At 40.1% G+C, this 72089-nt stretch overlaps 1 pseudogene; it reads left to right on the top strand.

Annotated features, from left to right (window-relative positions):
* Nucleotides 1–27731: 27731 nt before the first annotated feature.
* Nucleotides 27732–49386, top strand: LOC103007503 (uncharacterized; annotated as a pseudogene).
* Nucleotides 49387–72089: the final 22703 nt, after the last annotated feature.

Here is a 72089-nt window from a genome sequence, read left to right as displayed (position 1 = left end):
TACAACAAATTTGCTAGGTCTTAATTTATGTAGAAATGACACAATTTTTAATGAAGTAACTACCCACAAATAAGGGAAAGGGGCCAATAGATGGCCCCTTAATTAAATTAGAAAGTATAACAGAAGATAGAAGCAAATGAGATTCCATGTCATATTTTAAATAACAATGTTTTGCATTTAAATGAAACTCTACCTTAAAATACAGCATATGTTAAAAGAAGAAAAACAAGTATTCTCTTATTTTGTGGAGGGGAGCAGATGTGCTCGGATGGAGAACTATTTATTCTACTCCTCAAAACATTCACTAAGTATTATAACATATATATCATTTTCTCATGGTCAAATGTCATATATGGATTCAATTAAATTATAATTTTTAATATTATGTAAGAATTTTGTGAAAAACTGTACGGTTTTTAATGTAACTGCTATCATAAAAAATTGTAGAAATTTCAAGTAAACCAGCGATTCTGTATAACAAGTGAACAAAAAGAAAGTAATTTTACCCAGGAAAGTACACTTGAGCTGATAAATTGACTTCAGGTTACAAAATCACCATATGTCACTGAGGCTGCGCTAGACTAGAACCTTCCCTCCATCCTTAAAATGATGAAAAAATAGATTAAAGAACTTTAGCCATATTCTTTAGTCTCATAGAAAATGCCAGTTTTATTAGGGGCACTTCTCCCTGTTACCACAAGCTCAGACTACTACCATCTACTCCACACACACACACACACACACACACACAGACTCCCACATATTCACACTTACACACACACACACAAACACACTCACATGCACTCACACACAATCAATAGCCCCTTTCAATCAATAGCTCCTTTGTTGAGGTTCTAGAGACTGGACCACCATTCAGCCTGTCCCCAGTGCCATCTTTGCCTCTCCACATTTTATCTAAAACAATGGATAAATCCTGCATACTTTAAAAAGGTTAGAATAAGCATCTCAAAATTACAGTTGATGAACGTACAGTCCAGCAATTCTGAAACTAGCAATGTCTGTCAAACCTGGGTCCAAATCTTGAACTCAGGACTTACTGCCTATGCTGCCTTGCAATCATCACTTATTCCTCTAAGGCTCAGTTTCCTTCTCTGTAAATGGAATTATATCAACTTTGTGCATTGTTGAGAGAATTAAAGATAAGTTAAGTAAAGCATCCAGCACCAGGGCAGGAATGTGTAGTTGCTGCTCAGTTGGTTACACCTGTTAAGCTCTTGCCGCTTTGGGAATGGCATTCTCTCATTTTTGCTGTTTGCACATAGAGTCTTCTTTTATCATTAAAAAAGTTATAAAGCACCGAGCTGATCTCCCTGTGCTATGCGACTGCTTCCCACTAGCTATCCATTTTACATTTAGTAGTGTATATATGTCCATGCCACTCTCTCACCCTGTCACATCTTACCCTTCCCCCTCCCCATATCCCCAAGTCCATTCTCTAGTAGGTCTATGTCTTAATTCCCGTCTTGCCACTAGGTTCTTCATGACCTTTTTTTTTTTTTTTTTTTCCTTAGATTCCATATATATGTGTTAGCACACCTCGAGGGCTGGGATAGGGAGGGTGGGAGGGAGGGAGACGCAAGAGGGAAGAGATATGGGAACATATGTATATGTATAACTGATTCACTTTGTTATAAAGCAGAAACTAACACACCATTGTAAAGCAATTATACTCCAATAAAGATGTTAAAAAAAAAACTATAATAAAAGAAAAAAGGCCCTAAAAAAAAAAAGTTATAAATTTAAAAAAGGGGGGGGGGGATGCTCTGGCCACTCTAGAGTGGTCTGCCTTCTCTTTTTCAGGTTTATTTTCCTGCTTGATTTCGTTTGGATTGGGAGGTATACTCGTTTGCTAGAATGGCTTAAATAGAACTTATTGTTTTTCCAGAACTCACAATTCTGAAGGCTAGAAGTTCAAGATCAAGGTGTTGGCAGGGTTTGTTCCTTCTAAGGGCTGTGAGGAAGAATCTGTTCCATGCCTCTCCCCCAACTTCTGGTGTTTGGCTGGCAATCTTTGTCCTTGGCTTGCAGAACCATTACCCCAATCTCTGCGTTTATATTTACATGGTGTTCTTCCTGTGTGCATGTGTCCAAATTTCCCCTTTTCATAAGGACACTAGTAATATTGGATTAAAGCCTATCCTACTCCAGTATGACTTCATCTTAACTAATTACATCTGCAACGACACTTTTTCCAAATAAGATCACATTCTGAGACAGGGGTTGAGGGGGGAGGTGGTTACGACTTCAACATATGAATGGGGGATGAAGGGGGAGCACAATTCAACCCATAAGAGGTTATAAGACTCTCATTTCCATGAGCTTCCTGGACTATAATCTCCAAAGGAAATAAGCAGAACCTAATTATAACTCTTGTTGCCAGCCTTTTTATATTGCAAGCCACCTGCCCTGGAGCACGAATGTGTAACTTTATGTATATAAGAGAAAGGATCTTACCTTCCTATAAAACGGTAGACCTTTCTAGGATTTTTATCTGATTTTTTAAAAAGTAGGAACACCGCAATTAATGTCTCAAATTTATTATTTACTTTCATCTATTGCAGTTATTAGTTCAGCTAAAAATCACTTCATTGACCAGATGGGATTTCAGAAACCTTGCAATAGGAAATTAAAAAAACATGACAGCACTTGACCAAAATCCTGAGGGTGGGTTTCAGCTAAATCCATAAACATTTGGATGTTGCTCAAAACAAGGGAGCCAAACTCTGAGGCCTGGAAGCGTTTTTGCCATGACAAGAATTTCTTTGGGTAGATTTTTTTTGTATTGTGGTTTTCTGTTTCTGTAATTTGATGAAGTGATCCTCGGATGGAGATTTTTTAATGGGGGAGGTCAGAATGCACAAAAGCTTTGCACTAAAAATAAAGGAAGTCTCCCTCTGTGCCTCCCAGCCCCCCAGCTCCCCTCCCCGCAGACAGCCACTGCTACCAGGGTCTTTGGTCTCCACAATTAAAAACAAAGATGCATGTAGGGGCTTCCCGGGTGGCGCAGTGGTTGAGAATCTGCCTGCCAATGCAGGGGACACGGGTTCGAGCCCTGGTCTGGGAGGATCCCACATGCCGCGGAGCGACTAGGCCGGTGAGCCACAACTACTGAGCCTGCGCGTCTGGAGCCTGTGCCCCGCAACGAGAGGCCACGACAGTGAAAGGCCCGCACACTGCGATGAAGAGTGGCCCCCGCTTGCCGCAACTGGAGAAAGCCCTCGCACAGAAAGGAAGATCCAACACAGCCAAAAATAAATAAATTAAATAAATAAATAAATAAATAAAATAAAAGCAAAATACCTTCTTAAAAAAAAAAAAAAGATACATGTAAACTCACACCAAAGATAGCAGGACTGTCCAGCTCCTGGCTTATTTTCTCTTTATCTTGTATCTTGAAGATCCTGCCCTATTAGTAGCTGTTTCATTTGTTGTAACTGCTGCACTCACTGTGTTCCAGAGTCACGATTCGTCTTTGGTAGGAATATTATCTATATAAGCAATGCCGTGTTCCCACAGTACTATAATGTGCCCCTCCCCACCCACACCTCTGCTGAGGACCAAGAAGGAAGGTTCATGCCTAGCACACAATATCAAATGAAAGACAGACTTAATCAAGACTTTCAATGATGCCATTGTACTGGAGAAGTTCTGTTTGGTGACTTGCAGTTAAAAAAAAAATCATGTTCAGGAATTGTTGCTTCCCTATCCAGCCTCCTTCACTTGCTCCTTTGCTAATAAAAGTTACAAGTGAAAGAATCATTCATTCTACAGCACTACTGCTAATAGCCATAGTGACTCCCTCCTAGGGCTGGAATGTGATTTATTTGAAACTTCCCTATTGTTGAACATTTAGGTGGTTTGTAGTTGTTAAATATCAAAACAATGCCGCAATGCACATACCATACTGGTGAACATTTTTTTGGTACTAATTGCCAACTTCCCCCGTCCTCTCCAGAAATAATTTAAACATTTATTCTTAACATTTGGGAGCATGGGCTTTGAGAATCTGATGGAACTTTCACCTCTCCTCAGGAAAAAAAGACAAATACACACAAAAATCTTTATACAATTTTAGGGAACTTCCCCCTCAAAAAAGGACTCCAGGTTAAGAACTCAATACCAACTATGCTCCTACCAACAATGTAAATACCTCTTTGCTCACACCTTCACTTTCTTTTCAAACCTCTTACTGATTTGATAGATGAAAAGGTATACCTCTCTTTTCTTAATTTGTATTTTTTGATTGCTTATGAAATGGTGAATACTTTTTAAAAAGTTTATTGGTTATATATGTTTTTTGTACCTTGATTATTCAAGTCTTTTATATAATTGAGATTTTAAATATCAAATTAAAATTTTTATTTCAACACTATAAAAGCAGATGATAAATTGGAAACATCCAATCCCTAGGCATTCCCTGGACTGGAATGGAGTCTTTTATGATTATCAGATGCCAATGTTGCATGTCTCATGTTTTCCACTAGAGGGCAATATTAACTCATCTATTATTCTCTGGCTTCTACAGCATACAGACTGCTCAATTTATGGTCCCTAGAAAGTATTCTTCTGAAAAACACTTGCAAAGAGTAAAGAGTTATAAATACTTCATTATGCATATAACACATTATTATGTTAAAATGATTATTTAAAAATTTTCTATTTAATTTATTTCAACACAAAAAAATGTACAAATGGAATTTCAATCAGTATTAATCAGATGAAAACTATGCCTTTATTAGCATTCATTATTACATAGATTTACGGAAACTATCATCACTTATAGAATTGTGTTTACAGTATGATTTATAATTGAAACTTCATAAACCATTAGAGTAAACTTTGGAAAAGCAATTGACTCCTGAAAAGCTTCTTGAAAGGCAAACAGATTAATTCTTGATTCCAAATATTTGATCCCATTGGCTGATCACGTACTAAAGGATAAAGCATGATTTTTTTCATTTTATAAATATTTGCTGATCACCTGCATTGGCAGGGCATTCTTCTGGTGCCTGCAAATACAGTGATGAAGAAAATATAAATCCCTGACCTCGAAGAGCTCACATGCTAGAGAGGTAGGGCAAGGAGCATATACAGACATGTGTGTCTTATATACACATTAGAATGTGACAGGTGATGAGAAGAAGGTAAAGCTGGGAAGGGAGATAGCACGCTGGGGACATGAGGATACTATTTTAAGTAGAGTGGCCAGTGGAGACTTCACACATGATTTGACATCTGAGCAGAGAGCTTAAAGAGCTCAGAGTCACAAAGATCTGAAGAAAGATCACTCTGTGAAGAAAGGGAACACAGGCACAAGGGTCTTGAGGTGGGAGTGGATCTGACTGGTGAGAAACAGCAAGGAAGCAAGGTAGGTAGAGAGAAAGTGAGCCAGGGGAGAGAGAAGGGGCCAGAGAGCGGGGAGCCTTGGCAGCCAGCATCAGCACTTGGGCTTTTCCTCTGAAGTAGAGAAAAGTTGGGGCTTTAAGCACAGGGAGGATCTATATGCATAAAAAGATCACTCTGACTACCATTTCAAGAATAGACCGTCGGGACTTCCCTGGTGGTGCAGTGGTTGAGAATCTGCCTGCCAATGCAGGGGACACGGGTTCGAGCCCTGGTCTGGGAAGATCCCACATGCCGCGGAGCAGCTGGGCCCCGTGAGCCACAATTACTGAGCCTGCGCGTCTGGAGCCTGTGCTCCGCAACAAGAGAGGCCGCGATAGTGAGAGGCCCGCGCACCGCGATGAAGAGTGGCCCCCACTTGCCACAACTACAGAAAGCCCTCGCACAGAAACGAAGACCCAACACAGCCATAGATAAATAAATAAATAAACAAAAATTTAAAAGAATAGACCGTAGAGGAACAAGGGTAGAAACAGGAAGACTAGTTAGGAAGCTGCTCCAGTTAATTAGGTGAAAGAGAGTGGTGATGAGGACCATGGCGAGAGCAGCCCAGGAAAGATTCGGAGGCAGATGACGTTTGAGGTGCCCGTGAGCAATTGAAAAAGTAGTTGCATACGGCAGACTGGCATTCAAGGAAGAGGTCCGGGTTGGAAATATAAATCTGAGACACATATGTGTAGAGATGGAATAAAATCACAGAGAGGACACGTGTAGAAAGAAAAGTCTGCAAACCAAACCCTGGAACATCCAACATTTAGAAGTTGGGGCAATGAGGACACACCAGCAAAGGACGCTGAGAAAGAGTGTCAAATGAGACAGGAGAAGAACCAGGGATGAGGAGTCTGGAAGCCAGCTGCTTCCAGGAGCAGAAAGTGATCCATCCTCAGAAACCGAGGGCAAAGCCTGACCCTTGACGTCACCAGAGTGGATCATAGGGCCTTGACAAGAGCAGTGTTCCTGGAGTGGTGGGACCCAAAGCCTGATCAGAGAGGGTTACAGAGAGAAAGCGTGATAGAGGAGCCAGCAAGTATAACACTTATTTCAAGGACTCTTGATAGAAAGGGGACCCAGAAATGAAGCAATAGCTGGAGAAAGATATGAGGTCAAGAGAGGGTTTTCAAAAGATAGGAGAAATGAGAGTATGACTTTATGCTATTAGCAGTAGAGAGGGAAACTGAAGGTTGCAAGAAAGAAGAGAGACTTTCCAAAGCAATGCCACTGAGTAGGCAAGGGGACGGGATCTAATGCAAAAGCTAGGGCTTTAGCTACCTTTAGCATGTAGCCAACTGTATGGGCCCACACGCCAGGATGTGGGAGCATTTTTCATTAAGAATTTAAGGTCAGTATTCCCCATGGCCCTTTATTCTGCATTTTATTGGGGAAATGTGCCTTATAGGAGCTGTTTATATGATAAAGCTGGTACCTTGTCTAACTGATTAAGTTAAACCGTAAAGCAGCCTGATTACTCTGCTCTCTGCTGTTCAGAGGCCTAGTGGGTAGATGACATCTGCTTCACAAGACGCGGCCTCTCATTATCCCGGGGGGGCTTTCTCAGAAAAAACTCCCCATGAGAACAAACAGCATTTTGCCCATAATATCTCCTGCTGCAGCAGAGAAGCCCTGTCAGCCAGTTCCTTTGTGCCCTCTGCTGATTTGATACAGAAAATGGACAATTAAAAATAATTGCTGGGGTCACATAGCACAGGGAGATCAGTTCGGTGCTTTGTGACCACCTAGCGGGTAGGGTAGGGAGGGTGGGAGGGAGACGCAAGAGGGAGGAGATATGGGGATATATGTATACGTATAGCTGATTCACTTTGTTATAAAGCAGAAACTAACACACCATTGTAGAGCAATTATACTCCAGTAAAGACGTTAAAAAATATAATAATAATAATAATTGCTGGGGGTGGGAGTGGGGAATAATTGCTGGGGGTGGGAGTGGGGAATAGAGTATTGCTAAAAATGAACAATTTTTAAATCTTTTTAAATTGTATTAGATTTCTGGCATATTTGCTGTCCTCTCGAACTGGACAGTTTTGTCCCAGATCTCCATGTGACTCACATTTTCATTCCCTCCTCAAATCAGATGTCACCATCTCAGAGATGTCTTTTCCGGATGGGGACTTAACCACAGTCTCCACTCGTCATGTGCACCGTCCATCATTCCCTTTCCTTGGCTTTGATGCCCTTGCCATTTCTGAAAGTCCATGAGGTATTTCTTTACCTGGTTTACTTCCCCACTCCACGAGGGCAGCAAACTTGTCAGTTTTGTTGCCTCTTCTCCCCACATCCAGAACACAGCACAGAGAAGCTGCCCATTAAAGTATGCATTGAGTGAATGAATTGATGAGAATCAAGACAGAAGAGAAAGAATGGAGTGCTGGACCCAGCAGGAACCATGTAATAATATTTGGGACATCTTTATACTAAAAAAAAATTGATGTTTATCTGAAATTCAAATTTAACTGGGAAGCCTGTATTTATTTCATTTGGCAACTCTTCCCCCAGATATTTTCATTGTTGGCAACTCACACCAAACCATGATACAGTTGTCCCTTGATATCTACTGGGGATTGGTTCCAGGACCCCCACTGACTCCGAAATCCACGGATGCTCAAGTCCCTTATATAAAATGGTGTAGTATTGATATTTGCATACAACCTCCCATATACTTTACATATCCTCCTGTATACTTTATTTATTTTTTTTTTAAAGGATTTTCTTATTTATTTATTTATTTATTTATTTATTTATTTATTTTTGGCTGTGTTGGGTCTTCGGTTCGTGCGAGGGCTTTCTCCAGTTGCGGCAAGCGGGGGCCACTCTTCATCGCGGTGCGGGGACCGCTCTTCATCGCGGTGCGCGGGCCTTTCTCTATCGCGGCCCCTCCCGTCGCGGGGCACAGGCTCCAGACGCGCAGGCTCAGCAGCTGTGGCTCACGGGCCCAGCTGCTCCGTGGCATGTGGGATCTTCCCAGACCAGGGCTCGAACCCGTGTCCCCTGCATTAGCAGGCAGATTCTCAACCACTGCGCCACCAGGGAAGCCCCCTCCTGTATACTTTAAATCATCACTAGATCACTTATAATACCTAATGCAATGTAATACTATAGATAAATACAAATTTATATACAAATAGATATAAATTCAATGTCAATGCTGTGTAAATATAGTCGTTGGCAAATTCAAGTTTTGATTTTTAGAACTTTCTGAAATTTTTTCTGAATATGTTCAATCTGCAGTTGGTTGAATCCATGGACGCAGAACCCAAGGAGGCAGAATCAACAGATACAGAGAGCTGACCGTACATCCAATGTAGGTGCTAAAGGAAATCAGGAGGTGGCATGACATAGTGGATACCATGGAATTAGGGTCAGTTAGATAGCCCTGGGATCATGTGGCTGTTGAATGTTGGTTTTAGGAAACTTACTTTCTTGTATGCTATAAATATGACTCAATTATTTGTTCAATAAATACTATGTGCTAAGCACTTGGCTAGCACATAAAAATAATTCCACAATGGGAGAAAAGGGAACCCTCTTAAACTGTTGGTGGGAATGTAAATTGATGCAGCCACTGTGGAAAACAGTATGGAGGTTTCTCCAAAAACTACAAATAGAAGAACTACCATATGACCCAGCAATTCCATTCCTGTGTATATATCTGAAAGAAACAAAAACACTAATTTGAAAAGATACATGCACCCCAGTGTTCATAGCAGCATTATTTACAATTGCCAGGATATGGAAGCAAACCTAAGTGTCCATCAACAGATGAACAGGTAAAGACGTGATATATATACACAATGGAATACTACTCAGCCATAAAGAAGAGTGAAATTTTCCCATTTGCAGCAACATGGACGGACTTGGAGGGCATTTGGCTAAGTGAAGTAAGTCAGACAGAGAAAGACAAATACCGTGTGATGTCATTTATATGTGGAATCTAAAAAATACAGCAAACTATTGAATATAACCAAAAAAGCAGCAGACTCACAGATATAGAGAACAAACTAGCAATTACCAGTGGGGAGAGGGAAGGGGGAGGGACAAGATGGGGTGGGGCAAGATAAAGGTAGGGGATTAGCAGGTACAAACTATTAGGTATAAAATAAACTACAAGGATATATTGTACAACATGGGGAATATGGCCAATATTTTATAATAACTATAAATGGAGTATAAACTTTAAAAATTGTGAATCACTATGTTGTACACCTGTAACTTATATAATATTGCACAGCAACTATACTTCAATTTTTTAAAATGCCCACACCAACTACAAGAAAAATAAATTATTCCACAATGGAGGAAACTTTCCTACATCTTACTTTTTCCTCTTACTTTATTGACAACATCTTGCAAATTAATTACCTTCCTCAAAATTTTAGCCACTCATTCTTGCCCAGAATCATGAAAGAAGACAGTTCTTGCATTTTTGCTGAAGGACAGATGATTCTATGGGCAGGAATTACTTACACAAAATGAGTCTCTCAGTCTAACTGTGCCTGAAGGATTTTTCTCCACCATCTTTATAGCCCCCTCACACTAATGTAAGATCACAGTCTCAAGAACTTGTATTGTTTCTATGTATTCTATTATCTTCATCAATAACGTGTTATTTTAAATGAATATTAAAAATACATTTATTTCCTCTGCCATCAGTTCCCCTGGCAAACATTAGTGATTGCTTTTCTCTTGAGTTCTCAAAGGGGCATTTTTTAACATGGCTGCCTTTTCTTTCTTGTCAGATCTTTTTTTTCAGTCTGTTCAATTAGCAGCATTTAATTAACAAAGTGGGTTACTTCTGGCTCTGCAAACCACCCACTGCACATCACATGTCTTTTATGGGGAAAAAGGAAGGGTATGACATTTGAATAGCAAAAATTCATGAATAACCTGCCACAAGATTAATACAATTTGAAATCTCTCAATGGAGGTCTGTACATTTGTTCTCATACTTGACGGTGAAGATAAGATTAGTAAAAATCACTTACAAGGAGGGAGAAGTGACAGTTCCCTCAAAAACTAGGAATGTTGCTCTCCAGTGCAGCGTCAAAGAACAAACTGAAATGGAACAAACCAGAACTGCTTGGCCAGACTTTGATTACCCTATGGTTCTGACTCTTGGGGCAGGCATTATGGAAGAAATGTACTCTCCTCACAGGAAATGGCTTTGTGCTCTCTTCAGTGGTGGCTGCAGTTATCTGAGTGTTAGAAAGCTTATCTGAGAGGCCCTTGCTCTGGGTCCCTGGACCCAACCTGCCCATCAGGCGGTTGCAACAAGGGACAAAGCACCCACTGAAAGTGAAAGAAGAGGAAGAGTCATCCCGGAGGTGGGGAGAGGAAGATGGACAGCTAGAGCACTGCCGAAGAACGAGGAGCCAGTGCAGGCTTCTCCAGCGCTTCTTCTTAAGACTCTGTGCATTAAACACTGAATCCCACCCCCCAGCATCCCCTCTCCTCACAGGGGGGTGCACTCCCCAAGGTCACAGAGCAGACCTTCTCACTGCCAAAAGCTCAAACACTGCGCTAATACCAACATCATGGTCTTGCCTACCACCCAAAGTTTACTGCATAGTTTTACAACTTAGAAATTCTTGAAGCTCTGAGAAAAACTCAAGTTATATAAATTACTTTAATAGGCCCCAGGATTCGGGGGCCAGACCTGTCTGGCAGCCTTGTAAATGTTATCATTCTGCACTCGGTGTGTTCAGAAACCCCTCTGCTTATTGATGCTCTAGAATTGTTGACATTCCTTATGGGCCCCCACCCCGCTAAGAGAGAGAAACACAAATATAATTCAGTTGGTAAACTCCATTAAATAAAGAGCATCTTTAGGTATCAGGCTTGCGGAGAAGCCTGAGCGTATTGTAAACTTCCTCCACTTCCCCGGCTCTTCTCCAGGATGGCAGCTCAGTGAATGGCGGTGGGACCCCAGATACATACTCACCATCCCCTGCCTTCCATCCCCTATTCCAGGTGCTGGAACCCCACCTGGCATCTAGTGGGCCTGATCTGTCTCAGTTCTTCCTCAGCTGGGTCTGATGAGGTCTGGTCTTCAACTTCCAGTCTACCTTCAGCCCAGGTGGGCCAGCCTACCCTTGCTTAGTGTCACTTTGCCCCAGCACATTAATACCCCTCCCTTTAAGTTCACATATCAGTGCCTTTAGCTATCTAGATAGTTCTCTGTAGCATTCTTAGAAACTTCTAGAAAGGGATATTCAGGGGAATCAGGCCCTCGCTCCACCTACCTGACCCTGCAGTTGCCCACCCTGTTATGGGAAGAATCACCCTGTGAGATTTCTTTCTCTCAAGAAGAAATAGTGCAAAAGCCATTCTTCTTTCATCTCTGCCCTCCCTCTACCTAAAATGTCTCCCCATTCAGCACTTTAGCCTAGACAAGGTCACCCAGACACTTGGTCACCATGTTCTCCCTCTGCCTCTGTTACCTCCTTCCTCCCACGAGGATGGGGTCTCCTCCTTATCTTCTCTTCTGACCAGGACGTACCTGGCAGAATGTTGGTGATGCACTTAGTCCAAAGGGTGTCCAGATGGGGCCCGCCCTCCCCTTCTCTGAAGCTTTTGATGTCATGGTTCAGGCTTGAAGGTGAAAGACTGAAAGAAAAGAAATGATTATAAGACTAAACAAAAGTACATCTGTTCAATATTTTACAAAATGTGATTCCTTTACATCTATTTTCTCAGAAGCAGGATTTCTGAATTCCTTTCAAAAGTTTCTTCACTACCTTTTAGCTTTCTAACTTTCCAGTGCACCTTTAGTGCACCTTTATTCCAAGGAGAACTTTTTCATTATCTCATTTAAAAAACAAAACAAAACAAGAGAAAACAAACCCACCTAACTAGTTCTCCAAGATTTGCTGTCAAGTCAAAAGCAATCAGCAGTAGGAGAATGGAGGCTGCAGAAAAGCCGTGCATAAGGAAGTAAACACAGGATTCAATTCACAAAGAAAATAACTCACAGAATTTAGGGCAAATAATAGTTTCTGAAAAATTCAATGCCAGCATTATTAATGAAGTAGACTTGTTTTATATGATGGTGAACATATACTCGTGATTGCTTTGATAATCTTCAATATCACACAATGAGGACACACCTGCCAGTTTCAAAAGGTGAGCACTGCCCTATGAAACTTATCATATAAGACCATTTTTTTCTAGCTTCTTTAAAAAATTAATCTTCCAATGTGATTGCCTAATTGAATGAAGCTTTAGTGTGACTCAACGTCATTTGATTTACTTTAGGAATTTAGTCCAAATATTGCTGTAATTTTTGGCACAAAGAGTCATTTGCAAGGTCATGGGGTACGAGTAAAAGAGTAATTTTCTCATTACTTGTCATTTCCAGGTAGTATTTATATGTCCTTTTGAATACTAATTACAACTCAGGGAGAAGTTAGAGATCACTTCTAGAGCCTCATTATTAAAGTCTCAAATAGATGCCAGGTGAAAAAATTTGCATAGTGACTATTACGGGCATTATTTTTAAAAGTCATTCCTAAGCAAGATAAGTTTTATTCAATTAAATTGACTAAAAAATCCATTACAGATTGCTTCTAGTAGGTTCTCCTCAATATTTACATAAAAGTGTCATTGTCTTCCATGGATGACTTAGATTCACGATCAAAAAGAATAAGCCTCTTTTTGGTACCACTAGTTTTTAAAAGGGAGGGAAAAGAGTTATGGAGAAATGATGAGATGTATTGAAAAATATAGCTATGAAGAAATTCTGGGGAAAACAGGCATAAATAGGAATAATAATTTTCTGAGAATATCAAGTCTACTTAAGCTCCTTAGTTAAACTTCCCTGAAACTTAATTGTTGACCAGGATATAAAATGTCACTGAGAAAAACCACAGTTTTTTAGGAACTGGAATCTCTTCAGTCCTATTTTTCATTTTTTAAATGTCAAAATCCACTTTCCGAGAACAAAGAAACAGCAGGCATGCATATTTCTCTATGAACTCTTGCAGCTCTTGGTTGATTTGTGTATTAACATACTTACCATGAACGAACTTCTGCATATGCTTATCCACCTCAACATACACACACACACACACACACACACACACACACCCCAGATTATAAACTAGGGCAGGGATTGTATCTTAATCTTTTTTAATCTCCCATAATTCTTATTTCAGTTCTTGTAAAGAGTAGGTGCTTAGAAAATGTTTATCAAGTTGAACTGAAGTTTGCTTTAATGGTTTAAAATTTCAGCTCCTGTTTTCTATAGAGAAACATGGAGCTAATAGATGGTGAACTTGACACAGGCAAACGCTTAAAGAGAGAGAGAGAATTTCTAAATAAATGATCTAAAAACCTCCATAATTTTATGGTACACTGGCATGGTGTGCAGACTAAATTTTATTTTTTCATCAGTCCTATTATTATACCTAGGTTCAGCAAAAATTTTGCTGATAAGTCAATATGGTAAATTTCCAGGGTTTTAGATTTTCTATTCAAAACCTAAAGCTGCATTGACAAAAGGTATATCAAAGAGACTGATTGCACTGGCTTCTGATTAAATTAGTACTGGACAAGCTTTATTGCCTTCCTTTTTAATATCTCACCACTGAAGGTTCAGTACAGGATGCCTGAATTTAATTGTGTTATATCAGGTTTCAGAAAGTATGGCTGTCCTTCTAGATTCTACCCACTTTTCCCTCTAAGATAATTTTCTTTAATTAAAGAGATAACAGTCTGCATGTGTGTGTGTGTGGTGTGTGTGTGTGTGTGTGTGTGTGTGTGTGTGTGTGTGTGTCAAGAGTGGCTCAGAATTAAAGACCTAGAAAAAGCAATGCACGCACAAATGAATACAGCTCTGATGAAGCAGAGTAACCAGAGAAGGAAGGAGCTAAGAAAGGAAGTAAAAGGGAGAAAAGAAGTGAAAGATACTTAAATGAAAAACAAAAACAGATGGAGAAGTGAGTTTTTGTGGATTTAAAGACATTACTCAGGCACAGCCAGGACTCTGCCTCTTCCTGACTCAGTTACCTCAAGGCACTTATCACCCTGCCTTGCTCTCTGTAGTTGTCACAGAGTGTTGGTCCGTGCTTCTCAAAATTGAGCGTGTATATGAATCACCTGGGGACCTTATGAAAAAGTGCAGATTCTAATCCTGTGAGTCTAGAGTGGATCCTGGGAGTCTGCATTTCTCACAAACCTCCAAGTGATGCTGATGTCATCTGGGGACCACACTCTGAGTAGGAAGGTGTTAATTGACACACTTAAGCAAGAAACTGGTTTTCTTGTCTTAAAATATAGAAGGGGGTTTCTCCGTGTTAGCGGTCTGGATATTCTGGGTTGGATGAGTCTCTGTTGCGGGGAGACGTTCTGTGCATTGCAGGGTGTTTAGCGGCATCCCTGTCCTCTACCTACTAGATCCCAGAAGCAAACCCCCCAGTTGTGACTATCAGAAATGTCTCCAGATACTGCTAAATGTCCCCTGGGAGGCAGAATCACCCTAGCTGAGACCACTGAAATAGAAGATATTTGGGGCTATAACTGGGGGAAAGGCCGCTGGATAAAATGCATGCACCTTTCAGTTCTGTGCTAGCTCTGACCCTTACCCAACCTTGGCCTTCCTTTAGAAACAGTGGTGGAAGCCTTCACTGCAACACCTCAGGTGAAAACATTACAACTCGGCCAAGTGCAGCCTGGCCTCCCTCCAGGGAGTCCTGCCGTCCAAGAGCCATCTCCTCCATTTGCTGCAGAGCTGGCAAGATCTGAGAGTATTCTTAGCATCTAGAAGGAGTAAAATTCTTTGAACCTATTCTTAGGGTTTAGATAAATGATAAACTAGCAGACATTTTTACTATTTTCTGCAATGTTAAATCAGACGCCCACAAAAATGTAGTTTTCATTGGGCAGGCTTTTGTTTCCTCTGCTTTAAAATGGGGACGATAATTGTGCTTACCTTATAATCTGGTGTGAAAATAAAATGGGTGTATGTGAAACTATTGCAACATAAAAAAAAAAAAAAATGTAGTTTTAATATCACCTATACAGTGTATCTCAGAGATTTGTTCCTTCCTTGTAATTAGGGAAGCAAATAGCACATATTTTTTATAATACTTCAGAAAAATAAGAGAAGTTAGTGTGGCCTTTCGGGTGAATTTGAGTTTCTTCTTCATGTCAAAAAGGGTAGTAAAAGAATCTCTTTTATAATTTTGATGTTGTCATTTTCTTTTTCTTCTACACTTAACAACAAGATTATTCAAATTCTGCCTCAAAGTATTTTCCTTTACCTTCTTCATTTATTCTGTAGTTCAATTATATTGTATAAATTCAATTGAATGTTTACTAGGCTCTACTAAATTACAAACCGAGTGGAGGACAGAAGAATAAGGCAGTGTCTATAATCTCAAAGATGTCCACTATCTATTTAGTTAAGGTAAAACTAACACAAAGCAACCAGAGAAAAATGCAAACAGTTCTAAGACTCCTGACTCTTGAACACTGCCCCTCATGCAGAAGGCTCCCAACTAATCCTTGTGGAGTGAGGGGACCAACCACTAGTGCTCCAGTTTCCAAATGCCACCAAGGCTGACAGATGGAGACCCACGAGGGGTTACACTGGTCAGAGAAGGCCCCCTGGTGAGCACTGCACGGAAACCTCTGCGCCACTGCTACCTCGGCAGAGCCTGGCTTCCAGCACACAAGGCTGTGTCCCTGGGATGACCCCAGCCCCCTATCAGAATGCCTGCCTGAGAAACCACAATGCTGCCGCAAATTTACTGCTTCCCTACCAACATCTGAGGACCACCCCGACCTCACTTTCTTAGAGCATTTCCTTAAAAGGGCCCACCATTGTGAATCCTTCCTCTGTCCCTGGGAGATGTATACTATCTCCTACAACTCAGGAGTGCCTTTCTAAAGGACCTGAGAACCATTCCTTTGAAGTGTAACCATCAGAGGATGGGGTCCCTCTCTCCCAGTCTCTGCAGGAGGACAGAACCCTGACTTCGTCATTGCCAGCTGGCGCCCAGAGCTGCCTCAGCACATTTCCCCTTGTCACCAACCCTCGGTCAGGTTTCACTGGATGCCCCACTCCCTCCCCTCCCTACTCTTCCCTTTTAAACGCCCGGTCAAAAAGCATGATATATAACTGTGTGATCTTAATTACATAAAAATGGATGCTTAGTTGTGTAGGTACACAAACGAGACCTAGAAGGACACATCAAACGGTAAACTGCTTGTGATTGTGGATGACTTTGTTGTTTGCTTCTTGTGTTTTTTGGTTTCCTATTACGCACGTGTTAACTTTTAAGAAATAAATGTTTTTTTTAAAACCTTAAAAAAAAAAAGAAAAATGCCCGGTCAACCTCTACACAAATCAGAATGGAGCTCAGCTCTTTCCCCTACTGCCAGTAGTTACAGAATCAAATCTGTTTTCACCACTTTAACTCCTGTCTGGGTTTGTTTATCTTTGACAGTGGTGAAGGGAAGACTTCGGGACAACAGGCAGAATCTTCCTGTCATCGATCCCTTCGGTGTGCCTTCTACACTCCATTTCTAGACATTAATTAATACCCCATGTTCCAAGCTCCCTGCAACCCCTGCCACTGCCTACCACCAGCTCCCACGTACCTGCTGAGTCCTTCCCCAATCAGTGCCGCATCCGAGGAGTGTGGTCCTGGGGGCGTGTGGTTGTACACGCCTGGAGGGGGCTGGTATCTGAAGTAACGCCCCCTGCCATCTAACTCCCTTAAGTGCTCAGAAACAGTGGCCCACACCAGGAGCCCCTACCGGCAAATGAACTGAAATCCCTGCTCCGCCCACGTGTGGTGGAGAGGAACCGGCCTTCCCTGGTGGGAGAAGATGAAAACACTGACCTTGGTGCCTCCTCCTTCCCCATTTATCCTGCATCCCTAAGATCAGAGATGTAAGAACTCGAGAGGGCCTGGAGCTCCTTCAGTACAAGCTCCCCATGTGATCATCGAGGAGATGAAGACCCAGGGGTTCCAGCTACTACAACCACCACCAAGAGTTTTACTCTTGCAAGCACACTCTGCACCAGGAATTGTTTCAAATGCTTCATAAATGGCACCATTCTCCCCATTTTACAGAGGAAACAACTGAGGCTCAAGGAAATTAAGAGTCTTACCTGAGGCTATGCAGCCAACAAGGGGCAGGGCTGGAATTCAAACTCACTTTTTAAAAAAACTTAACCAAACTTCCAAACATTTCACAAATATGAAACGTAAACCAATTTGTCCCCCAAGTTTAGTAAAATATTAAGACCACCACCCCATTTTGTTAGATACATTTTTTTAAATGTGTACAAGATGATTAGTCCTGAGGATGTGCATGAAAGGGGCTATGACATACAGTTAGACATTTTCACAGTTTTCTGTTGACTTACCCATAATCACATTTTCCTTAAATTTGACAAAATTTCAGTAACAGTTGATTTGAAAGATGAAAACGTTAAGATAACATGTCACCCTGAGAAAAGCTAATGCTTGTAAATCATGTTTTATTTGCCTCAGTTCAGTAAAAGACTAATTCAGTAAAGTATTTTGCAAACATCAAAAGTTCCATAAGGGGGCAACATGGGGCCATAATATATTTCAAAAAAAAAAAAAAAAAACCCTCTTTAACCTCAAAAATTTCCAGAGCCACAGCTTACTCCAAAAATAATACTCCAGGAATTGTTTTTAAGAATTACTGCCAGGAATTCCAAGTTCTATGAAAACCTCGCGATGGCAATCAGAGCTACATTATCAGAAGAATTAAGGAGTATTAAGAACTGAAGTTACACCTTGGGCAAGTCCCTTACCCTCTTCGACTTTGTATGTTCTTATTTGTCAAATGGGGCTAATCCCACCTGCACTGCTTACTAGAGAGGGCTGGTACCAATTCCCAGTTTAACACTCTGCTGCGCATGTAAGATTTGATTGAAAATACGGTTAATTCAAATAGATGGTGGCATCACCTGTTTGCTTCCAAGACCCTCAAGACGACATAAGCCCAGAAGCATAGAGCAGGAGATAACCTCCTACAACCAGAACTTTTCTTGATGTAAAGGAAATCAAGGCCCTTCCTCAAATGCAGTTTCCTCCTGGCAGGGATTAGGGGCCATGTGGAGACATGGCTCAGAACCAGTGGCACCTGGGTGGGCGAGCTGCATCAGGGCTCGGGTAGTTTCCAGTGGGTCTTAAGAAACTGGTCAATAACTGTAGATATGTATCAGATTAAACTTACGCATTTAAAAATGCCTCTTGAGCTTATCATACTAAACGAGGTCAGAAAGAGAACGACAGATACCATATGATATCACCTATATGTGGAATCTCAAATATGGCACAAATGAACCTATCTACAAAACAGAAACAGACTCACAGACACAGAGAACAGATTTTTTGTAGTTGCCAAGGGGAAGGTTGGGTGGGGGAGGGATAGAGTGGGAGTTTGGGATTCGCAGATGCAAACGAGTACATATAGAATGGATAAACAACAAGGTCCTACTGTATAGTACAAGGAACTATATTCAGTATCCTGTGATAAGCCATAATAGAAAAGAATATTAAAAATGTATATATACGTATAACTGAATCACTTAGCTATACAGCAGATACCAATACAACATTGTAAATCAACTATATGTCAATTAAAAATTTTTTTTAATTAAACACAAAAAATAAAAATGTCTCCTGATTAACTTTTTTGAATATGATTTTACAGACTTTCATGAAATAATGTCGTGCCCAGTAGGTTGCCTAATGATTTATCTGCCTGCTCTTCACCTTAAAGGTAGAAATTTTAGGTGTTGTTGAATCATTGCACGCTGGGACAGTACTGGTTGATGTTAATGATTCAACCATGAGTACCTTGCTTTGCACATCATATTTAAGAAAACTAACTTTGTATACTGCCTTACAGTTTGTGATTTTATGTAAGTATACTGCTTTACAGTTTAGGATTTTATGTACCTGTTTATCTTCAGAACTAATTCTGAAAGCATTTTGAAATTCATATCACTCAAGGTGCTTTGCTTATGTGAGGGCAGTTTTTTCACCAGTCTCAAAATGAGAGTATAAATCAGATGAGTCAAACAACTTTGAGATTCCCGTCAAATCCCCTGGTGACCTGATGTAAGTCATCAGCTGGGGTCCCTGAAGAATTGATGGGGTGAGACCAGGTTATTTAGCCTAAACTATAATATGAATTTTCAAAGGGGGCCCCTGGGAGATAAAAATCTGTTTAGCATTTTCCACAGATGTTATATATTCTAAAGACAGGGATGGGAAATCATCCCATTCCAGAAAATTCATCAGTTGGGGAGGAAAAAATATATGACCCTTAGTCAGAATCATAATAGGCCCAACCCTTGAGAAAAAAAACAGAGCATGGCTTCATCCATCTACTGAGTCAATATTTGCACATTCAAAACTTGCAGGTATAAAATGTACATATTTGCTTTGAAAAGAATTTTAGAGTTGGAAAATATTCTATTCTTGGTGTCAACCTTTGCCACCTCCTGGCTTTTGTCCTACTGTATATGAAAATTTCTCACAAGAAATTTTAAATCTTACAACTTTAAGAGTTCTTCCTATTGTGCTGAAAGATCCACAGCTAGAAACAAAAGAATTCTATGCCTCTGGGTCCCACCCTCCTCTGCAAAGCTTTACTTCCGATTTGATTCTGAGCGCTGACCCTCTGGCAAGGTGCAAAAGAAAGTTCTCAAGAAGCAGTGAGAGAAGACAGAGCAAAAGAGGGAAAGCAGGAGAAGCCAAAGGGGAAATGTTCTATTTGTATTCGAAGAAAATTCCGTGACTGTGGTGTTGTGATAGAAAAGAGCTATGCTTTGGGCACAAGAAATAAAGGCACAGGATGTAATAAATGTAAGTGCTACTTTGGGAGGAGTTCAGAGAATATTTGAAATCAGAGTTGTCCTAGACCCAGGTTTTATCTCTGGAGTTAACAGACCCTTTCACTAGGCTCTTTGGTGTGTGGCTTCAGGAAGTCTTAGCACCATCTGCAGCCTTCTTAGGCTACACACGCTCACACACGTGAAAACAATGGCTAGATTTCCTCAAACACTGGGGTATCTTAACTTAATACATACTGAAATTTTCAGACCAGTTTTTGCATTTAGATGAGGGCTTTGCCCCTGTAATCCCTGCTGAGCCAGTCTTGGCCCTAAAAAAGGCATTCTGGTTCCCTGTCTGGGAAAGCTGGTCATCATCCTGGTTCATGCCTCCCAGCTCTCAACCTAGGGACCCACATGCTAGGTTTCACTGGGGTTTCCACCCACCTGAGTCCTCTCCATGACATAAATTTGAACCCTTCTGAGCCTGCTTCTTTCTCATCACCTGCCATTCTGCAAGCCTGCTGCTTCACCACAGCAGAGAACGCCAGGATTGCCCACAGTGATCCAACTCTTCTGGGAAGTTCAAACAGGTAAAAGGCACCATCAGCACCAGCTCTCCCAATCTTGCCCATCGCTTTCAGGGGTTTTTGCTCCCTTTTTCACATCCCCTTACCCTGTGCCCCAGCATCAGGGGCACAGGGACAGCCCTCCACGTCCAAGTCCCACCTACTGACTCCTGCTGTAGGACCCACAGAGAAGCTGAACTTAGCACCTCTGGTGGGCATCTCCACCATGGCATTTGCTGTGTTGGGAAATAAATTCAAAGATGCACAAGACACATCCCCCCATCCTCAAGCCGATAACCATCAAGTGTCAAAGGTAACCTCACAAGTTAACAAGATGTTCTCGTACCATGTCCTCAGGCATGAGGAAATGTTGTAAAACAACTAGATTGTCAAGGATGTGGGTTTTATGTCAGTGGCCTTGTAGATAAGCCCCAAAAGTAGGTTAGGTGAGAGGGGGAAGTTTTTCAACACCAAGGAAAGAAGTTCAACTGAACTCGATGGGTCTTTCACAGGCCATTGATAAAGGTTTTTAGGCAAGGGGTAGCACAAACGATGTGTAAGTTGATAATACTACCCTATAGACAGCCTACCAGGATATTTGCAAGGGAAGTGTCTGAAAGCAGAAAGGCCAGCTGGAAGGCTATTGTAATTCTCCAGCAGGGAAAGCACCAGGGCCTGAGCCAGAGAAGGGCAGAAAAAAATTAATAGGAAGGCTTTGCAAAGGAAGAAGCCACAGGACAGGACACAGAATGAATAAATGCAGTAAAGGTGAAATTTCAATCCCTAGTTCCAGGTAGAGTAGTGGTACTAGGAGCAGAAATCCTCTTTGAGTTAAAGTAAATCTGTCCCTAAGGCACCAAGAACCTCTGGTTCCCCCAAACGGAAATCACAGTGGCCTTAAGATTGAATCCTACTTTCTTCAGTTGTCCATTTAACGAGCATTTATTTAGTACTTTCTACGTGCTAGGCATTAAGAAGCCAAAAATAACGAAACGAGGTCCAGACTCCCTAGGAGTTCATCAACTAGTTCCATGACTTACAGGTAATTATTTTGGTTTCCCCATCTCTAAAATATAGAGCTGCCACTCAATTTTCATTCATGATTCCCCCTGTAACCAATTATTATACAACTGTCATTATTTAAATGCATGTTCTCTTTGAGCTATCACTAGCCACTGCTAGTGAATAATAAGGTGTGAATTATTTATTATACTCCCCTTTCTAGCTGCATTGTCAAGGAGAACGCACAGCTTAAAGAACACCATTTCAAATGCAGTATCAAACAACACAGAGAGCCAGAGGCACTGATCCTTCACAGCTTTTAGCAAAAAGTGTCCTTCCCCACTATTTCCCAGATGGAATTTTGTGCACCACTAGGACTCAGAGCCACAGGTAGCAGGGCACATTATTCTAGAGCATCTATTTTATTTGAAGAGTTGGGGTAATTTATTGATTTGAAATAGTCTATATTAAAACACACCAAAACATTATGCAGTAGAACATAAATTTGGCACAAGATTTTCACTTAAACAGGGGACTAAACATAAATTTAGTGCTGGGCTGTTTGGGTGCATGTGAAAGAGATTGAGGGAGCAGGGAGAGGAAGGTAAGTATATTGGCTCTTGAATGCTCTCCAGGGAAAAGCTTTGGAATCTTGATGGATACATCCAGGCCAGCCTAATGACTCATATGCCTCAGGATGAAAGAAACAATCCAGGACCACTCAGTGAGACCCAAAACTCCGACTTGCTGGGTATCAGTACCATTTTAAAATTCCCTTCCTTTTCCCCTATATTTACTCTCAGTGGAGCTTATACGTGCTTTATCATTCTGAGCCTATAGGCTACCCATTATAAAATCAATAATTCTCTGAAATCAAAGAGCAAGCTATGAACCGAGTGACCACATCAGAGCTGACAGTGGTATATGTGAGGTTAACTACCTGTGAAGATGGACACCATTACCTGCAGGACACAGTCTGCCCCCCTCACCGTCTGTGAGTCAGTGACGCGTCCCAACTAAAACATCAGCAGCTCAGATTCAAGGTTTGTACACACTGGCTGTTTTTGGTGTCCCCCACCTCTCAAGGCCTTTAAAGAACACAGTAGCCCAAATGTTTTGTCCCTCTAAAATGTCTGTGTAAATCTTGACACAAGGGAAATCATCTCCATAGTAACCACAGATAAATCTAGATGGAAGAGTGGTTTTGTATCTCTTCACCTGAAATGAGAATATCTGGTTCAAACTGTATGGCTTTTTGATGCTAGAGATGATGGATTCAAAAGGTTAAACATAAAATTATTCAAATCTGTCCTCTGTGGCATTTAAGTAAAGTGGGCATACAATTTTCCCAGAGTTCAGCAGTTCTTGTGACTGATTTCTGGGCCTTTTTGCAGCTGGCCGAGCTTGGGTATAATAGCAGGGTGTCTTCAGCAGGAAACAGCTACAGAGTCACACAGCTTAGAAAGACCCTTAATGAGGTCCAGAGCAGAGCAGGCCTCCATCCCCCATGCAGAAGTGTTCACAGGGCAGGGGCAGCTCTAGGATGACTGGGAGGAGAGAGGGAGGAGAGCAACAGCCAACAGTGCCCACACTGAACAGAAAAAGAGCAGAGCATCGACAGAAGTGGTGGTCTCAGCAGACTGGTTTCCCCAGACTACTGTGCTCCCACCACCCCTCTACTTGAAGGCATAATTTTGGGAGGTGTTTAAAGTGCCTGGAAATCCTGAGTTGGAGAAGCATGGTGTGGGAAAGGGTGACCTGCTCCCTCGGCTCCCTGGGGAATTTGACCCACTTAGTCCCCACTCAGGTGCAGGTGGATTCAGCCTCAGCCAGGAGCTGCAACCCCAGTGTACCTGACTCCACCCTGCCCTGCCCCAGCAGATCCTGGCAGCCACTCAGGTGCTTACAGGGCAAGCTGGACCCCAGGAACACGAGGCTCCTTCAGCTCCAGGAGGAGAGGAACCGTGGGTGGGAATGGCCAGCTGATGTAGTTTATAACTTAGTTTATAACTTTAAACTAGCTTAGTTTATGACTTTAAATATTGAGAAGCCAAAAATATATGTTAAAAGGTGTTTGCTACACTGAGATTGACTTACATTTGTAACTACTACTTTAAAGATTTTATTCTATAAAATTATAAATGTGTTAATTTGTAAGATAATTGAGGCATTATTGCTACTGGCATCTTAAATCAGGCTTATATGGAAAAATATTTCCAAAGCATATATTATTACTTATATTTATAATAGAGTCTAGCTTTAATAAAATAACACTTTATTATACAGAAATAAATAAATAAATAAATAAATATTGAGATATATGGTATATGGCCTGCTTTCATACTGCTGAATTTTATCAAGCATCAGTAATCAATTTCCAAGAAACATCAAGTCAGGGAAACATGTTAAACCAAAGCCTACTGATGAAATCAGCAAAAGCCAGAATGTGGAAACTCTATAGGACAAATAACAAACAGATTACAAGGGGGAGGAAAGAGGAGGCTGTAGAAACAGAGACTTCAGAAACCATTCAACCAGTGACACTGTACAGCCCTTGCTTGGATGGAGTCAGCTGACTGTAACATCATTCATGAGACAGTTGGGGTGATTTGAATACTGACTGGATATTTGGCAAATCTAAGGAATTATTGTTAATTTTTTTAACATGTGGTAATGGCACTGAAGTCACATTTTAAAAATAATCTTTATCTTTTAGAAATATACAGTGAAATACTAATGAATGACATGATGTGATGTCTGCGATTTGCTTCAAAACAACCTAGTGTCAGGGGAGAGAAAATATGATTAGATAGAGATGAAACAAGATTGCCCAGGAGTCAACCCCTGTTGAAGCTGGAACATGGGATATGAGGGTTGATGATACTACTCTCTCTAGTTTTACATAGATTTTCCTCCTTCTTGCCTGCCTGCCTTTCTTCCTTCCTTCCTTTTAGCCATATCTATACACCAGACTAGAAGAACAATAGGAGTATTTTGAGCCTAATGTTTTTCCCAGGTTAAACAGGGATATTACTTATATCAAAACATTCACTATATCAAGACAGTGTGTGAGGGAGAGCAACTCTGAATCCAGAATGAGCTTTAACTTAAATCTCGCCTTACCAGCTGGGTGACCTTGAGCAAATCATTAAACCCTGCAGAACCTCACTGGCAGTTTTCTCACTTGTCAAACCATAATAAAACCACTTTGCTTCGTTGTACAAACCAGCAAGAATGTTTGAAAAGTGCCAGGAATAGGATAGGTTCTCAGTACATAGAAGTTACAATTGATCACAGACACCAGTATTCCCATTATTTCTGCAAAGACTTAAATTCTTTGAGCAAAAACAGAAGACATGATTCTTGATTTGAAAACTTTCACATTTTACCATTTAATTAATGATTTTGTTGCATTTACTTTTACAGCAGATTTCTTCCTTTAATCTGAGATAACAGCCCTAGAAAATAGCAAGCAGTTTAAAGTTCAATATTAAACGTAGGTCTGATCATGAAATCGCCTTTGACTGTGAAATTTTACCTGATTCTCACACCAGCTTCCGACTGAATATTTTCTGTGTATATATTTATCCGTAAGAACACACGTATATCAGTTAGCATTTGTGAAATCCACCAGCTCCTGAGAGCCTAATAATAGGAAGGTAAAGGAGGAATGTTGCCATCAGCACCGCATATCCTGCCTTCCCTCCTGGAACATGGGAGACGCTCCGTTGGAGCTCTGCTTCCCTCACCTCTTTGTCTCTTAATCACTCCAGTGATTCTCCCCTCTCTCTCCTGCATCTTCAGTTGCTCCCTCACTACTAGGTCATTTCCTTGAGCATAAAATAGACCTTAATACTCACCTATTTTTTTTGAAAATCTCTCCCTTGACCTTATGTCCCCATTCAGCTTTTGTCCCGTCCCTCAGCTCTTACAGTAAAACTTTAAAGAATTGACTAATCCTTGATTTCCATTCTCTCTCCAACCACTCTACCCATCTTTCATCCCCACCGTGCCCATGAAACAGCTCTTATCAAGGACTTTCAACCACGCCGAACCCAATGGTCACTTCTTTGTCCTCATCCAACCGCACTGTGACACAGCTGTCCAGGCTCATCTTCCCGGATCACTTTCTTCTCTTAGCATCCATGGCCCCTCACTTCTAGTTTTCCCATTCCAACTCAGTTTTTCTTCTTCTATACCCAGCTGCTAATTATAGAAGCCCAGGACTAAGCCTTCAGTCCTCTTCTCTTCCACCCCACCCACCCCACCATAAATCTCATCTAGGCCCATGGTGGTGTTTCTGTTTGTTTCTTTTTGTGGTTTCTTTGGCCACACCACACGGCTTGCAGGATCTTAGTTCCCCAACCAGGGATTGAACCCATGCCCCCTGCAGTGGAAGCACTGAGTCCTAACCACTGGACCACCAGGAAATTCCCAGGCCCATGATTTTAGATGCTATCTATTCACTGAAGACAATCATATTTTCATCTTCAGCCCTGATTTCTCCCCTAAGCTCTGGCCCCATAAATACTACTATTTAACCAACATTCACATTTGGGTGTCTAATTGGCAACTCAAAGCTACCATTTCCGAAAGGGATTCCAAATTTTCCCTTAATAATCTCCACCTATTTAATGTTCATGGTGAGAAAAAAGATCTAAGGATACCCATCATTTTGCAAAAGTCCCTTTAAAGATGTTTGGGTTCTGTAAATCATTCAACAAACATTATATTATAGACACAGCTGAGTGCTGAAGATATCAAGAGGGCTGAGATGCGACTTCCACCATCAAGAAGTTCAATACAGTATAAAACCATAGCTAAACACTCTGGCTTTGACATGTGCTACTTACAATTGCCTAAACTTGGCAACTTTTCTTGCCTTTGGTTTCCTCATCTCTAATGTGATAATAATAAAAATAATAATTATACTTTTCTCATATGATTGTTATGAGAATCATATAAAGCAATACATATACAAGTGATAATTTCAGTGCCTGGTACATTAAAAAAGCACTCAATAAATGTTACCTTTTAAATAAGTGGCTAAACTGTATGCCTATCATCACCTGAAATTCAAAGTGTCTTTTCCTTTATGCCTAGAAGGGAGACAGATATATAAATAAATAGGAAATTATGCAATACACTTGAAAGTAACACATAAAATAGTATAAATTCTGAACGAAAATGTTCTCCAACGAAAAGCCCAAACCAAACAATTGCCACAGAAACATTCACCTCATGGGATGTCTTCTTCTCTATCCTATGCTTACCTCTTTTAACTTATTTCATCTTTGCCTTATGGTCATCTCTTTCCTCTCAAGTATTCTTCATGAAAAAAGGCACCCCATTTTTAGAGGCATATTCATTCTTTCTTCCTCCTACACACAAGGGATCTGTTACATTATAAAGCTGAGCCAGCAGAATGACTGTGTTTAAATGCCAATTATGGAAAGCCATAAATGAAGCATATCATTCAGTTTCCTGCATAAATACTTTGCAAGTGGTCTGATTTCCAGACTATTAGGACTGTTTTTCCTCTCCAAGCACAAGCCCTGAGCCTTTAGAAGAGTGTCCTTGGGGCTTCCCTGGTGGCGCAGTGGTTGAGAATCTGCCTGCCAATGCAGGGGACACGGGTTCGAGCCCTGGTCTGGGAAGATCCCACATGCCGTGGAGCAACTAGGCCCGTGAGCCACAATTACTGAGCCTGCGCGTCTGGAGCCTGTGCTCCGCAACAAGAGAGGCCACGATAGTGAGGGGCCCGCGCACTGCGATGAAGAGTGGCCCCCACTTGCCGCAACTAGAGAAAGCCCTCGCACAGAAACGAAGACCCAACACAGCCATAAATAAATTAATTAATTAAAAAAAAAAAAAAAGAAGAGTGTCCTTTCCTTGGGAATATGAAGGGAAACAAAGGTAAGCGCTGGGAAACAAGGGTGCCCTGCAGAGCAGCAAGGCCTCGCTGGATCACTCGAGACCAGCTTTTTTCAATCTTGGTTGAAAACAAGTTCAGTATGTCACAGAGTGTTTGAAATTTCCTCAGACACTCTTAATCACCAAGCTAATTGTCCAACCCTAGGTTCTCCTCCCAATTTTTGCTATGACCAAAGTTTAATATATCCTACTATTAAGTGATCACATATCAAATTTTCTCATAGCTTGTAAGGTTTTCTCGGACAGCACACTTAAGCTCAAATTACGTAGTATACAGATAAATTTTTTTACCAAAATCTTTGCCTCCACGTAAATTATTGGAAAACTGAACTCATCAAATTTCACATCAATCCTGAGGTGTATATCAGAGTGCTTTTTAAGGGTCATATGTGGAGAGATGGAGACCCAGAGACATTGCTGAATCCATAACAGGGCAGGAATGGGGTCATGGAGCCTGAGAGTAAAATGCTTTCTCCTTTTGTTTTTCCTACAGGCCTTCTTTACTCATGCAGCCGAATCAGCGTCCTGAACAAGGGGCTTCCTCCTGAAGACGTCTGCATTCTTCTCGAGAAGGAGCAAGAAAAGACTGTCTTCATGGCACACGTATTCATTTTCCCAGATCTCTTAAAGCAAACGTGTCCCTCTGTGCCCCTCCCTTGCTTTGTTTCTGTGAGGACTTTATTGACAAGTAAACCTTCTTATCTCTATTCAGAGTCTATAAATTATGAATTAGTGTCTTCAGAGATAAAGGGGAGGATTAGTTCTTCCATACGTGGAAATCCCACAGCAAGGTCAACAGCGCACTGTAACGTTCCCTTAAGCTTAATACAGCACAGAAAGAGCAGGTTCTATGTCACGAACTGCCTCACTGGGACCCGGGAGGGAAGCATTAAAATACTTCTTTCCAGATGGAGAAACAGACTCAGATGGAGAAACTTTACAGATGGAGTTGCCTGAGCTCCCACAGCTAGTGTGTGTGGTAGAGCTGGCGTTTAACAGAGGCCTGTCCTACTCCATGCCCATCCTTTTTTCCCTTTTGCACTCCGGAAGACAAAGCTTCTCTCCTAGAGCACCTTCAGAACATCTGAAAAGATCTGAAGATCTGTAATCTAACCCAATGCCATCCAGATCCCCTGCTCTGCTTCAACACTTGGGCCAGCCTCAAAAATCCATTCGCTCCACCTGAGAAACTAAAGCTTTGCCAAGGGCTACCTCAGAGTAGGGCTGAATTCCTGAATGTTGACATTCTGAGTCTTTCTCAAAGATGAGGCAGAGTTAGACAGCATCCTGGAGTCAGATAGGGCAGAACTCCAGGTAAAGGCCAGAAACAAACTGGCCTTGGAAAATGGAAAGAAAACAGAGGCCCTGGAACCAGAAGACCAGATTCTCCTCCTGGATTCAGCATTTGCCCGCAGTGAGAACTTACATTGCCTCATTTCTCTGAGCTCCAGCTTTCTAGTCAGGAAAACGGAGATATTAGAACCTTCTGCTTATTCAACATCATTACACTGATGACGAAAAGAAGTTGTGGGAGCAGCCTAGGTGCTCCTCAACAGGAAAGTGGATAAACAGAGACATAGCCACACAATAGAGTATTATTCAGCAACAAAAAAGAACAAATTATTTACACATGCAGCAACACACGACTCTCAAAAACATTATACTACAGGAAAAAAAAGACAGACGTAAAAGACTGCATGATTCAATTTATATGAAGTTTTCCAGCAAAAAAAGCTAACCAATAAGGATAGAAATTAGGATAGTGGTTGCATGGGGAATTGACTGAGAAGGGGCATGAGGAGACTTCCTGGGGTGATGGAAATGTTCTATACATTTGATAGGAGAAGTGTATGCATTCGTCAAGAATGATTGAATGCAGACTTAAGATCTACAGCTGTCACCATATGTAAAGTGTACCTCAATAGAAAACATAATACAATTTTAAAACCTTTGTAAATAAAAGAGCTTTGTACAAATGTAGAATTCCGCAGTTGCTTTACCAGAATACTAGTCCCCTTTACGTGATGGCTTGGTCGGACAACCTCATATGAGTGACGTGTGGTGGCTCCAAAAAAATGCACTTAATTGAGGTTACTCTCTTCTATTATCCAAAGTTTATGATTGGATCTGAACATAGGGATTTCTGAGAAAAGCAAATAGCATACAAATACAGCAACGCTAAGTTTAGAAATAATGAGTCATATTCTAATAGCAAAGTGGCATATGGGCCATTCCACAGCACATACACATTTCCTCTAAATCAGACTCCCTACATTTCCATAGGAAAGGGAAGTTGCTATTTAAAATTTAGCTCGAGAAAAGCAGGCAGCAATAAAAAGAATAATGCCATTTGTATTGAGTATACCAGCCTCTTCCAAAATGTTCTTGATTCTGCTCACAAGAGCCCTGCAAAGCAAAAAGCATTATCTCCATTTCAGAGATAAGAAAATCCAGGCTTGGGTGTGACTAAATTACTTGCCAGAAGACACATACCAAGAAATCAAACCTGTGTGTGTCTGACTCTATAGCTTCTTTACTTTATCATGACAGATTATATATATTTTCCAGTCACACTTATTGTTCTAATTAGTTATCTTCTCAGTTGTAGGTAATTTTCTCATTACACAATAGTCATAGTAGTAATATCTAATGTTTATTGAGTATTTATCAAGTGTCAGGAAGTTAACATGTATTAAGGCATTAAATGCTTAAAACTTAGTAAAAGGGAGACATTATTACCAGCTTGATTTACAAATGAAGAAACTGACCAAGAGGAGGATAAGGGCTTTCCCAAGGTCACACATGGAGCAAGTAGCAGAGCCAGCATTTGTGCCCAAGCAGCCTGGATTCAAAGGCCACGTGATCAGCCCAACAATTGCACTGTCTTTTCTCAATGGGTGAAAAACCCAAAGTGCAAGGCATTATACAATAGTACTCAAGCTTTTATTTCAGAAAAGAGTAGAACATTTTCAACTTTTCTAGGAAAGGTCGGCAACCAGAAGCAAGTTCAAGATTGTAAAACAACGTACATCTACTATTTCTGTCTAACTCATTAGTAGCAGTTGGGGCTATCAGTGTATCTATAGTAAATGCAAAGACAACAGAACTTTATAAATCCTGAAAAGGTCACAAGGTCAGGACATGACACCATCATGATTGACCATCTCCTAGAAAATTTCATTCTAGTCCAAAGATTCACCCCAAAGCCTCCAAAGAGTGTGTCAGATTCTCAGAGTAATAGCTCACTGTGCAACAATGGGAGTAGAAGGAGGGGCAAAGGAAGAGAGACTGTGAGCTTAAGAAGAAACCCAGGGGCTTCTGATACTCTCCTTCCTCTTCTTCTTCCTACAGAAGTACTGATCTAAGGCTCATATTCCTATTACAGGGTTCTCAAATTTTAGCATGTATCAGAACCACCCAGAGCAGGGGGAATTTCTAACAAGTCCCCACGTGAGGCTAATGCTCCCAGTCTAAAGACCACACTTTGAAAATCACTGCCCTGTAATATTAATCCTTCCCAAGCCTCTGCCTAAGTATCTCCAACCACAAAGGACACTGAAGTGAGATTAACACTGCCCACTCAACAAAGCACGAGGTTATAATTTTACTTACAAACCATGAGGAAATGCTATCAAATGTTAAAGTAGAAAAACACTTTGTAATAATAAATTCTAAACATATATATTTCTGAAATACACACAACAAAAGTTGCTATATTTCACTAAAAAATAAAAGGTCATACTTTATTTTTCTTAATGACTACCAGAAATCCCAGGTCAAATTTTTCCATGTGCAATGTTTATGCCTGGTCAGAAGAAAACCCCTGCAGACCCAGAGGCTAATGCACAGGTTCTGTGTAAACGTTGACAGCCAGAGTCTCAGTTGAGCTCATTTAGCTTAACAAGTCTCTAGCTCCAGTTCACGGTGAGCAGCAGAGATCAATAAAAGCTCTATAATACTTTTCCATTAGTCTCCAGACTTTCTTTGCTCAGAATGATAAAGGATGAGCAAGGGTCAATAGTGCGATAGACATAACCCAGAGTTGCTCATTAGAGCTTACTACATTTACATAGAATTAAGTGGCACATTCTAGGGGGGTTCTGGGTTTTTCTGGGGTCATTTTGGAGAGATCCCTCTTCCCTGGTTTATCACCAATTCACCAAATCCTAGGCTGAAAGGGGCCTTAGAAACCGTTTGATTTAACTTCTCATCAGCCTATGTTGTAAGATTCTTGCCTACAATACCCTGAGGAGATGTAAGTATGACAGTCGTCAAAAAGGTGAAGACATGGACTTCCCTGGTGGCGCAGTGGTTAAGAATCCGCCTGCCAATGCAGGGGACATGGGTTCGATCCCTAGTCGGGGAAGATCCCACGTGCTGCGGAGCAACTAAGCCCGTTCACCACAACTACTGAGCCCACGTGCCACAACTACTGAAGCCTGAGCGCCTAGAGCCCATGCTCTGCAACAAGAGAAGCCACCGCAATGAGAAGCCTGTGCACCGCAACGAAGAGGAGCCCCTACTCGCCACAACTAGAGAAAGCCCACGCACAGCAACGAAGGCCCAACGCAGCCAAAAATAAATTAATTAAAAAAAAAAAAAAGGTGAAGACATGTCAACAATTGGTGAATTGAAGGGCTTATGAGTATTAATTATATGAATCTTGCAACTTGTCTGCTGATTTCAAATTTTTCAAAATAAAATTTTGGGAAAAAATGTGGAAAAAAAAAAGGTGAAGACAGAGATCTTCAAGACTTCTCATTCAGAGCAACTTTACCTGGCTTCCTGACCTATTCTTCAATGATAAGATTATTGTTTAAAATAAATCCTTCAAAACTATGGTATCTAAAACAGGCTTGGAAGGGAGTCAAAACTGCTCAATTAATTTACGTCACAAAAATAAAACTCTGTGAAGGGAGGAAATCAGCCTGTTTGTCACCACTGTATGCCAGAGTGGGCACAGCTGGACATAAGTTCTCAATAAATATTAATTGGATAAATTAATGAGTGAATGAGACCATCATAGGTATTCATAGCTGTAATAACAGTTTGTAACTTTCCAGAATAACCCTAAATGACTTGTTCAATCGCTGAGGATCCCACAATCCTCAGATTGGGCTTGAGATCAGAAAGGACTGTGTTTTATACCTAAAACACTTGCTAGAGATACCAAAGGGACATTTTAAAACAGTCAGAGGAAACTTAAAGTGTGTTAAGCCATGGATGAAAACATGAAACTTTAAATTAGTGTTGTGAAATTTTTTGAATTTTTAATTTTAGCTGGATCCTAACAAGGCTATCTGTATACATGAACATGAAATCTACTCAGAAAGAAAATTGAAGCCTTAGTTAACCCATTTAACTTTAGATTGCAATTTTGCCACTTAAAAAAAAAAAACTTCCATTATAAATTTCACTATTGAGGAAGAAAACAAATAACCACTGAGCACCTGCTATGTGCAAGGCAATGGGAAAGGCTCTCTTACAAGCATCATCTTATTCAGCACATCAACAGGCACTAACTTTCAGACATCCGGGTAATCTAGATATCCAAATATCTATTGAAACCAACAGTAAGCTAATCAGGCAAATTTTGTGTTTAAATTAAATGATCCAACAGCTAAGTTGAAAAGTAAATTTCTAACACCTAACACATGCCTTGAATATGTGTTAAGTGACTAGAATTGAAGAAAATAAACATTAGCTTTAGTAGATAAGAGTAGGAAAAATATTTCCCAGTCAAGTCAGAATACTATTTGAGATAGCTGGAGAGGACAGGCATTTCAAAGGATGTTGATTACTTTCCCATGGATGAAAAAAGGGAAAAAAAGTCAACGAAAAGGGCTGCAAGTGATATTTTTAAAGGATATAGGGAGGGTTAGGATGGTCACCCCATCATTCACAGGAGGTATAGGAGGTCAAAAATCATCCTCCATACAGTATTGTTTACCAAGATGGTTAAAAAGCAGAGTAATACTTGAGCACATTTGCCACTAAATTCTCCCTCCCATCTCTACTCTCTATCCTGTCTCTCTCGCTAGATGAGCCATTTTTTATTCTTCTTTTCATTCGAGTGGAGAACTGTCTGCTTGCATCTCTCCCCATCTTTTCAACGGCCCCATCCTTGTTTCCCTTCTTTCCCCTTCTCTCCTCTAGTGGCCATAATATAGAACTGAAGTCTTCAGTGTTACAGTCGTTGGTTGGAAAATTTTATACTTCTCCCTTAAGAATACCTCAGCTTCTTTTAATGAGCTTCAGTCTTGTTTAAAACTTCAAGGTTTTGAAATTTTCTTGAAATCTATCACCAAAAAAAGCCTTGTTCTATGCCTCCATGAAAGACAGCCTTTAAATTATCTGTAGCTTTATTGTAATAAGTTTTGAAATTGGGAAGTTTTGGATTTCCAATTTTGCTCTTCCTCTTTAAAATTGTTTTGACTATGCTGGATCCCTTGCATTTTCATGTGAATTTTAGAATTAGCTTGTCAATTTCTGTGAAAAAGGCAACTAAGATTTCAGTAGGGATTGCTATCCCTTTCTACAGATTGAATCTGTAAATCAGTTTGGGGAGTAAGCCATCTTAATAATATTAAGTCTTCTGATCCATGGAATAAGATGTCTTTCCATGTATTTAGATCTTTGAATCAGGAAAATCATGATTTTTGCAGACCTGGAGGAGTACACACTGCAAGAGGATATGCATCTAGGAATGCTTGAATACCTGTAAAGCCCATCACTGAATTTAAAAACTTTAAAAATAAAAGGCATGGTGAAAGAAAAATCCCACTATAGAAGATTTGGGGCAAATAAAATGCACCACTACTGAGATACAGTGACTCAAACCACTATATTGTTTCAGTGTGAAGAATGAAAACCTGAAGCAGAAAAGGCAAAAACATAGCTTGTCTTAATATATTTTTCAAAAGTAAAGATAGATCCCCAGGGCTCATTTTGTTTCAGCTCTTGATCTACCTCTTAATTGCTCCTTCCTTTGTCATCATTGATTTCAAAATCAGAAGGAGGGCTTCACATTTTTTCATTTGTTTATCCCTCAAATGCCTGCAGAGAGGGGGGCAAACGGGGAAAGGATAGTATCTTCTTGCCTCTGCAGCTTCTAAACTTAGAGGCAGCCTCAGAGCAAAATGGGAAGACACAAATGCTGATATATTGCTGATTGAAAAGATTTGTCCTGCTTACATACATGAAAGAACAAAAATCTGTGCTCCAAGATTCCCTGCAGCTTCAGAGCTACCATCAGATCCTACCATGGGTCCAAATTCACAGTTCTGTGCTTTATTTCCCCAAATCAGGTCCTTTCTTGCTAAATTCAATGAGCCCCACTCTGGCTCTACTCTCCTGGGACCTCAAATATCCTTAGTCTTAGAAGGACTTAAGTTTAGGTTTGCAGTTTCCAAAGACCTCTCAAAGAGACTTCTGAGGATACCCTCCACAAAATTGTGTGACATGCACACAGCCACTGCAGTAAAAATAACTTTCACCCTTATAACCTGGAATTGATTCTACATTATTCACACAACAGCATGAGGAAAATGCCTAGATAACCTATTACTCAAAATTGTATCTCAACTTCTTTAGCAACATCAATAATCAGATTCTCTATTTTTAAGGAATGATGAGCTTACTTGAAACTAAGATAAAAAAATAAACTCTTACAATTTTTATTTAATTTTCTCCTGAATTAAACTTTGATGCTTACTATGGAAATGCAGGTTCATGACAAAAGTCTTCCCCTTCCTACCATTTGTGATCTCTAAGAAACTCCTAAATAGAAATGTGGAACCACTCCATCTCCTCCAAAGAAATGTGATTATCTATGTTAATGAAAGATAAGTTTAACATGAAATAAAACCCAAGTAATTCAAATATTTTACTGCAAATATTCATGTTACCCCCTACCTATTTTTGCCAGAGCTGCTGGCAAATTAAAAACTAAAACAAACCAAAACAACAACTTTTTAAATATTACCTCTTATTTACTAGATAGGTCACTTCCTAACAAGCAACTTGCTCTTTCGTTCCAACCTCAAATTCAGAAGTCAAGCTTGTGGCTCAGCAAAATTGCAAATTTCATGGACCGCTAGAATGATCTGAACATAGCAGAACTAAAAATGTTACATCCACATTTGCCGAGGGTCTATTTCATGGCCTTCATTAAATGTTTACCTTTCCTTTATATTCACTGGTTTCACTCTTAAACAATTGATAGATAACAGGTATGTGGTTAAGAGCAACTCAACTCACATCTTCATCTACAAGTTCTTTTGTGTTTAACTCCCATTTCAGAACCCCCCCTGTCCCTCTGCTTACATTTTCCTACAGAGAAGAAAAATCCTATTATTTTTACTGACTACCTCGGGGAATACTTCCTGGAATATAAAGTCATTTCTTTTTTAACCATTTATAATTAAAATTTCTTCATTTGGAGTCCGGGCAGCCATCATTATCCATCCAGTTCAGACCTGAAAAGCATCAGTCAATCTTGATGGTTTCTTCTAGGTCACAATGTCTGATACTCTTGATATCAGGCATTCCTCTTAATGCACCTCCTGTTTTTATCATCAAGAAACTCTCAGTGGGCCTTTTTTCCCCTTCCTAATGAGAGTTGTGACATCAGTAACATGTAGCCAAGGCTAGTACCCTTCTCTTGGTCCATTTGCCTGACCTTGACAATGTCTTCCTGGTTGGTAGGTGTTCCCAATAAATGCTAGATACCCATACACCGCTCTCATTTCAATCACAGTAATTTAATACCTGTTTCATCCCATCACAAGCTTCTTTATCAGATGCTCAACTATACACTTAACTGGATGCTCAATTCTAAAGCCCGAATCAGAGACCATTCTAGGAGGTGTCAACTCGTAAAAGAGATCTGTACCTTTGAAATGTAAGCAGAAGAGAGAGTCTACAAGGTTTGACACATCTTTAACTCCATCTGTGGTAGTTAGACTTTAACTTTCATTAAGTCAAGGTTTTTGTATACTCACATCAGTGAGTCACTGAAATGTGGCATGAAAATAACTGTAAGACTTTTTGCAAACACTTCGCTAATTTAAAAGTTCAAGGGCTTCCCTGGTGGTGCAGTGGTTGAGAATCTGCCTGCCAATGCAGGGGACACGGGTTCGAGCCTTGGTTTGGGAAGATCCCACATGCTGCGGAGCGACTAGGCCCGTGAGCCACAATTACTGAGCCTGCGCGTCTGGAGCCTGTGCTCCGCAACAGGAGAGGCCGCGATAGTGAGAGGCCCGCGCACCGCGATGAAGAGTGGCCCCCACTTGCCGCAACTAGAGAAAGCCCTCGCACAGAAACGAAGACCCAACACAGCCATAAATAAATAAATAAATAAATAAATAAATAAATAAATAAATAAATAAAATTAAAAGTTCAAGAAAGAAATACACCCCAGAGTGAAACCTTATTTTAGTCCTAAAGGAGCTGGATGATATGACAATGTACATTTTTAATGTAATTCAATAAAAATCACTTAGTGCTATCCCCCATTTTCCCCTGAACTTCTCAATATGCTTCTTGGTCTAAAAGCTTTCAGAATTAATACAATACTAGAGGAAAATGTTGAATTGTGCTTTAATTTTATATTTGACATGGACCGAGTATCTTTGGCCATGCCAATTAACCTCCTTGGCCTTAATATGTCCATCAGTTAACTTTCTTATTAAATGGGGTTATACTTGTTCTGTTTTCTTAATGGGATGCTATAATAAAAAGGAAAAATACTGTGAACTTTCTATAAGTATAAAATGTATTTTCTCAATTTACTTCAATAAGCACAGGGATGGACAGCCATAATGCAAGACACTAAGCCAGGTAGGAAGGATGCTGGGTTAACCAATACATAATTCCTGGACATTACTAAGCTTTATTCATATTTGGGGTTTAGAATAAGAGTTTAATAAAAGAAGTGCAAGACGTGTACACTGAACATTACAAGACACTGTTGGAAAAAATTAAAGAAGATCTAAATAAATGGAAAGACAGCTCATGTTCATGGATCAGAAGTCTTAATATTGTTAAGATGGCTTACTCCCCAAATTGACATATAGACTCAATCTGTAGAAAGGGATATAAAATCCCTATCAAAATTTTAGCTGCCTTTTTCACAGAAATTGACAATCTGCTTCTAAAATTCATATGAAAATGCAAGGGATCCAGAATAGTCAAAACAATCTTAAAAGAGAAGAACAAAACAGGAAAACCAATAGTTCCCAATTTTAAAACCTTTTACAGTAAACCTACAGTAATCAAAACAGTATGATATTGCATAAGGCTATATATATTGATCAAAGGAATAGAATTGAGTGTACAGTAATAATCCCTGGAGGCAACCCAACACTGGAGCCTACCCGTGCTCTTTGGTGGGGTTAATGGCAGACTCTGGGAGGGCTCACGCCAAGGAGAACTTCCCAGGACCTCTGCTGCCAGTGTCCTTATCCCCACGGTGAAACAGAGCCACCACTCGCCTCTGCAGGAGACCCCCCAACACCAGCAGATTTAGCATTCTGTCATGTCTGCAAAGACACCTGATCACGACCTGTGGAGTGTTACATTACTGCATAGAGTAACAGTATGTGGAGAATCTGAAACTCCTGTGTGTTGCTGCATCATCTGAGTCTGAGTTTGCTCATTGTGTCTGGATGTTCCTGTCTCCCTGACATCCAGCCCAACCCTGAAGTTGCATAATGCAAGTTGAAGAAGCAAAAGAACCACTACTTAAATTGTTCCTTTCAGATTTCTCCTGACCCATATTGGTGATTTGTTAGGATTTTCCACAGCCTAGGATTTTCTCGCTTTGACTTTACCACAGGCCAGGAGGTTTGGCCATCCTGTGAAACAATCTTAAGTTTCTCTATCAGGAGCCATTTATAGACTACCAAGAGTTCTGAACCTTTTTTGGTGCCATAGACCCATGGACCCATGCCATCCAGTAAAAGCTATGAAACTAACTCAGAATAATATTTTTAAATGCACAAAATAAAGTTGATAGAATTACAAAGGAAAAAAAAAAAAATAATCCCTTACATTTATGTTGTCAGTTTGGGCTGCTATAACAAAAATATCATAAACTAGGTGGCCTATAAACAAGAGAAATTTATTTCTCACTGTTCTGGAGGCTGACTTCCAAGATCAGGGTATTACTATGGTTGAGTTCTTAAAAGGGCCCTCTTCCAGATTGCAGACTGCTGACTTCTTACTGTGTTCTCACAGAGTGAAAAAACAGCTACCTAGCTCTCTGGTCTCTTTTTATAAGGGCACTAATCCCATTCATGAGGGTACTACCTCTTGCCCTAATCACCTCCCAAAGTCCCTAATTCCAAATACCATCACACTAGGGATTAGATTTCACATTATGAATGTTGGGGGACACAAAGATTCAGTCCATACAAATGGTCAGTTGATTTTGGCAAGGGTGCTAAGACAATTCAATGGGGAAAAGACAGTCTTTTCAACAAACGGTGCTGGGACAACTTGATATCCACATGCAAAAGAATGAATTTGGATACCTACCTCACACCATGCCCAAAAATTAATTCAAAATGGATCATACACCTAAATGTAAAATCTAAAATTCTAAAAATCCCAGAAGAAAACATAAAGAGTAAATATTCATGACCTTGGGTTAGCAATGGTTTCTTACATACAACACCAAAAGAACAAGAGATCAAAGAAAAAAAGATAAATTAGACTTCATCAAATTATTAAAAAAAACTTTCATGCTTCAAAGAACACCATTAAGAAAGTGAAGGTGCTTTGTGACCACCTAGAGGGGTGGGATAGGGAGGGTGGGAGGGAGACGCAAGAGGGAGGGGATATGGGGAGATATGTATACATATAGCTGATTCACTTTGTTATACAGCAGAAACTAACACAACATTGTAAAGCAATTACACTCCAATAAAGATATTAAAATAAATAAAATAAAATAAGAAAAAAGAAAGTGAAAAGACAACCCACTGAATGGGAGAAAATGTTTTCAAATTATATACAGACAAAGGAGTTATATCCAACTCAACAATAAAAAGATACAATTAAATAAACAAATTTAAAAGATGGGCAAAAAATTGAATATACATTTGCCTAAAGATGTCAAATAATGAATAAATTTATGAAAAACTGCTTAGTATCATGATTCGTTAAGGAAATGCAAATCAAAACCACAATAAGATGCCACTTCACACCCACCGGAATGGCTAAAATCACAAAGACAAACAATAACAAGTGTTGGCCAGGATGTGAAAAAAATTGGAACCCTCATACATTACTGGTGGGAATGTAAAACTGTGCACCCACCTTAGAAAATAGCTTTGCAGTACTTCAAAAAGTTAAACAGAGTTATGACCCAGTCATTCCACTCCTAGGTTTATACAAAAGAGAAGTAAAAACATACATCCACCAAAAAATGTGTACAAAAACGTTCACAATACCTCAAAAGTAGAAACAACTCAAATGCCCATCAAATGATGAATGGATAAATAAAATGTGGTATAGTCACACAATAGAATATTATTCAGCAATAAAAATGAATGGATAACTGATACATGCTGTAATAGGGAAGAACCTTTTGTATTCTATTACAAGTTAATAGGGATGTTGCCTATAAGCTTAAATTATACATACTGGTCCATCGCTGGGAACCCTGCTCCCTCCGTAATGAGCATTAAGCTAAAATACCTTTGTTTAGCTCACAGGAAACATCCTGACCAGATCCAGCTGTGAATGACTGCAGGGAGGGAGAAATGAACACATCCCCTTTGGAGGCTGATGGGAACCAGGAAGTGTTTGACTTTACTCCCTCCCCTTTTAGTATAAAAGGAGCCTGAATTCTAACTCAGGCAATATGGTTCTTTGGGGCACAAGCCCACCATCTTCTTGGTTAGCTGGCTTTCCGAATAAAACCGTTATTCCGGGCTTCCCTGGTGGCGCAGTGGTTGAGAATCTGCCTGCCAATGCAGGGGACGCGGGTTCGAGCCCTGGTCTGGGAAGATCCCACATGCCGCGGAGCAACTGGGCCCGTGAGCCACAACTACTGAGCCTGCGCGTCTGGAGCCTGTGCTCCGCAACAAGAGAGGCCGCGATAGTGAGAGGCCCGCGCATCGCGATGAAGAGTGGCCCCCGCTTGCCGCAACTAGAGAAAGCCCTCGCACAGAAACGAAGACCCAACACACCCAAAAATAAATAAATAAATAAAATTAAAAAAAAAAAAAAAAAACGTTATTCCTTGCCCTAGCAACTCGTCTCTCAAGTATTAGCCTGTCGTGCCGCGAGCAGTATGAGCTTAGACTCAGTAACAATGCTACAACATGAGTGAACCTTAAAAATGTTATGCCAAATAAAAGTAACCATTCACAAAAGACCACATATTGTATGATTCCACTTATATGAAATGTCCAGAATAGGCAAACCTATAGAGACAGAAAGCTGAGTAGTAGTTGCCTAGGGCTGGAGGTGGGGGTGAGGAAATGGGACATGCCTGCTAATAAATATGAAATTTCTTCTTGGGGTAATGAAAATATTCTGGAATTAGGTAGTGATGATGGTTGCACAACTCTGTGAACACACTAAAAACCACTGAACTGCATCTTATAAATGAGTGAATTAAATGTATGTGAATTATATCTCAATAATGCTGTTTTTTAAAAAAATAATAGGTAGAAGAAAATGACAGCCATTTAAAAAATAAAAAGATGAAGTGGTCAATGTAAACTTTTGGTGGCTAGTTATGGTGAGATTCTGTTTTAATTTACACAGGTAATGGCATGCTGTGTCTGCCTGATATTTAAAAGTCTAGTCCTGCTGGGAAAAATTTCTTGGTTGATTAATACATGGTTTGTGAGATGCTTCACCAAATTCTCCTGATGCCTCGCATAAAGCTGTCATACAAATTTCAAATACAGGTCACTAGATTAGATATTAGAGACTGGGACAGATGACCCAAAAAGGACCACGGCTTCATTTCCAGTTGCCACTGTGTTTCCATAAGCTTCTTTTCCTGTTGTTTACTCTTGAAATCTGCATTTTCTTGTCTTATTTTCACTCTGCATTTGTTCTCTTTATCCCCAATACAATCCTGGCCCCAAAATTTAATTTCACAGTAATTAAAAATAACTTCACAATGAACGCCAAATTCTCCACAGAAAAATGTCACAACATTAGAGCAGCTATGATTTGAGTCAGAGAAAGCAGTTTTGTTGAAGATGGGAGACAACTCACTCAATGGCGGCAGGCAATGATGGGGCCGGAGTCCTCCCTTTCTCATTACATAGCTATTCATTATAGCTGAAGAGTCTTATTCAAACTGATTAAGGATAAGAAAAGAAGTCAAATCAAAAGCCTTAAAAGAAGCAATAAATCCCTTAGCAAAGGAAGGGTGAAGTAAGTTTGTTCTGGGAGAGATGCAGTCACATGTCAAAATCCAAAGCAAAATGGTTGGGTCAATCAAAATTTTTGGCCACTGTGACGATCAATTTTATGTATCAACTTGGCTTCGCCATGGGATGCCCAGAAATTTGTTCAAACATTATTATGAGTGTGTCTATGAGTGAGGGTGTTTCAGGGTGAGATTAACCTTAGAATCTATAGACTGAGTAAAGCAGATTGCCCTCCCTATAGTGGATTCTTTTGAAGGCTCATCCAATCAGTTGAAGACCCAATAGAACAAAGAGTCTGAGTAAGAGGTAAAACTCCTCCTACCTGACAGCTTGAGCTGCAGGTTGATCTTTTCCTGCCTTCAGACTTGAACTAAAATTTAACTCTTTTGGAGTCTCAAGCCTGCCATCTTTTGGACTGGAATTTACACCATCACCTCTCCTGGGTCTCCAGCTTGCCAACCTTAGATTTGAGCCAATTTCTTATAATAAATATCTCAATAGATATGTAGATAGATAAATAGATAGATAGATAGATAATTGGTTCTATTTCCTGGAGAACCCCGGCTAATACAACCACTTTAGACCAATCCATATCTCAGATATTGAGAGTTCTCGTTATTATATTTAATCCATCAATCTTTCTCAAAAATAGGAAGTTTTCATCTTTAAGCTAATTTCTACTTTCTAAACCTGAACATTCTTATTTTTTATCAACTACTGTTTTAGCAAAAGTCTTTTAAAAAGATGGGGGAAGTAAAGAGTTCTGTTCCTGAATATGTGCTACTGAATTAAAGTATGTTTTATGTTGGTCTGAAACATTAGGGTAAACAATGGGTCTCTCTGAAAAAAAAAAATAGTTCATAGACAATACAGTTGAGTGAGTCATAGTTATTGGCACAAAAAGGGAGGACGAGGAGAAGACAGGGAGGAAGAATCGTGGGGGAAGGGAGGGGTAAAGGGAAGGAGGGAGGGACTAATCATATCCCTGACAGACTAGTTTAAAACTATATATGTTATAAAAATAAAATATTTTTAAAGTGAAATTGTCGTATTAAGCATTATCTAAGGGCCAGACACTGAACTGATTTACATGAATTATAATCTCATTGAACTCTCCAGACAATAGTAGTGAACACTTATGGGACATTTTCTCTTCTACATGCTTTTTGCATATTAACATAACTAATTCAACATGGTTATTATCCTTTATGGCAGATGAGGAAACTGAGGCTTTAGAGAGATTTAAGTTAGCTCTCCTCATTCACGGAAGTGGTCACGTTGGGATTTAAATATGGGAGGTTTGGCTCCAACATCTATTCTCTTAACCTGCACAATACAGCAGGTTAAGTGTCACCTAAAAAAAGTTACCACCTCTCTGATTCTTGGTTTACTGTCTATAAAAATAAAATAAAAGCTCCTACCTTGCAAACTTGTAGCAAGAAAAAGAGATGATTATGGAAAACCTTGGTGGTTGTAGTTCAATAAATGATAGTCATTATTGTCATTATTCTTCTTCTTTTGAAGTTTGGCAGACAGCTCAAAGACCCCAGCCATACAACTTTCCTACTTTGTTTGTTTATTTGTTTCTAACCTAACAGGCCTAATTAAGGAAGAAAATAAAATTCTATGTTGATAGAGGGAAACTGAAACAAAAGAACTGATAGGATAATGAAGGATATCTGGTGCATCTTTATAACAACATAGCCAGGAGGGGAAAAAAATGTTTTCCATTTTACAGGAAAACAGAATTATCCACTTATTCTGAAAAAAATTTAAAAATAAATAAATAAATAATTACTAAAGGAACTTAGCCAAAGGTACATAGCTAGTTGGTGACTCAGCAAAGACTAAAATATGTAAGTTTCATGAACATATGACAATCTTTTCAAATATCTTTACAAATCTATTGAGTGTTATGAAGAGTTCTACTCTGGGAGAATAATAACATTTTATGCCACTGTCAACAGGAAAAAAAAACAAGAAACACACAACCTAAAATTTGCAGGTTATGTTTTATTCAGTGACTGTACTGAGGACTATAGCCTGGGTAGACAACCTCTCAGATAGCTCTGAAGAAATGTTCCAAAGAGGTAAGTGAGGAGCCAGGATATATAGGAGTTTTTGCTGGGAAAAAACAAGTAGTAGAACATCAAAAGGTTACTGCTAATCAAAAAAAAAAAAAAAAAAGACAAAAAACCCCCAGACTTCTCAAGTTAATGGTCCTAGTGCTTTTCTATGTACAGGAAGATGCAGAAGTCTGGGCTCACTGACATTATTTCTTTAATATGCATCTTAATTATCTAGAGCCAGCATCCTGTTTTTCTCCATCCTGAATTCCCCTCAGGGCGCATCAGTGGGGCAGCTCCAGTGGCTTATGGAGGGCAACATTGTTTACTGAAATGAAAGGCAACATTTTTTTTGTCACGCCATCATAAAAATAAGTAGTGCTAATCTAACAAGGTTTAAAAAAAAAATAAGGAAGTGTTAATCTGCACGTAGTGAAAGCAAAGCAGAAAGAAGTAAATAAAATTTGCTTCAAATTTCTGTTCTTGCTTTTAAATACTCACATCTGTTACTGCTTTTCTTTCTTTTCCCCCTCCTGATAATAAGATCAATAGAAGAGAATAAGAGTTAATACATAAAGGGAGATATTGCTGATGTAGTTAGTTGGAGCCTTATTCTTTTCTCTTGATTCCTCTGATCTTCCATTGTCTTCTCTGTCTTGTCCAAATAGATGTAGATGCACTTTGGACATTGTATGAAAAAGGCAGTGTTTGAGGCTGCTTTAGAATAAATTCTTCAGAAAATCTTTGTTAAACTGGTCTTACTGCTGCTCTGGGAATTTCTGTGTTGTTCTCTTGGGGTCTCTTTATTGCTAAGAACAGCTTTTAACATCGAGAATTGTGACTATTATGATACATCTCATATGTTTGTTAATGATTAATGGGACAATTAGTTCCTTAATGAAATACTGCTTTTCCAATTTTTAGAATAAACTACTGACTCTCATTACTATTATGATCTTTATTCTAATATTAAAAGTAAGAATGGTTAAATGTTAGGGTCTTTCCATTAAAGACTTCAGCCTAAGCATTGCATCTCTGTTAAATTATAATCAGTGATTTGGAGCAATGACACTCGTTCTGCTAGAACACAGCCACATAGGAACTCAAAAAATATATGAATTAGGAAAGAAGGAAGGAAGGAAGGAAGGATGGAAGGAAGGAAGGAAGAGAGGGAGGGAGGGAGGGAGGGGGAAGGGAGGGAGGAAGGGCAATCCTGCTTTTGCCATTCACTTTATAAGAGAGGGGCTGAGTATTTTTAGATTCAGGGGTGTCTCTCCAAAGCATTCCAAAGGTACTCAGTCATGATGTTTGGATTCCTAATTGCTAAAAAGTCATGGAAGAGGTAGCTGGGTCGCTGAAAGGAAGGGAAGGAAGGTAGAGTCCTACTGACAAAATAGGAGAAATGTCAATGGACAGAAGAGAAGATCCTGAAAGATGGTGTTTAGAGAAGGAGGAATCGGGGGAGGGAGGGGAGGAGTAGGGAGCGGGTGAGATAGAGGACTATACAGTTACTTTGTAAACAGTGGCTCTTTTAATTTTTCAGAAGAACCCCACGAAGGCAATATTATTTCCACTTCATAGATGAGAAAACTAAGGTATAGAAATAATAGACAAGTTGTCTCAGACTACAGTTTCTTAGTAGAAAAGATGTTAGTAGAACCAGACTTTGCCCCAAAGTACATACTCTTTCTACCATGCCACCCTGGGCAGGTTTGGAGCTTGAGAAAACTCACATTTCAGGCTATTAATTTTGGTCCCCTGGAGGTAAGACCATTTTCAGGCTGGTCATTTTCAGTGGATTCTCACATCATGTCCTTTCTCCTTCCTGGTGTTCTGAACTCCAGAGACATTCCAAACAAACTTTCTGGGTCATAAATACAGCTTTTACAAAGTGATCCTATTCCCTTCCCTGTAATATCTGTCCTCAAACCTCCCAGGTTACCTTGAGAGCATATAGTCTTTTATTACTTTTAACTTTTCTTACTTTATAAAGTTTTCTACTCCAGCAAGCATGTGTCCTTTAGTTATTCAACAGCTGCTTTATGATAATGATGATGAAAGGCCTGGTTCCAAATGTTCAGCTGATACAATTAGAATCACTTTATATTCTTACATTCTTACATTCTAAACAATTTTGCCTGCTTCTTCAAATCTTATTCCCCTTTCCATAAGCTGTGGTATGTCTTAACCATTTGTTATCTTACTATTTCTAGTTATCAGCACAAAGGGAGGATCCTCTCTGTGGGCAAAAAACATTATCTTTTTTTTGTTTTGTTTTGTTTTGAATATCCAACTCATCTGTGGCTATATACCACCTTTTTTTTTTAATTATTTGCTTTTTTTTTTTTAATTTTATTTATTTATTTATTTATGGCTGTGTTGGGTCTTCGTTTTCTGTGCGAGGGCTTTCTCTAGTTGCGGCAAGTGGGGGCCACTCTTCATCACGGTGCGCGGGCCTCTCACTATCGCGGCCTCTCTTGCTGCGGAGCACAGGCTCCAGATGTGCAGGCTCAGCAATTGTGGCTCACGGGCCTAGTCGCTCCGCGGCATGTGGGATCTTCCCAGACCAGGGTTTGAACCCGTGTCCCCTGCATTGGCAGGCAGATTCTCAACCACTGCGCCACCAGGGAACCCCCTATACCACCTTTCTTTTCTAATGTTGCTTGTACCTTTGTTTCTTGATTTTTTCTTGATCTTTTCAATAAATAAGTTTTTTATTTCATTGATCAATTCTCCTTGTTTTTTATTTTCCTATTTCATTAATTTCTGCTTTTATTTTTAACATGAGTTAACACAATTTTTTGTAATTTCTTCTAAGCTTCTTGGTTTGTACATTGCTTTGCAATAAATACATTGAACGTTGTATGGCTTTTCTATACTCTTCCAATTTTATGTAGGATTTTTGTTTTTCTTCTGTTTCTAAAAAGTTTGTAGTTTCCCATTTGTACTTCCCTTTAACCTACGTTTAAAGTATTCTTAAATTTCCAACTGTGCTATGTCAATCAGGGGGAAATGAGCTGTGTATGATTTCTGCCACTTAAAATGTGTCCATCTAAAAAAAAAAGTGTCAATCTTTATTTTGTGATCTAGTTAAGTTTTTTTTTTTAATTTTTATTTATTTATTTATTTATTTATTTATTTATTTATTTATGGCTCTGTTGGGTCTTCGTTTCTGTGCGGGGGCTTTCTCTAGCTGTGGTAAGCGGGGGCCACTCTTCATCGCGGTGCGTGGGCCTCTCACTATCGCGGCCTCTCTTGTTGCAGAGTACAGGCTCCAGACACGCAGGCTCAGTAATTGTGGCTCACGGGCCTAGTTGCTCCGCGGCATGTGGGATCTTCCCAGACGAGGGCTCGAATCCGTGTCCCCTGCATTGGCAGGCAGACTCTCAACCACTGCGCCACCAGGGAAGCCCATGATCTAGTTAAGTTTTGAGAATGTTCTGTTTGTAATAATAATTAAAAAAAAAAAACACCTATTCTCCATTTGGGGGTGCAAAGTTATACATAAAGGTGTATCTGTGTGTGGTTATATTACATATGTCATTTAAGATTATTTTTAATGGGCTAGATGCTTCTGCAAGCTATTCCAGTTTCTCCCCACCTACAGTTCAAATAATTGCAAGGTCTCATAGCCATTTCACAAACTTTGGGCAGGAAGAGACCTATTTCTATACTTCCACAAATGTACAATCATGGGGAGTATGGGGGGGGGGAGGCATGTCACAATCTGATAAGAAAACTAGATAATGAATAATGAGACCTAAAAACCAGTGTAAATAGTATTGATCCCACCGCAACAGGGGCTTCGAGACCTGAACAAGTCACTCTTCAGGGTTTCTATTTCCTCATCTCCCAATGGGGGTGGTCATACTTGTGCTGCCAACATGACAAGGTTTGTCAGGAGAAGCCAGAAGATAAGGAATGTGAACAACATAAAGTGGTAAATAAAAAATATTAGCAGAGGTTGCTACTATTTAGATAAAAGATACAGAAAAGATAAAGATGTAAAACGGCCAACACAGATGCTGCAAGGTGCTGAGTTTCCATTGGTTCCCTTCCCTGGCCCCAACCACCTTCGGCTTCCTTTGGGGACACCTCCTCCGGCTTGCAGTAACCCCCACCCAGTCTCTCTCTTCGTTGCACCGGCGGGTTGGAACCTGCTTCGAACCTGCTGGAAGCGCGTTGTGAAGTGAGCTGAAACCTGCCCGCAGCTAAAATTCGCGCTTCAGCACAATGAGGCCGAACGTGTGCAACGTGTCCTCCTTAGGCGATGGGGGCTGACGGGCAGATGTTGCCCGAATGGTCATTAATCAAAAGACTCTTTCGCCCCGGACCCCACTAGGTCTTGGGCAGAGTCTCGGCTACACAGATATCGGGGCTGGGAGCCTCAAGGTCCTCTGCGCTCTCAGCAAGCAGCCGCGGCGTTCAATCTAAGCACTATGTCCTCGGTAGAAAAGGAATCGATGGTGTTCTGGATGTTGGTTTTCAGGGAAGATGCTCTTCGCGGTCCCGCGCCTCCGCGGGAAGATAATTGAGCGCCGAGCGTGAGCGCTGGGGTCGCCGGTCCGGGAGCCGCGGCAGCCTGCGCCGCGAGTGTAGGCAACGAACCTCCCAGCCCTCTCTCCCCAATTTGCCTTCCTGCCGCAGTCCGGGCCCAAATTCTCTTCACTTGTGAGTGAGCACACACAAGTTCGCTGGGCACGATCCTTCCATCTGCTTCCCCGAGGGGGTCCAGCCTTTCAACGATTAACCGCCCAGCCAACGGGGAGGAGGGAAGATGCTGGATGGAGGGAGTGGGGCGGGGAGAGGCGTTTTGCACGTTCAAAGGCACCAAAATTAACTGCCAAAGCTAAAAGGGTTTGCTTTCTTCTGTTTTTGACAGACGAATGCGGCGGGATGCCTGCTGGGCCGACTGCCGCCCCGGCCCGGAGCCCTGGGCTCACTTCGCAGCCTGCCGCTGAGTTTCAGACCGCAGTCCTCAGCATCCGCCCGGCTTCACCCCCTTGCCGAAGTCTGCAGATCGATGGATGCTGGGCGCAGGCTTTCCCTAGGCGGGTTAACGTTGGCTTAGGCTAAAGCCGCAAGGCTCCCACCTTCGCCTCCTGTTTATCTGCCCGCTCCCACCACTACCACCGAAGTACGTGCCCCTCCGGTAGTGTCGGGGCTCCGATCCGAGCGAGGGGGAGGGCGCCTCCCCACCCCCTCTTCCCCATCCTCGCCGCGACTCGGGGTTTTACTGCAGCAGCCGGAGGTGACAGCGACGCCTTAGCCTCCTCCGTTGCTCTCAGAGCCCAGGCTTCCCCTGCATCCGGAAAGCACCCCCTCCTGAGAGGCTGGTCCCCGGAGAAGTGCTAACGAGCTACAGGAAACCAAATTTAAAAATGTAGAAGTCGCTGGGCTGCATTCCTCCGAGGACGAGCCTGGTCGCCCAGGACTGAGAGTGGCAGCGTGTGGGAAGTTGGGACCATAGAGCAAGGGGGGAGGGGAGTGGTGCAGCCGGCATTCTCTTCTGGACGGAGTCGTTGGGAGCAGTGCGGTTGGACACAAGTTTGCCTGGGAGTGTTTTCCTTTTGTCAATAATTAATCACCGGAATCAGTCTGGCAGAATTGGAGTTTTAGCAATAGTGCAGAGGGCGGGGCCGAACACCTAACTCTTGGAGCCTCGAGGTGCCCAGCGCAGTGGGAAGCTCGCAGCAGTTGGGGAGGAGCCAAAGCATTGGTGCTCACCTAAGCCGCAGGAGATACACCCAACTGGGAGGTAAGCATCTTCCAAATATCTGCTTGAACTGCAAAGTAGCTTTAGAAGGATAGAATTCCTGTCTTTATAAGGAAAAAATAATACCAAGCCATAATGCAATGTATCAGCTTATTATTTAACTGCATTAAAAATTTTAAGAATTGAATGGGCTTTTCCATTTGCCTTTAACTATGTTAGAAACTAAGATGTTTCACTCAACAGAAGCCAAACTTTATTATTAAAACTTTCCCAGCCAAAAGAAGAGAAAATTACTTTGTTAATTACTTTCATTATTTATCTTTGTATAGTTCAGTAATAACTATTCAGAGAAATGTCATTGGGAGGTTCTTGATTTCATTCTTAAATACGCATCTTTACCTTGTTTCATGCTCTTATACAATACTTTTTTGCCCATAAGCTACTTGAGGCAATAATACACACAAGTCAACTGACCAAAAAGTGAAGAGTTTCCAACAAGGAATACTTTTTAACATTTTTTCATGATTATTAAGCAGGATGTATTTTCTTAAAGATGATTGTGTTCATTTATAAGTAACTAGACTTCTAAACCCAAGTAGAAAGGTACATATAGATAACTTTGACATGGGGGTGGGGATGTGGTATAATAAAGAAGGGTTTAGATAAGACCAAAGATTCTAGATCTGTTTCAACTAAAATGACATTCAACTGGTTGGCAATGAACATATGAACCCAGCCCTTGATCAAATAAAGAATTTGAAGAATTGTTAAATGTAAATCTTAGCCTTAAAACTACAAATAAATGCACCAGGGAAGTTGGGAAAATTGTTTTTCTACAAGACCTTGTGGCCCGGTAGTTCTTTTGAATTAAACAAACGTTAAGAAATACATGATCGGTTTTGCTAGTGAATTTTTTAGATTAGTGCATAAAACTAATGAGGTTTGAAAAATTTGATTTTCACATCTAAATTATTCCTATGCTTTTTAAAACAGGCATCATTTTGATGACTGTTTCAATGGCTGTGACGGTTTTGCACATAGATTACTAGAGCGACAACAAACATGTGAAATGTACTGTCACCCTCATTACCCAAAGATTTCTATACAACTATTTAATAACAATAAATTAACAGTGGTTTGTCAAACCAAATGCATGGGCATTCTAGAAATTTAGTGGCTATGAAGTTGAAAGTCAACCAATTCTCAACTTCAACTGGTTTTCTTAATCCACTGTTTGTAAATTTGCAAATACTTTTGTAAAAAACTGTCTTTTGTAATTCTATACCTACTATATCAGTATAAACTATTTCACCACCAAGTATACAAGATGTAAAATCTTCATTAAAAATTATCCAAATGGGACTCAACTTCCAGAATGGTGGTGTGAGGACCTCTGTGAACCCACCCCTTAGCAAAACAACAATACTATAACTTTAAAATTACTATTGAAAATTGTAGGTAAACAACTATTTAGTCTCTAGAAATTGTCCTGAGGAAATACAACAAATGAAGAAAAATTTGTTCAAGACAATCCACTAAATTTCCATAAGAACAGCAAGAGTTTGGATTTTGAACCACAACTCACTTCCCTGCCAACTCCACCTGGATGTGATGGTGCTCCACTCTGAGGTGGGGGGTACAGCCAAGAACACAGGACTCCCTCTCAGCCTAGATCCCAGCATAGGGCTATGGTATATCCCTGGGAAAGCAGGCCACGAGCATCTCATCCACCACCAGTGTTGCAGAAGCTCTACCTTAGGCAAGAGCATGTGAAAGATCTGAGGCTCTCCTTCCAACCATCCCTCATTCTTAACACAAAAGAGGAAAAACTCAACAACTAAAAGACAAATAACCCATTTAAAAATGGGCAAGGGATTTTAGACATTTCTCTAAAGAAGAGGTACAAATGGCCAATCACCGAAGAGGTTCTTACTATCATTTAGTCATTAGGGAAATGAATATCAAAAACACAAGATACCACTTCACACCAACCAAAATGACTATAATCAAAAAGAAAGAAAATAATAGTTGTTGGAGAGGAGGTGGAGAAATTAGAACCAGCATATATTGCTAGTGGGAATGTAAAATGGGTGAGTTGCTGTGGAAGATAAGTTGGTAGTTCCTCAAAAAGTTGAACATAGAGTTACCATATAACCCAGCCATATAACCCATATAATTCCACTCCTAGGTATTATCCAAGAGAATTGAAAATCTAGGTCCCTGTAAGAACTTGTGCACAAATGTTCACTGAAGCATTACTCATAATAGCCAAAAAGTGAAGATAACCCAAGCATCCATTGACTGATGAATGGATAGATAAAATGAGATATGGAATGGAACGATGGAATATTATTCAGCAATAAAAAGGAATAAAGTACTGATATGTACTATGGCATGGATGAACATCGAAAAGATTATGCTAAGTGAAAGACTATATATTGTATGATTCCATTTATATAACATATCCACAATAGGCAAACCTATAGAGACAGAAAGTAGATTAGTGGTTGCATATGGCTGGAGGGGATGGGAGTGGCAATGAGCAGGAATAGGGAGTCACTGCTAAAGGGTACAAGGCGTCTTTTGGGGGTAACAAAAATGGTCTAAAATTGATTAGTAATGGTTGCATAACTTTGAGTATACTAAAAACCACTGAATTGTGTGCTTTGGGTGAATTGTATGGTGTTTGAATTATATCTCAATAAAGCTGTTTTTAATAAATTATCCAAGCTATTAAAAGAACATGTGGGTTTAGAACTTGGAGTTCATGAATCTTCATGTACCACCAGACCAATAGTTTATGTGAAGATCTTTCCTAAGGGCCACATGAGATAGATGAAATAATTGAGTGACACAGGGGATACATATTATATGATTTGCATATGTTTACACACCTGCCCAAGCTTTTCTCTGTTTAGAAATGTCAAATGTCATTAATGCAGTCCTATAGAGAATTTGTTTGCAATGCCCTAACTTTTTGGACTCATCCACTCATTATATTAATCCAAGCTCAGTGAGGCCAGCTGTTCCTCCTGTTTCTAGATAAGTCTAGCTCTTTATCAGTTCTTTAGGCCAGTTGTTGAGAGAGGCCACAGTGGGTGAGAGAGGGAGGGTACCTGAATCTCAGCCAAAAGTGTACTTGTCTGCCACTCAGCCTAACCCGGTTTCACTTGCACTAGATTGGCCCGGAAGTAGAAGTCTTGGGGGTAAAGGAAGAGCTGGAGCGGCCACTGTAGTACTCAGAGCACCCTGATGTGTCACTGTCGGGAAGCATCTCCAGTGATTATAATAATCTCAAATATAGAAGCTCCCAAATAATTAATATTCTCCTCTATTCATCTTCTATATTTTGTGTTCCCATAAGCTACCTGATCCTGTAAAGAAGTGTGGAATTGGATGATAATGCTTTGTCCAGAAATGGGAATATAATATTAGTGAGTCTGAGTTTCATGGGGGTATAAGCAACACCTGAACTTGTTGCCAGGAACAGTTATGAGTACACTGAGCCAAAGTATACCCTTAGCTTTAGGGATTCAAGTAAGTCTACCTGCATCAGGAAACCTCAAGATTTTCCATTCTCACCAGGCCAAGCTTATCCTTCCATGCACAAGTTTAGAAGAGCATACCATGCTGATGAAAATGGGTTTCACGCAGTTTTTGACCATCAAAGCTTTTGTAGAGATCCTATTGCCATATTTTGTCAGATTTCTAAAAAATAATTTTAAATGTCCAACCAGTTGTCTCTAAATTAAGTACATGTAGGAAAAACCTGATCATAGTTATTGCTTATTAATATTGTTTTGATTGGGATTAATAATTCTTTAATTCAACATATTTGTTGTGCATCTACCCTGCACCAGGACAATTCTAGGCCCTGGATGAGTAATAAACAAAACAGACAAAAATTCCTACCCTTCAGGAGCTCAAATTCTAGAGGGGCTGTCATATAAATACATAATTTTTAAGTGAATTATACAGTGTATGAGCAGGAGATAAGGGCTCTGGAGAAAAATTAAGCAGGGTAGGGAACGAGGTACAATTTTAAACTGTGGCATCAGGCTAGGAAGTAAAATTATGTAATTAGATAATATAAAGGTCACGTATGGATGGGCCATAAGGATTACCTGCTCCAAGTTAACTTCTCCCCCGAGGAGCTTTGGTTTCCCCTTCCCGTCAGCATTGTTTTACTACCTTGGATTTACTGCTGTTGCACCAAAGAAAATATTACATTAGCCCCAACATTCCAAGCAAGCACAAGGAAGACATAACTTCATGTCTTTTCTAAAGAACTACAACCTAAATAAAACACCGCCTTATGACAACAAAAACTCTTGTTAAGGGAAATCATTAGCTTGGGCTTTCAGTTTTCTTGTGGCCTTTCTCTCTTGCTTTGCCCTGGATTCTTGTAGTCTGCCAGAGGATTGTGTGGTAAATAATTAAGGACCGCTTTCCCAAAGCTAACACCTTTTGAAAGAGTGAAGAGGGTAGGGGAGAGTTTGAGGGAAAGAAAAATTTCCAGGACACTCTGGAAAGGTGAAAGGGGAACAAATCTTTCAGAACTACATAACAGAGCATGGAACCCCACAGATCAACTGGAAAAAAGGAGAAAAGCAACCAGAGAGCCTCTGCTTTCCCAGACCGTCCTAGAATCTCTCCTCAGGGCACCTGGCTTAAAAGATACCTGAGGACACATTGTTCTAGTAAAATATAATGGGTGTGGCAGATCTCCTGAAATAGAACTTTTAGAAAATGGCTTAAAAGGGAGCAAGGACTTGATTTTTTTTTTTGTAAGTCAAAAGGGAACATTTATGTCAGGCTTAGAGGAGAAGCATTTGAATCAAATTAGAAATAAGTCAAAAACCTCCCTGTTATAAAGGAGTTATTATGGAGCATTAGAATTCTCATTCATTTAGTTAACAGATTTTAATTGAGCAGCCACTGTGTGCCAAGTACTGGGGGAACAACACAGACGTTGCTTCAAAGACCTTTCTTTCTTGAGGTTGGTTACCTTATATGCCTTTTGTTACAAAATAGTCAAAGCACACAGTGATGAGGACAAGAGCTTTTTTTTAAATCGGGGTATAGCTGTTTTACAATGTTGTGTTAGTTTCTACTGTACAGCGAAGTGGAGTTCCCTGTGCTACACTGCAGGTTCTCATTAGTTACCTATTTTATACGTATTAGTTTATATATGTCAATCCCAGTCTCCCAATTCATCCCACCCCTGCTTTCCCCACCTTGATGTCCATACGTTTGTTCTCTATGTCTGTGTCTCTATTTCTGCCTTGCAGACTGGTTCATCTTTTTGACCTGCCTGTCCTGACACCCCCTTCTAGGCTGGGTTAGAGCCTCTTTCTATGCCCCAGAGTACCGTACACTTCCCTATCATAGCACTTATCGCACTGTGTAGGACACTCGTGTAATTGTCTCTCCTCTTCTCTAGAAAGTGGCCTGAGGAGAGTGAGTACGTCAGTCTTATTCATAGTTTGTATCCCTAGTACATGCTTACTGAATATTTGATTGGATGGCTAGATGGATGGATGGATTCATGGATGGATGGATGCATGCATGCATGCGTGGTGATTTGTCAGGTTGTAACCAGAGGTCTTTGCATAGAGAGGCAGTCTGGCAGAGTAGTAATTAAGAGTGTGTGCTCGGGTTTCCCTGGTGGTGCAGTGGTTGAGAATCTGCCTGCTAATGCAGGGGACACGGGTTCGAGCCCTGGTCTGGGAAGATCCCACATGCTGCAGAGCAACTGGGCCCGTGAGCCACAGCTACTGAGCCTGCGCGTCTGGAGCCTGTGCTCCGCAACAAGAGAGGCCGCAATAGTGAGAGGCCCGCGCACTGCAATGAAGAGTGGCCCCCACTTGCCACAACTAGAGAAAGCCCTCGCACAGAAACGAAGACCCAACACAGTCAAAAATAAATATAAATAAATAAATAAATACATAAATAAATAAAAGATTACTATAAAAAAAAAAAGAGTGTGTGCTCTACATTAACTGTGAGACTTTGGGTTAATATTGAAATTTCCCAATGCCTCAGTTTCCTCATTTGTAAAATGGGTATAGAAATAGTGCCTCTATTATAGTGTTGTTAAGTGAACTGTCTAAGGTAATACATATAAAGTTCTGGGACACAAGTTGCTCAATAAATATCCGTTATTATTACCAATACAGAACGGCAGTTTCCTGGGTGACCGTCTGCTACTGAAATATTGTATCCCTGCCCTTTCAGCTCTATTATAAGATCGAAGGATGTCCATTAGGAATTCCAAACTAAAGTTATCACTTTGGGTTCAAGATCTCTGAAAAGATTAAAAAGAGAATTTGGGAATGAATATAAGTAGAATATTGAACGAGAAAATTTGAAGGACTAGAAAAAGAAAGAAAGAGAAAAGCTCAAGATGGTACGTCCAAAGCAATTTTTCTGGGGCAATAATACCTCTACTGCTCTCACACCCACCAGCCAAAGTGCCAGTTCATCTCTGTTCTGGAACCTCCTTGTGCCTCACAGAATGTCATGCCCAATAAACATCAATAAATGTTCACTGATGCAGAAGAAGACAGAAAAATGGAAAAAAAATTTTATTTGAAGTCAAGCCTTATCTAAACCTAAGAGTGTTATATTGTCTTTTTTGCTTCTTTTGAAAGTTTGATAATCCTCTTTTTGTGTAAGATCTTTAGTCAGAATTATCCTAGTGCCTCCTCACATGCAGTGTTTATCTATTACCTCCTAAATAAGATGAAATGCCAACCTGTGACCATCTATGGAAACCTAGTAACTTTAATACTTCCCTCTACTGCTATTAAAGAGGATTCTCTTGGCCTCATTCCCCAACCGTGGGGGAATCTCATGTTTTTATCTTCTTCTAAGAATAGTAAACTGCTTCTTAGTTGCAGCATGCAGACTCTTAGCTGTGGCATGAGGACTTCTTAGTTGCAGTGTGAGAACTCTTAGTTGCATCATGCATGTGGGATCTAGTTCCCCAACCAGGGATCAAACCCAGGCCCCCTGCATTGGGAGCTCGGAGTCTTACCCACTGGACCACCAGGGAAGTCCCGGTCATTAAATTTTTAATAGGATATTTTATTGTCTAAAACTTTAAACAAAGAAAAAAATCAGGTTGGTCTAGTTCGCATCTTGATGGGCAGGAAAATCAGGTTATAATTCAGGACAAAAAAGTTCCACAGGTTTCCTCCATTTAGGAGGAAACCCTGATGCAAACACAAAACAGATGATATGGTACCCTCTCCCCACCCCCATGACCTACAGGGAAAATTCTCTCTCCCAGACTCATGTGAGTCACCATTTTACCTACTTACATCATTTGTGTCTTATGGGTTCAATAGAGTCACCCGAAAGGAATCTCTTAGGAGAAGAAATAAAATGCATGTAGAAAATAAGAGTAACAAATAATATTGTGATAAAAGTTACCATCTTTGAGCCGTTATTAAAACCAGGCACCATTAAGCATCCTTTACCAATGTTGTGTAATCTTCACAACAACACAGAAATAACTAACCATTTCTGTGTTGGTGATGCCGTAACTGACGTTTACAGAGGTTAAACAACATCCAGTATATCACACTATAGCAAACTCCAGTTTGCCAATTTCAAAATCCATATTCTTTTATTATGGAAAAAAATTTAATGAAGCAAATCATTCTCCAATGGGATATTGAATGCTATTATAGAAATAGTACCTTAGATGTGGTGAAAGCTTAGTAATCTCTTCTTAAACCCTTCCTTCTGATGGTGGTGTCTAGACTCTGCTTCAACAGTTCCCTAACGGAATTCTCACTACTTCAATCAGCCAACACTTTCCCCTTTAGATTACTCTTAACGTTTAAAGTTTTTCCTGAGTTTTTTGTTTTTGTTTTTGTTTTTGGCCATACCACACAGCTTGCAGGATCTTAGTTCCCCGACCAGGGATTGAACCCAGGCCACCGCAGTGAAAGCGCCGAGACCTAACCACTGGACCGCCAGGGAATTCCCCAGGTTTTCCTGAGATTAACCTCTGAAAACAATAAAACAATTCCAAACCTTTCCCTCCATAATAGCTTGTAACACCATTTACAACCTCTTAAATCTTTTAAGACCTCCTTGATATGTTCCTCCCCCAAAATCTTCTTGCAATGTTTCCCATTGGAAACCTTCCAGATTTTCGCCATCTAGCTTCCTGAGGATGTGCTCAACTTGCTGGAGTGACTATTTTCAGCAGCTAGAAGGATGCTAATCAAAGCCAAGAGCTGGTGGCACAGTACTTCTATAAATATATAAGAATATTGGTGCTACGGTCTGAATGTGTCCCCCCAAAATTCATAGGTTGAATCCTAACCACCAAGGGAGATGGTATTAGGAGGTGGGCCCTTTGGGAGGCGCTTAGGTCACGAGAATGGGACCTTCATGATGACATTAGTGTTCTTAGGGCTCCAGAGAGATCCCTTGTCCCTTAGACCATGTGAGGACACAGCCAGAAGGTGGCAGCTAGGAACAGGAAGAGGACCTTCACCAGAACGCAACCATGCTGGAGCCTTGATCTTAGACTTCCCAGTCTCCAGAACCGTGAGAAATGAATTTCTGTTATTTATAAGTCTCCCAGTCTGTGGTATTTTGTTATAACAGTCCAAACAGATTAAGACAATTGGATCACTTATTTGTCAACCATTTCACAACACTATTGGCTCATAATGAACTTGAAGTCAAGTAAAATTCCTTAGTCTTTTTTATTTGAACTGATCGTGGGCCACATTTTTCCCTATCTTACCCTTGGACAATTGACTTTTTGAACTGAAGAACAAGACTTTGTATTTTTCCCAAAGTTTTACCCTCAGTCATTTTGGGGACTCTGTAATCTGCTAAGTCTTTTAGAACTCCACCCCATAACTTTGGTTCATCTGCAAATTTGATCACCCATACTTTCTATGACATAATTCAGATGGACAAAGATGCTACAATGGTCAGGGCAAAATGCAGAGCCCTGGAGCTCACCACTAAAGACCCACTCACCATCTTTATAATGCTTCACCAATTACAAAACACTTTCACAAATATTATTTCATTTAATTCTTACAATTATCCTGTGAAAAAGATATTATCATCATTCTATATTTGAGAACAAAGATTCAGAAAGACTATCTAACTTGCCTGATGTGACACAGCTAATAAATGACAAAATAGGAAACAAGGCTTAGGGCTTCTGACTGTTTCCAGTGCCTTTTCAAAGACGGATGTTTAAATACAGTGATTAACCTAATCGCTTTTTCCTTTTTTTCCCCCCACATAGATATCAACAGAGACTAATTAAAATTATGAAACACTGTCTACAAACAAAATCTCACCCAGAAACCTAGTGTATAAAGCAGATTAAAAGCAGGCTACTCTGATAGAAGTGAGATGTGAGATGTGAGGCTCTTAGCTTCTGTCTCTCTGTCCCACCTGGGGCCTCTCCTCAACCCTGCCATAGATGGTAATGTGGCACCTTATAGCCCTCAGAGTACATTGGGAAATCACTAGCCGATGGCATGTCCTTAAAGTAAACTTCTCTAAAAATAAATGTTAAAATAAGGCCAGCTTATGATGCTTTGTTTTTATAATACATTCTAGAATTTTGTGGGAGATCATCTCTCTAAGAGGTTTAATAATCTTTTACACAGAATAGAATTGTTTTAAAGTTTGAAGGCATCTGGGTTTATTTAATTCAAATATTAATTTCACAGATGAAGAAGCTGCAACCCAGAGAGGAGAAGTAACACACACACAATCATTCCTCAGGAAAGCAAGGACAAGAACCCAGACCTGGACCCTACTAGGCAGGTAGATTCTTCTGATTGATTATATCATAGAGTCTCGCTTTTAGAAATCTGCCCCTTTTGCCTATAAGATGACATCCTTAACAAGATGAAGCTTCTGGTTCTCGCTTAAGCAACCAAGAAACATTTATGATATAGTTGATATTATAATGGCAGTTAAGATGATACAAAGGAGTGAAATGTGGCAATTAGCTTTAGTAATGAGGCCTTGAAACAGTGGTTCTTAGCTTACAGACATTACAGGCTCCTTTGAAGTGTATACCAAAAAATGTTTATGCAAAATTCGCAAACATTTCAAGGGGTTCACAGATTCCACAACCCACCCGCCCCCAACCAAGTTCTTGGCCTCCTGGTTAAGAACCTCTGGCCAATTTCAGTACAAATGCCAGTGTCAGGATTGCATAGCACTAACTACTGTCTTATTTATGGGTTTGCTGGTTAAAACTGCTTCTGTTTCGGCATCCTTCATTTTTTATTTAAATGGAGCTGTATCTTATCCTGGAAGACCTCTGATACAAGAAAGGAGTAAATGTTTCAGAAAGTACTTAACTAACCAGATGGTACAAATGAAGAGAGAAATATGATACAATGAAAACATTTTCTTTAAAAAACGTTAATGAAAGTAAGCCTGGTCAGTGTTCATATGGGACATTCACTTTCTTTCTGCTTATTTTATTTTTAAGAAAGAAAGAAAAGGAAATAGAGTGGAAAAAACCTAGACTACCACTAGCCACCTACCCACTTTTATTAAATCTATAGTAAATGGGGAAAAAAGAAAAGGTAGAGGGTGTGGACAAAAAGAAACAGATTTATCTTCTGTTTCTTAATCCTTCTCTTTTGCTGCAATATTTTAAGAGATTTATGGTTTTGAAACAGTTGGCAACAATTTCTTCAGTTCAGAATAGTTTGGGAAGCTCTGCTATTACTTTAAAGTTACTGATAATGAGGCTTGATTTTTCTAATTCAAAAAATACTTGTTGGACACTCAGCATTTGTAAAGTATTTATAAAGGCATTTGCGTGATAGAAAGAGCACTTTGGAGTGAGAGAATCCCAAGACTGGGTCTCAGTGTTGTTTCCCCCTTGGCTTCTGACAGTAGTGAAGTACAAAAACTTAATGAGTCTCAGTTTCCTCATCTTTGAAACCAGGCAATATACTTTTTTATCTACTTTGTGATAGCCACACCAGAACTGAGTAAACATTCTGAAGAATAATCTCTCTAAAAGTGGCTTCTATCTTAACAACTGATAAAGTTGACACATTCTGCCTTAAAAATGATCTCATTCTCTTCTGTTCTTTGTCTGGTATTCATAGGCTTAGCAATAGTACATTAGTATAGTGTATAATAATCATAACAGTTAACATTCACTTAGGCCTTCTTCCTATGTTTTATTCTTTATACTTTACATCTTTTAATCTTCCCAGAAATTGTATGAATGAAGTTCTATTATCATTCCTTTTTTTCCAGTAGAGGAAATTGAGTCAGAGGGGTTGAGCAACTTAGCCAGGGTCAAACCCAGACAGGATCCAGAGCCAGAGCTCGTAACTACTCACCACACTGCCTCTCGGGAGGATTCTCACCCAGCTGCCCATGTGGTCACCGTGAGACTCTGGGCCTCAGTTTCTTCATCTTTAAAGTTGGAATCATTTAAGTTAAGCATTTAGCCAGTGCCTGCCACAGTGGTACTTAATAAAAGCTGTTTCTGTCCCCTGAAGAGAATTCCACATTGTACAATTCTAGTGGTTTTAAGGAAGAGATCTGAATTCATTGCCTAGGGCTGCTGTAACAATGTACCACAATGTTGGTGGCTTAAAACAAGAGAAAATTATTCTCTGATAGTTTTGGAGGCTAGAAGTCTGAAATCAAGATATCAGCAGGGGGGCTTCCCTGGTGGCGCAGTGGTTGAGAATCTGCCTGCTAATGCAGGGGACACGGGTTCGAGCCCTGGTCTGGGAAGATCCCACATGCCGCGGAGCGGCTGGGCCCGTGGGCCACGGCGGCTGAGCCTGCGCGTCTGGAGCCTGTGCCCCGCAGCGGGAGGGGCTGCGATGGTGAGAGGCCCGCGCACCGCGATGAAGAGTGGTCCCCGCACCACGATGAAGAGTGGCCCCCACTTGCCGCAACTGGAGAAAGCCCTCGCACGAACCGAAGACCCAACACAGCCAAAAATAAATAAATAAATAAATAAAGTAGCTATAAAAAAAATTAAAAAAAAAAAAAAAAAAGATATCAGCAGGGCTGCAATCCCTCTAAAGACTCTAGGGGAAAATTCTCCTTTCCTTCTTTCAGCTTCTGATGGCTTCTTGGCTTATGGCTACATAACTCCAACCTCTGCCTCTGTCTTCACTAGCCTTCTCTTCTGAGAACACTTGTCATTGGATTTAGGACTGACCTGGGTAATCCAGGATGAGCTTTTGCAGAGATCAGTAACTTAATTACTTCCACAAAGATACTTTTTCCAAATAAAGTTACATTCACAGGTTCCAGGATGTGGACATATCTTTTGGAGGGCCACCATTCAACCTACTACAATATCTTAACCCAAATATTTTTCTATATTGGCAGATTTCCTCTGGTATTCTTGACAAACAAACCCACATTTATTCAAAGAGGGAAAGGAACATTTCATCTCACCCAGTTTGAGCGTATAGTTAAATTGGTTTCAAATCTATTGGTTGAAAATATTTTTCTTAATATGCCCAGTTGCCATTAGCCTTCTCCACATTTACTTGAGAATCAACAAAGTTCTTAGGAAATGAACAATTGTTACTCATTTAAAAGAATAATCTTGGAGCTCAGCCCTTTTCCACTTTTCACTAGAAGCATGCAGGTACCCATGTACCTGGGAGCAGGTGAAAGAGAATGAAGCCAGGATAATATGTCAATGCCGTTCTGCCCAGGAGAATGAGAAATCCACTAGACTAAATTGTCATTGAAACTTTTTCCTTTTGTTATCTCAGTTAAGTAACTCATTTCTAAGTACAAGATTGCAAAATCTAATTAAGTTAACTGTCTAAAAGCAATGACATGTCTTGACATAACTCTATTACTCCTGCCTTTCCCTTCTCACCTCCCTCTGCCCCATCTCTGAAACTAGCTGACCTAGAATGCTAACCAGTCCAGTAGGGAAATGTCCCTTGATCTGGGGGTTGGCAGAGAGAACACCTCAACAATGCTGTATCTATCTCCATGACCCTTGGAGTCAGGCTAGCTCTCCACTCATTTTCCTAAAAGCAGTAATAACTGAGATACAGAAGCTGGTCAGTTGAGGGCAGTAAAAAAGCAACAGGCTAGATACAGAAGCAGGTCAGTTGAGGGCAGTAAAAAAGCAACAGGCTATCTTACTATTGTCACAAAAAAATCACACCTATGGAAGTTCAATGTCACTGGTCACCAAAAACACTGAACTCATCACCAGAAGCCTTCCAGACAATGTAATAAGAAATAAAGAATAGGCCAGAAGAATGAGAAGGAGAAGGAAGAGGGGGAAGAGGAGGAGGAGGAGGAGGAAGAACAGAAAAATAAAAACAATAAAAAGTTTTATGAGCAAATCTATTCAATGCTATCCAAAAAACTGCAAAAAACACAACCCAGAAAATTAGTATTAGAAAATACTATTGGAAGAGTCTTGGTTGACCAGCTGCCTATGCAACCGGATTTCCTTTGGCAGAACACTGGGAACAAGCGCTCAGCAGGTATGCTTCTGACAAATCATTATTGCAGTAACTCACCTTCCTTGCCCTCAAACTCTTCCTTGGGAAAAAAACGTCTTCTATGTCTGAAGACATATGAAATATAATGACAATAGTCAGGGATGAGACAAAACTTGATTTTTTTGTGCTCAGGCTTCTAGCTTCTAAGAAACTTGAGTCCTTAGGAACAAACAGTAAGCAGGTATTTCCTTTACCAAAGTGTAGTTTTGACAGCAAAGAGCTGGGGAAGAAAAGAGAAAGGCAGAACTGTTATGATGTACATGGCACATAATTGCCAGGAAAGGGGTTTGTAATGACAGTAGAAAAGTAGTTTCAGTCGAACGATTTAGCCACTTTTCCACCCTTACTCCCTTTTAAATACTCTGGGTTTGGGGATCTTATGAGCTCTTTATTTCACATCCTTGTCAAAAACACATAAGCATATCACAGAATTTTAATTCCCACAAGTACTATAGGGAATTAAACTAAGAGAATTTCACTGATGCCAAGAATCAACCTAAACAGGTCAACACTCCTCTCAGAAAGATCTTTGTAGTTCATCAGTTTCCAATTTTCCTCTTATATCATGAAAGCCAAGAAGAAGGGAACCCCAACTGGAACCTCACAATTATTATTTGAAGACCTTTGGGGTTATTCATTTACTTAGTTTTGGATGGTACATCCAAGCAATTTTGCTAGACTAGTAATGCCCCACTACAAATTGAGACTTTCAATGACTTTTTTGTTTTTAATTAATTAATTTATTTATTTTTGGCTTTGTTGGGTCTTCGTTGCTGCGTGCGGGCTTTCTCTAGTTGTGGCGAGCAGGAGCTACTCTTCGTTGCAGTGAGCAGACTTCTCATTGCAGTGACTTCTCTTGTGGAGCATGGGCTCTAGACGCGTGGGCTTCAGTAGTTGTGGCACGTGGGCTCAATAGTTGTGGCACATGGGCTTAGTTGCTCCACGGCATATGGGATCTTCCTGCGCCAGGGCTCGAACCCGTGTCCCCTGCATTGGCAGGTGGGTTCTTAACCACTGAGCCACCCGCGAAGTCCCGAGACTCTCAATGACTTTTAATGACTTTTAAAAAATATTGTTCAGACTATTTTTAAACTGTATTTTTAAATTTCAGTCCTTCTTAATTTTTAGAGTTATTCACTGACATTTAAAATTCTTAAATTGTGGTAAAATACACATAACATAAAAATTTACCATCTTTGCCATTTTTAAGTGTACAGCTCAGTAGTGTTAAATATATTCACATTGTTGTGCAACCAGTCTCCAGAATGTTTTCATCTTGCAAAACTGAAATTTCACATCCAATGAACAACTCCCAATTTCTCCCTTTCTCCAGCCCCTGGTAACCACTATTCTACTTTGTTTCTATGAGATGACTATTCCAGATACCTCAGATAAGTGAAATCATACAGCATTTGTCTTTTTAGGACTGGCTTATTTCACTTGGGATAACATTCTCAAGGTTCATCCATGTTGTAGCATGTGTCAGAATTTCCTTACTTTTAAAAGATAAATAATATTCCATTGCATGTATATACTATATTTTGTTTGTCCATTCATCTGCCAATGGACATTTGGGTTGCTTTTGGCTATCTAGAATAATGCGCTTTAACATGTGTATACATTTAATGACTTTTTCTTTTGGTCTGCTTTTATTCTCTCCATTTCTTTTTTTTTTTTTAATCTTTATTGGAGTATAATTGCTTTACAATGTTGTGTTAGTTTCTACTGTATAAAAAAGTGAATCAGCTATATGTATACATATATCCCCCTATTTAAACGGTTATTAACATCTTTAAGTCCACTGTTAGTGTTGCAACTCTGTTCACTTTTTACTTCTAAAAACAAATTGGCAGTCCTTGGGAACAATATCTGCAGAAGGAAAAAGCCACCCAGAAGCTATATTCTTTCCTCTTTCCTTAGGATAACGGGGTTTTTCTTTCTTTATTTAAAAAAAATAAAATAGTAATAAAGAGGTTCATCCTAGGAAATGACATTACAGTTAAAATCTTGACCTGGAAGCCTTACTCTCCACTCCCAAATTGGCAGGAATAAAGAAGGATACTTTTCCTGTTTCTTTTTTTTTTTGGCTGCCTGGCTTGTAGGATCTTAGTTCCCCGACCAAGGATTGAACCCGTGCCCTTGGCAGTGAAAGCACGGAGTCCTAACCACTGGACCACCAGGGAATTCCCCTTGCCCTGTTTCTATATGAGTCAATGACAGGACACCAGGAACAAGGCAAGATATGTCATCTCCTATTACAAGTTTATCTTCCTATTCATAACATCTACTCAGCATTAACCTATGTGCTTCTCATTTTTAATTTCACTATACGTATCTCCTTTTTGATAGCCGCACAACATTGAAATTGATGTAATGTGAATTTGGTATTTCCTAAACTATTATGAAATTTTCTGTTAAAGTCAAATTCCAAGTTTCCTTTCCCAGCCAGAAGTCCTTCATTCATAAATCCCTCTAGAGTCTGTTATAAAATGCCAAACAACAAGGACTGCTTTGAAATTACAGTTACTCAATGCTCACTGTGATGCCCAGCGGCCTCAGCTGATAGTTGGACGAGAAGTACATGTTTTCTGTTGTTCTGCCTTTGTTGGTGTTAATGGAAATTGGAGGCCAAAAGGTTGGTTCAGATCTCCACAAAAACACTCTACTCTTGTGTATTACTCAAACCAACACCATACCAACAACAACTTGGCTAAATTGTTGGTGAGACTTTTTCCTCTTAGTACACTATTTCAGTAACTCACTTCTAAGATTATAAAACGTTGAGTAACTTAGCTGCCTAAAAGCAGAAGCATGCTTTGACTTACAGTTGTTCATTTTTTCCTCTTTGAGGAGGCTATAAATTGTGCAAGCAATTCATGAATGTATAAACAAAGTTCTTTAATTGCCCTATGGTTGTTTGATTTGCTTCTCTGGCTTTGATTTATCACAAACTTTTAAGTTGGTTTTTTTAGTTCCCTCTTAAGACTTGGACTTCAAATCCATCACTTCTGGTCTGATTTCCAATATTCACCTCAGTATCAGCATGAAGAATTGCTTGCCAAAGGGTGACTGGAGAGCATTCTAAGATGACAAGGAAATTCCCTGGAAAATGTTAAGCAAGAATAGAACCTTCTGTGAAACACAGAAAACATTACAGTCACCCGCAGAAAACTTAGAGCAAGACATCTGGAAACTGGGAAGCCAATAAACTATTGTTGTGTCTGATTCGTACATAGACACAATGTGAGGTTTTTCCTTTAATCATACAAATTTGTATCTTTGTGAATCAAATTGTGTTTACATAAAGAAGCAGTTTGTGATCAGGTCTCCAAGAACCATGAGACAAGTTTGTGCAGTGCACAGCCCACACAATGGAATGTGGTGGCCCTGCCCAACACACATTTAAAGATTTGTGTAAAGATTGCAATGTCTTTCAAATAGTGGTTTGTGTTAATGGTTATATACATGTGTTGTTTTGTTATTATTTCTCAATGTACCAGGAAGTTCATTTAGCAAACAAATAAGGGCTGAGGGGTTTTTTTCCCTGTAAAATATCCAAAGCACTCCATTGTTGAGGTAACTGTTATAGAATATTCTATGGAGACTCTTTGACTCTATAATTTAATAAAATCTTGCAAGTAGTTTAAAGTTGTACCAATCCACAAGGAACAACAACAAACACTACTATTACTATCATTATGACTCTTACAAATATTTCTAAAGAGCTCACAAACTATCCCCACATTCCTTACCATATCACTGAGACAGACTTAGAAGCAATTATCAATTATCTTCATTTTACACAGAGAAGCTGTGACCCAGAAAGACTTTGGAACTTGCCCAAGGACACAAAGTAAAATGAATGAATGAATGAAGAGAAATAAAGAGAAAAAAAGATGAAGAGAAGAAAACATGAAGAGGAAAAAAAGCTGTAATAGAATTCAGGTCTCCAGATGTTCTCATCCTGGGATTTTTTTCCATTAGAACCACTTTTCTACCAATCTTAAATTTTTACTCACCTAGAGTAAGCCCTTGTAAAAAGCCATTTTAATGGGATTTAAAACCACTTTAGAAGTGCTTTTTATTCCCCCACATAGTCCATGAACTTTCAACAGTATTGGAAACTTTAAAAGTATTTGTCATATCAGTACCAGTTCCCTTTCATCCTACAAAAAAACAGATTGTACTGAATTTGACAGTACTTGGAAAACAATCTGTCTAAAACTTATTGCCTGAAAGCAGACAATGAGAATTCATAAGTACCTTTTATGTATCCCACATTGTGCTATGGGAATATTAAATAAGTACAAGTGTGGTCCCTACCTTCTACAACCTTACAATTCAGTCAGCCAACCAGCCAACCAGCTCATCAGCCAGTGTATAAGTATCCCACATTCCAGGTACTGGGGATAGAGAGATGACCGTGGCATATTCCCAGTATTCAAAGACCTCATAGTCTAATGGGGAAACATTGTACATGGCTAATTATAATACAGTATAAAAGCTACAATGGTAACCCATAAAAGAAAGCCATACACATTCCTTGGGAAGGGTGGTCTCCTGAGAATGTTTCATAGAAGAGAGAACACAGAAACTACGTCTTGAAAATAAATAGGATTTTATCTAAAAGAAGAGGGGCACAAAAATATTTCTAGAAAATAAAAGAGGATGAACTAAAACATGGAAGCTTAAGAGTGAACGGCATTTAGCAGGAGAGTTCAGAGATGATGCAGGAGAGGTGGAGGGGTCAAATGTGAAGGGCCTTACATGAATGTTTCACTTCATAGGAAATGGAGAGCCATTGAAGTATTTCAAGCAGAAAAATAAATCTGTAATTTTAGAAAGTTAATTCCAGCAGCAGCATGGAAGATTGTAAGGTGAAAAGGAGACAAGTTGGTAGGCTATTTCATTAGTCCAAGTGAGAGACGGAGAGAGTCCACAGCACTGCCCAATAAAATTTTCTGCAGTGATGGAAATATTCTATACCTGTGCTATCCAATATGGTAGCCACAAGCCACATGTGGCTAATGAGCACAAAAAATTTAAATTGCCACATATGACTAGTGTCTGCCAAACTGGACAATGCAGAGACATCTTGGAGAAGCTAGCAGTTGAGATAAGCCTTAAAGGAGGGTTTTTCCAACTGCAGGTTACAATTGGTGGGTTAAGAAATCGATATGGTAGCTCACGATTGGTATTTTGTAATGAATGAAGACAATAACATAGAACACAGCAAAATGAAACTGAATGGAATAGAATGGAATAAGAAATAAAATATCAGCATGCAGAGTATTATTTTGAGAGATGTTTATTTCAGTTATATGGGTATGGGTATGTGTATGTGTATGTGTATGTGTATGTACCCTGGATCAAAAGTAAAATATACTTTTCATCTCTATTGTGTTTGACAATATTTGAAAGCCAGTCCTTTATGGAAGACTGTTATTTAATTATGTTCAAAGTTATGAGGAAGAGTTTTCCAGAAAGGCAGAACAGCATAAGCAAAGTTCATTGGAGTTTGGAATAAGGGTAACTCTGGACCTTTCAAGACTTTCCTAATTATTTTTTTGCCTTCAAAAAATTTTAATAGTCTTTATTGTTTCGAACATTTTTAGACTTACGAAAAACTTGAGGTAATAATACAGCGAATTACCATATACCCTGCACCCAGTTTCTGCTATTAACATCTTACGTTAGTATGACACATGTTACAATTAATGAGCTAACGTTGATATGCTATTATTAAAGCCAATACATTACTCAAATTTACTTAGTTTTTACCTAAAATCCTTTTTCTGTTTCAGGATTCCATCCATTACACATTACATTTAATTGTCATGTTTCCTTAGACTCCTTTGGGCTGTGACAATTTTTCATACTTTGCTCGTTTCTGATGATCTTGAGAGTTTTAGGTACTAGGAGAATTTAAGGTCAGGTATTTTTTAAGATGCTCTTCTGTTAAAATTCGTCTGATGTTTTTTCTCATTATTAGACTGAGGTTGTGGGTTTGGGGGAGGAAGACCACAGAATTAAAGTGCCATTTTCATGCCATCATATCATGGATACCTACTACAAACATGAGTTATCACTGTTGACGGTGGCCCTGATCAGCTGGCTGAGGTAGCGCTTATCAGTCTCCTCCATTGTAAATTTACTCGTTTTTATCACCCTTTTTCACACTGTACTCTTTGGAAGGACATCACTCTGCTCCTTCTTTAAATGAATTACTTAATTAAAGGAAGCCTTGAACTTGAGTAAATCTATTGAGTTCTTTCCAAAGAAAGCTACTTCCTAGTACAGACACAGTCTCTTTTTAGATACAGCATCTCTCTCTGCAGCAGCAGGCAAGATACTTTTTCCCCTTCTCAGGTTTTCAAGTTCCAAATATGAAGCACAAAAAAAGCTGGGTGATTGACGTAGAATTCCAAAATAAGTTGAGAAGGAGTTAACCCAAATTCAATTGCAAATCCTTCTGACTTTTCTCTTCAGCCCTGGATTCTGACATTTTAGAAGGAAATCTAAACCAAAATGTGTTAAGTCTTTTTCCCCTCCTCAGGAGGGAAGGTTCATTTTTAGCTAATGTTTAGAAAGGGAAATCCCTTCCTTAGAAAATTCAATAATTTGGAGTACTTTCTTTGGCAGAGGAGGGCTGCAGGATGAAGTCTTTTGCAGTATTCCCAAGGAAAATGCCACCCTAACAAATCACCTGCTACTCATCTTTCATTGTGGTTGCCTAACTTTTTACCACCCCTGTTCCCATGGAGAGAACCAAAACCAAAAAGCCTCCTGAGCAAGCCCAGCCTCTACTTTTGCCATCACCCTGCATGTTCCTTTTACAGCGTTCTCATTTCGTGACTCATATACATGGGTTCATGGGAGCATGTGGGTTTTTTTATTGCTCTATTTATTCTAACCTTCTTTTCTGTTCAGGCCAGAAGAAAGGCTTGCCCCTGAGTAATGTGGATCACAAGTCCCCGGAATTCTCCTTCTCATTGTGAGAGAGGAGATTAAACTTTACTTTTCCCCACTGTACACAAAACTAGTGAGAGAAAAATACATTCAGTGACATTCAGAAATAAAAAATAGCCACTTACTCTCCAATCAATTATGAGATAACTTCTTAGGGGAATTCCAAGTCCTCACTGTTTTCTACTGTCACAGTGTCCCCATTCATTCACTGGGTTCCCTTTAGAAATCACTCTCTCTCTTTCTGGTTCCCAAGAATCTCATAATCCTTCTCTAATAATCTCTTCCTTCCCCCCTGTTTCTCCCCTCAACCTGGCAAAACTCTTATTCGGGTCTTGTATCCATGCTAAGTTGTACACTACTAACAAGAACCTTAGCCTTTGCCAGTTCCCAGTAATATTTGCAATAAATGAAGACTTTGCCAGTTCCCAGTAATAGTTGCAATAAATGAAGCCTTTGCCAGACCTTCATTTGACTAGAGGAGAATCTGAACAGTGGGATTTCAGGAAAGAGTCTTGAGTAAGAGAAGAGTAGAGCCTGGGGAAACTGAGAGAGGGTGAGGCTGAAGTCTTCCAGATACCTACACACTTGATTTCAATGTCCTTGATCAACTTTGAAGACCACAGAAAACCTCCATTGGAATTTTTGCTTCTTTCATCCAATGTCAATTCACAAAACACAGGGTATTCACCACCTGGAACAGTCCAGTCACTTTAATTCAGTTTGACAAACCAATTTGATGTCAACCAATTAAATATCAATTTAATGTTAGCCTCATAGTCTTGGTACTTTTCTTTAAAATGAGTGATTGGGTCTAGGGGACTCTACAGTCCATCCAGCTGCTAACATTCTAGGATTCCACTTTAGCTACCTAATACACGTGGTAAATATTGTCTAAAATATATATTTGTGGAATATATCCAGCTGAATGATAATCCTTGGAGGCAATGGCCATGACTGTCTCAGTCACCATGGTATCTCCAGTTCCTGGTGTGATTACCAGCATGGTAATAATTATTTTTAATAAATAAAAGGAAGTGGTGGAGAGGGGAAAGCCTTTCACCAGTTAGATTCCATCTTCCTATCTATGTATTTCCTCCATATGCAAATCCCTTTTTTAAAAAATTTTATTTATTTATTTATTTTTGGCTGTGTTGGGTCTTCGTTTCTGTGCGAGGGCTTTCTCTAGTTGCGGCGAGCGGGGGCCACTCTTCATCGCGGCGCGCGGGCCTCTCACTATCGCGGCCTCTCTTGTTGCAGAGCACAGGCTCCAGACGCGCAGGCTCAGTAGTTGTGGCTCACGGGCCTAGTTGCTCCGCGGCATGTGGGATCTTCCCAGACCAGGGCTCGAACCCGTGTCCCCTGCATTGGCAGGCAGATTCTCAACCACTGCGCCACCAGGGAAGCCCTACAAATCCCTTTAATTGATGCTTTGCTTGCATGTTTGCTAATCCTCACAGCAACCTTAAACAGAAAGGATTATTATTTCCATTCACAGGTGAGGAACTTGAGGCCCAGAACACTTAAGTAACTGGGCCAAGGTCACATACCCAGCAAGTAGAGAAGTCAGAACTTGAACCAATTCCTGTCCTTAGTCCCAAACCCATTACGAAAATGCAATAAAAAGCACTTTCTAAGCTACAGGTAA

Source organism: Balaenoptera acutorostrata, chromosome 4 (assembly GCF_949987535.1).
Source record: "Balaenoptera acutorostrata chromosome 4, mBalAcu1.1, whole genome shotgun sequence".
In the NCBI taxonomy this organism is placed as follows: domain Eukaryota; kingdom Metazoa; phylum Chordata; class Mammalia; order Artiodactyla; family Balaenopteridae; genus Balaenoptera; species Balaenoptera acutorostrata.
Note: the sequence above shows the minus strand (reverse complement) of the source record. Positions and strands in the feature narration are given on the sequence as shown.